The sequence below is a fragment of the Corapipo altera genome, unplaced genomic scaffold (genome assembly GCF_003945725.1).
Source record: "Corapipo altera isolate COAL_440 unplaced genomic scaffold, ASM394572v1 79, whole genome shotgun sequence".
Lineage (NCBI taxonomy): Eukaryota > Metazoa > Chordata > Aves > Passeriformes > Pipridae > Corapipo > Corapipo altera.
In genome coordinates, this window is record NW_020884927.1 from 2,713,790 (window position 1) to 2,783,952 (window position 70,163).

General features: G+C 48.0%; 2 protein-coding genes across 6 annotated transcripts in view; both read left to right on the forward strand.

The window, feature by feature from the left end:
* Positions 1 to 10,844: 10,844 nt before the first annotated feature.
* GORAB (golgin, RAB6 interacting) lies at positions 10,845 to 32,942 on the forward strand. 4 transcript variants are annotated; one of them, XM_027658514.1, is made up of 8 exons: positions 10,845 to 10,969; positions 13,336 to 13,527; positions 16,845 to 17,045; positions 17,550 to 17,646; positions 24,590 to 24,950; positions 26,711 to 26,812; positions 28,539 to 28,679; positions 31,236 to 32,942. In XM_027658514.1, the coding sequence occupies exons 4-8, from the start codon at positions 17,580 to 17,582 to the stop codon at positions 31,696 to 31,698; spliced, it is 1,134 nt and encodes a 377-aa protein (XP_027514315.1). In that variant the 5' UTR covers positions 10,845 to 10,969; positions 13,336 to 13,527; positions 16,845 to 17,045; positions 17,550 to 17,579; the 3' UTR covers positions 31,699 to 32,942. The 4 variants fall into 4 exon arrangements, with proteins under 4 accessions (XP_027514315.1, XP_027514317.1, XP_027514316.1 ...); XM_027658516.1 differs by having other exon boundaries at positions 16,845 to 16,949; XM_027658515.1 differs by lacking the exons at positions 10,845 to 10,969; positions 13,336 to 13,527 and adding an exon at positions 15,699 to 15,718.
* Positions 32,943 to 55,867: 22,925 nt separating this feature from the next.
* PRRX1 (paired related homeobox 1) overlaps positions 55,868 to 70,163 on the forward strand; it is a 37,596-nt gene continuing 23,300 nt past the window's right edge. The window contains exon 1 of one of the 2 annotated variants that reach the window (XM_027658518.1): positions 55,868 to 56,335. In XM_027658518.1, coding sequence (XP_027514319.1) covers positions 56,095 to 56,335 — 241 coding nt within the window. In that variant the 5' untranslated portion in view covers positions 55,868 to 56,094. The remainder of the gene's footprint in view (positions 56,336 to 70,163) is intronic. The other variant, XM_027658519.1, reaches the window with a different exon arrangement.

Consider the following 70,163-nt stretch of genomic DNA (forward strand, 5'->3'; position numbering starts at 1 on the left):
GGCTCACAAATGGAAGTTATCATCTCTCCAGCTCTCCAGAGGGGCTGGGAAGCCTTTGCTGTCTTAGCAGTATGAAACCTTGGATTGCAGGATGGGAAATGAGGAAGAGGCTCAGGTCTTGTATGCTGGGGCTTCAAAGCCTTGAATCTCTGTTTTGAAAAACTTTCTCCCTTTGTGGCTCTCTTGGGGGAAGATGGATCTTGATGAAGATTCTGAACTCTGTGCTGAAGTTTCTCTTCAGGGACCTGTGGTGGGACAGCCATTGTGGGTCCCTCAGTCAGAGCTGCAGTAGCTGTGTGGGGCTGATCTGCTTGGGGAGATCAGGGAAAGCTGCTTCTCCCCATGGTTTTTCTGGCTGTGGGATAGAGCAGATGACTGAGGCAAGCACCATCCACCCAAGCAGCCCACCATCCATTAGGACACCTTGCCCAAAAGTGATGTGGAGGTTAAGGCTTTGCTGGTCTTGTGTACACATCTTCCCTGTGGGGATGTCTTCTTCAGGTGGCCATGACAACTGGCTGTGGGTGTCCTTGGCCAACCAGAGAGAAAAGGGCTGCATGGAGCAGCAGCTCAGAGTGGGGAGGGAGTAATGGAGCAGCCCTTGCCACCACAGGAAGGCATTGTTGCTTCACTGGCTTGGGAAGTCCCCTCAGACCAAATGAACCACAAAGGGGAAAGGTCCAGCACAGCAGTGTCCTTACAGTGTCCTTATCCCAGCCCAGGAAAGGAGCATCCAGTTCCTGCTACCCCTAAGGTACCCCCAAGATGCATTTAAACCACAGCTCATTGTGTGCATGCCAGTGCTGTAAACTCATAACTCACTGTGCTTATTGTGCTTCTAGTCTGCTTTCCCAGGAAAATGAGTCCTGCCAACAGCTCTCTGCCTGTTCTTCCCTTTTCCACCCCATGATTTGTTTCCAGATTTGGCTCAGCTGACAGTAAGGTGACAAAGGTGACAAAAAATCATATCTGTGAGAAACAGGAGGCAGTGAGCAGGGTGGTGCTGGGGATGTCCCCACCAAGGACAGGTTGGTGTGGGAGCTTGGTGCCCATCAAACACCAAAGCCCAGGAACCTGTGCCCTGTGATTTCAATCCCTGGGTGTTCTTGGGGCTGGGAAGGGATGCTGGGCTGCTCTGCTTCTGCAAAACACAGCCTGGGGCATCCACATAAGTGCAGGCAGGTGCTGTTTGCTCTCAAGGTGGAAATAATGTTAGTAAATCAAGGGGACTTTACTGCCTTTAAGTAAAGCTGCTTCCCTCCCTGCACCTTCCCCTCTGGAAAAGCATTAAGGGGTAGGGAGCAGAGCTGCAGGAGAAGATGACCTGCTGGCTGGGCTGCAGGGTTAGGCACTGCCTGCCAGCCCTGGGGGCTTGCTGATTTAATATTTCTTGCATTTAATAGGAGCAAAGAAAGGCAAATAGTCCGTGAGGAGAGTCCCGCAGCATAACCTATTGGAATAACAGATGGAAATATTATATTTTTTGAAACATTCTTGCTGCAGAGCCTCCTCTTTGAAGTGTGTTTGAGCAGAACACACCGTGCCAAGAACAGGGGGAAAAACTATTCGTGTCAGCAGAGCTGGGAGCTCAGGTGTCCCAGATGCTGCAGAGCCCCAGCTCTCTGGACCACTCACCCATGCCAGACAGGAGATGAGGGTCTGGCAGGACCTGTCCACTGCAGGCAAATCAGCCAGCTGTGCCCAGGTGAGATGGTGAATATGGGGTTTTCCAGAGCTGTTATTCCCCAAGAGTGGTGCTAATGCCCTGTGCTCACTTGCAGCATTGCCCAACTACATTCGCACTTACACTTTTTTCTCACGAATGATGAATGATTTTGGGGAAGGGAAGAGAATCAAAGGTTTATGGAATCTTTCTCCAAAAACATACAAGCACAGTTTTCCCTTCCACCTGATACTCTTGTTCTTGGAATGAAAAATTTCATATTCATTCAATTTAGGGGAAGTTAAAGAGGGAGTGTGGCACGCCCAGGGCTCTACCTGAGGATGTGGCATTAAGGTAGAGGCTGTGAGGAAGAGGTGAAAGAATGATGGTGGAGGCAGGTTGCAAGAATCCAGCAGCACTAAGGGAATGGGCAGAGAGCTCTTTAACTGGGAAACTGCCCCATTGCCTGGCTCCCACTGGGGTGGATCTGCAGGGCTGGGGACACCCAGCACAAAGCACCCAGGCTCAGAGCAGAGGAGCCCCATCTCACTGGGCACCGAGGGCACAGCTCGGTCTCCCCATTTAGCAGGGAGAGGTTTGGGTTGGAAGAATCTTCCCCCAAAACATGCAAGAAGGATAAAACAAGGTCAAGGAGCGTGACAAAGTCCTCAGGTCTGTTTAAGAGGTGCCCTTGGGTCAATAAGTACCATTGTGACCTGCAGAAGCTTTTTCTGAGCCCTGGCTGTGGAAGAAGGTGGTTCTTGGTGCTGGGCTGGGTGGGTTTGCTCCTGAGATACTGGTAGGGGGCTGCAGCACACCTGGGTGGCCCTGGCCTGGAAGCAGGTGTCCTGAGAGGACTGTGCTATGAACATACATCCTCGTGCTCACAGCTGTGTGCTTGCTGCCTGCTGTCCTGGGCATGGCTGGCAGAAGAGTGGCTGTGTCCCCTGCACCAAGTGAGTAGGAAAATGGGGTCCTTGGGTGGGAGAGGAACAGGGCAGTACCTTTTCTTGGGCATCATGGGCAGGGAGGGTGACTGTGCTGGGTGCAGAAAAGCTGCATTGCTCTGGCTTGTCCACGGCTCAGCCTGGTCAAGTAGGGCATTGGCACTCCCCAGAAATGTTTTTCTGCCTCTGAGCAGACAGATGTGACTGTTCTTAGAGCTGTTGTGTACTATGGGTAAGTGGAAATGTGTAGATCCCAAAGGATGCTGTGCCTCCAAGGGATTAGCAGGAGAGGCTGGCTTTGCACTGGTGGATTTCCTGAGTTGGTCTGGCTGTACAACATCAGGATGAGCATATGTGGGTCCTCTCCGTCACGCAGCTTCAACATGTTTTCTCCTCACAGCACGGAGCAGCACTAGCTGCTGGGGGCCTTCCTGTGACAGCAGGCTGCAATGCCAGCCCATACCTGTTTGATCTCGTGGTGCAAAGACGTGTGTGTTATGAGCTTGTGATAAAGTTCCTGTGATAAAGCAGTGAAGATGTGACAGCTCCAGACAGGGCCCCGCCCCATCCGCACTCTGGGATACAGATGTTGGCCGTGCCACTCCACATGCTGCTGGTGGATGTTCTTGGCAGAGCTGCTCCAAGAATAGCATTTAGGACTTGCAGGGGTATTTGGAAACTTGTTTCCATTCTGCTGGGAAGTGAAGTTTGAGGTGCTGTAGGGCTCTCACCGAAGGGAATCAGGGTGTGAGAGCTGCTTGCTGAGTTGTCCCAGCATGGCAGCCACACATCCTGGGTCCCCTTTGTCCTTCCAGGGGGTAGACAGAGGAGCCTGAGGAGTGTGGACAGATTTCCATTCCTGGCCTGGGCTATGGTGCTTGTGAGCAAAGGCTCTGCTACTTCAGCAAGGGAATTTGATTTGGATGAGGCTGCAGTGTGTGTGTTTACTCAGGGCTTTCCCTTCCACCTCTGTCTCACATTCTCTCTAAGGGATGGGGAAACTGAGGCACAGAGACTCACCAGTGTCCCTGCACTGCCATTGGGCATGGAGCACAGAGCTCATGGGGCAGTGTCCTGCCCTTGGTTCAGTGAAAAGAAGTGGCTGGACACAGCTCCATGAACTCTATGAGCTTCCCATGTGCTCCATGAGCTCTCAGGCAGCCAGAACCATCTTTGCTTCTACCGACCTGATGGCAGTTCCGCTCCTAATAAGTTAATCTGATGGGTTTTGTCATGAGCAAAACAAGAAATCACGTTTTTAATAATAAAAAAGGGTCCTGCATCTTGTTAACATCTGGAGTTCAATCATTTCTGTGCTCAAAACTGTGGAATGCTTCAGCACAATATAAATCTTGCCACTTGCCGTACATGGGCTCCAGATGGGGAGGGAGAGTTCATGTTCACTTGTAATGCAGATGGGTGCTGGTGGCTCTGACTGGAGCTGCCACGGTGTGTGGATCTCCTGATCCTGTGCTGGGTGATGTTGGTGAACCCCCCAAATGGGATCTGACAGTGTTCAGTGCTGGGTGTTTGCATCTGGCATGGCAGAGTTATGTCGTGGTGCTCTCGTGCCCATGGTGCCCATCTGGAGAGGGGTGAGGTCTCCCCATGGCCCAAAAGCTTGTGATGCTGGAGGCTTCTCAGCACCATGGAGTGATGGAGCCACAGCCAGATACTCCCATGGGACCAAAGCAAAGACCAGGCTGGACATCTCCAGTGGGTGATGCACAAACTGCTCCTGGGACCCAGTGGCAAGGCAGGAGCTGTGTGTCCCCTGATGGCCCATGGCTGTGGTGATGGGACCCTGAGCCCCAGTGGGCTTGTCCTGTGCAAGCATTCCCACCCAGATCACTGATAAATATATTAAATCCTGGAGCAGAGCTGTGGGATGCCTGGCTGTTAACCTAACATCAGGTTGAGAATGAAGCATTTATCCTTGCTCCACTCCTTTGCCAGGCTCTAATCCAGATCAGTTCCTTCCCTTTTGCACAGCAACTACTTTCCTTAATAATCTCTTGATGTGGGGTTTTCTGAAAATCTGAGCATACCCATGACACCATGAACATTTTTAATGAAAGCAGAAAAATTTACTCTCTCTGGAAGCTTAATTTTCATTAAAAAGAAACTTATATTGCAGTTTTGTTCAAAACCAAGATTTTTGCAGCTTGAGACCAAAATTCAATGGGTTTTTTTCTGGTTTTTTGATATTTCAGACAAGTCAGGCAAATTTCCACAAAAATGTTCAGGGTTTTTCGGTTTTGGTTTTTTCTTTTAAAAAGCTGCCTTTGAAAAATGACCTGCTACAAACTGTTCAGATGGAAATTTTTCAAGCAGCCACAGTCAGGGTATTGATGTGAGAAAGGCAGTGGTAGAGCTGCAGGCAGGAATAGGAAATGTGTGCTTGGAGAGTTGGGGAAGTTCTGCTCTGCTTGTGGTTTTGTTGGTGTTATAGGTGAAGCGCGGCGGTTTGGCTTCTCCATGTTTTTAGGGGTTTTGGGGATGTCTAGAGTGGAGACATCCTGTTGTATCACAGAGGTTGGTTTTCTGTGATAAGATGAAGGTTTACAAACCCTGATATGCAACGTGTGTGTCCGAATCTCTTCAGGAAAGCCACTGGCAATGTTTTTTTTAAGGCACGCGTGTACTTTGAGACCCTGCCCACAAAAGTACATAAGCTCTTCATTTCCATTAAAAAATGTTTGCCTAAATACCTTCTGAGGGTCTGGGTTTTGCCAGCTGGTATCTAGGTCTTATCTGTTCCTTCAGGCATTTAGATATCTTTAAGCTGCCTGGCTCTCAGTTCCCAGTGGCTTCAGAGGAGAGTAGGGATGTGCCTGCTGGCTTTCCTAAATAGAGATGCTTTCCTGGACGAGGGCTAGACCAGTGTTCTTGGTGTGGCTTTGACGGATTACCTACAGCTCTGACAACCCCCTTCCCCCAGTTTCCATCACTGGCTTATTTATGGGGAAATTGAGTCCAAGCATATGAAAATCATTTTTCATTTTTATCAGTTTGGCTGGAAAACTCAATCTGCTCCTATGCGAGGGCTGGTGCAAATTCAGTGCTGCTCGTAGGCAGCTCTTGGTCAAGAGGTGAAATGAGGGGCTTGAGGCTGGATTACTGCATAGAATCTTAGAATATCTCATGTTGGAAGGGACCCACAAGGATCAACAAGCCCCACTCCCTGCTCCTCTCAGGACTAGCTAAAACTGGTGTGCTCCATCCTGCTGGATGGGACCTGCTGTGTTTTTCAGGTGGTCTGGAGAGTATTTTGGGATCTACGTGAGCTGAGATCACCCATGGGTTTTTAAGCAATGTGTTTCCCTGTGTCAGGCTAAGTCTGCAGAGGAAGTTTTGGAGATCTGCTTTAACTAGTGTTGATTAATGCCAGGGTGATGGTAAGGAGGGTATGTATGTCCCTGCCACGTGGAGGGAGGGTGCCAGCACCTTGGTGTGGGCCTGGCAGAGGTGACTCTGGAGATGCATGAGGAGGCAGATGTTGGTTGCCAACACAGCCAGACTGGTACACTGGTCAAACCTCACCCTTCAAAACTCCTTTTTCCACCCCAGGCTTGACTTGTGGCAAAATGAATGCTTCCACATAAAATGTCACGCCTCTTTTTGAAAAAAGCTCCAGTTTTAACTGCAAAACCCAAAAGAACCAAAATGGAAATGAAAATATTTGGGCTGGAAAACATTAGTTTCCCAGAAATTAAAAAAAAAAAAAAAGGAAAAAAAAAAAATCAGGCTGAATTGTTTTGCTTCCCAGATTTTTTCTTCCCCCCTGGGAAACCATCTACTCTTCATTTGACAGAGGAAGAAAGAGACAGGCAAAATAAATCCATGGCGATCTCAGCCAAGCTGATCTGGGGAGATATTCCTTTCTGACCTTAAAATCAGACATCTGGTAGCCCCAAGTACTTACAGGATGCTCATCCAGCTACTGGGGTGGTTTTGCAGCACCCCAGGACTCCACCAAAGTGCTTTAACCACCTTAGCTGTGAGGGAAAAGGGAGAAGATGGATTGGAAGTCATCTCCTCAGGATCAAAGTCACTTCAGGCTTAAGAAGCAGGGATTAAAGTTTTACTCATGGCTGTCCCAATGTGGGTTTGTTGCTGACCACGCTGTGGCTCTTTCATGTTCTGATAACCCAGTGAGGAGGAAGGGTCCTGGTTTCTTCCTCAGCTCTTCTAGTGGAGATATAAAAGGCAACTCCCTTGGTTTGCTTTTCCCCTTGTCTATGGTTGAATAACTGTTGATGTTGTTTGCTAAACAAGAGCGCCGGTGGCAGAGGAATTAGAAGAAATCCCTTCTTAATTGGAAACAGTGAGTCTGTGTATTTTTTCAGTTGTCTATTTTGGGCCTTGTAAAATTAAAGTTATTAACTGTAATGCAGCGGTTTCCAGATTCCCACAGCCCTTTACAATAGCAGGGAAATTCATCCCAGGTCACTGGGAGCCTTTAATGAATACATTAAGGCTTATTATTAAAATAAAGTACTTGCAGCTTTATGGGAGACATCTGGCAAGGATGCTTGTCTCTCTGAAGGCTCCCTGAGTGTCCTCTCCCAGCGTGCACCACGTTTGTCCCGGCAGAGGCTTTCAGGAGCTGTTCCGCACACAAGGATTCTCACAGGAGGCTCTGGGAGACACAGAGGGCCTTTGCTGGATGTGATGGAGAGTGGTTGGGCCAGACCTGCCCCTGTGATCGCTCCACTGATGTTTCTGGAGCCGACCAGCCCCTTGCTGGTGCTGCAGGTACCGGTGTGAGCCCCTCTGGGATGCTCCTGCTCAGCAGAGCAGATGCACCGGGGTAAAGCTGCTTCATTCACCAGGGTGATGTGCAGGCTGAGCCGAGTCTGGGCTAATCCCAGGCAGGAGATGAAGAGACTGGGCAGAGCCAGCTGACCTGGCACAGGCAGGGTCAGCTTGGAGCCAGCTGCTGGCCAGCTGTGCTGGCCCAAAGCACTGAGCCAGCAGGGTGCTGCAGCTGATAAGGGACTTCATATCGCCTCGGGTGAGCTCACTGGTGCGGCTGCCCCCATGCAGCGCTGTGTAGTTACATCATAAACCAACTCCTTGGTGCTGCACAGAAAGCTGGGAGCCAAATCCTTGGGGTTTAGGGCCAGAAAGTTCCCCAGGCTCCCTGGGCTGGCATCGATGGGAGCAGGTAACTTGCAGCCAGGGCGTTCGCGTGCCGATGAGAGCGAACCGCGGCCAGCGGGGCTGCGAAGGGGTCTGGAATGGCTGTGATCTTATCGCTGCTTTATCTCTATCCAGCCTTGATCCCGGCAGAAAGCGGGGCCACGTGGCAGTAATTGTGTTAGGAAAACAAACTAATCTCCAAAGGGACAGAGAGCAGCTGTTGGGCTCTTGGTGCTATCAGGGAAATGGATGTGGCCTGCCAGCTTGCAGTGCTGTTCTGCTGGAGCAGGGGCCAGGCAGGGGATGGAGGGGGCAAAAAAGGGATTAGAAGGAAGTTTGGGCTGCCAGGTGAGACTGAAGGAGTGTTTGTTGTGGCATAAGATGCCCAGTGTTACCTACCCTGCTTTGTCAAGAAGCCCTTTGCTTGCCAGAATGTTTGAGAGGCATGTTCTGGTGGATCAGGTAAGTGAGTAGGGAGAGCCAGGTTTAACCTTGGCAGATTCCTTATCACCGTCTGCCTGATGTCTCTTTTGTGCTCCGTGTCTAGTTGGGCAGCAGGTTTGCAGAGCTTTCTCTTAGTGTTCTCCATACAAGACTTGCCCTGTGCCCCAGGCACAGGGCAGGTGCCCCTGCACCCTGCTGCTGACTGTGGCTGAGCTGCTTGTCTTCCCTCCCTACCCCACTCCCACTTCTTCAGTCTGATCTGAGAGTGCACAAGGTCTAGCTGGCAGGGCATCACTGCAGGCTTGAGGACCTGGAGAGATGGAAAAAACTCTTGGAGATGCCTCTGGAGGTTGGGTTGCAGCAGGAGGAGCCCTCCTGTGCAGCCTTTGCCCAAATTTGCAGGGGAGAGGAAACACGCAGTGGTCAGTCTGGTTTGGAGCTGGTTATCTCCTGCAAAGCCATAGGCAAGAAATTAATTACAATGATCCTACAACTGCTGTGCTTGGCCCTCCCCACACCTCTCCTCTGTGACTGTGTCTCCAGCCCAGGAGCTCAGGCAGAAAAACACAATCTACCCCCTAAATCTGGAGTGTGAGTATCTTTGGGGTGGTGGAAGACAGGGAGAAAAGCAAATGGCAAAGGCAGATCAGCCCCACAGGTTACACATGAGCCCCCTCCCCTCCCCAAAAAGCTGAATCAAGCCTCTGGCATTGAATAACCCCAAATTTGGGGAAGGTTAAAATCTACCTCTGAAGTGTCTGGCTCCAACCCAACACAAACATTATTGTTGTCTCTGCATTATGTAGTTTAACAGAAAAGAAAGTCCTATCATTAAGTAACACCAACAAGATACACACTTGTGTCTTGTATTTAGTCTGTCCTGCATAGTCTACTAAGGCTCCAATTGACTTGAAAAAATCAAAAAAAAGCCAGAATTACACAGCTCCCAAAAGCTTTCCTGAAAATAAATTTTTGCCATGTTCTGCCCCAGCAGTTAATTAAGACTTCTATTAAATGCTGACAGGAGCTTGATAATGTAATATGTTGCAGCAGGCTCTGTTCGTGGTGTTATAATTATGGCAGTAAAACAGTTTCCATTATAGCCTTTCTTTTCATAAGCTCATAACTTTTGAAAACATTCACTTTTCAGGTTGAAATTTTTGCATGCCTGGCCATTACCCAGTGGGGAATTTTTTTGGAAACTCTGAGGAAAAAAAAAAAAAGCCATGTAGTCTTTTTTGAATTATGGGGGAGAAAATATGAGCTTTTTTCAGCTGGAATATAGGTGAAGAGGAAAAAGGTAATGACATATTTTTTATAAATAGATGGATAGTAGAAGCATGTGATACCTGATGCTTACTTTGGAAATGGATAGGCTAGGCTTTGCAGAGTGCCTGGGGCATGTCCTATGCAAAAAAAAAATTCTATCTCTGACTTAAAAGCCTTGATGAAGCCAATGACAGAGCCTCAAGAGAATCCAGTTGTCACCCATGAGAAGTGACTCTTGGTTGCAGGTTAAAAATAGAGGTTGATAATTAATAACTCTTTCCTCCTGGCAGCATTTTTGAGGCACTGACAGTATTTCTCATCTCTCCTGGGGAAGAGGAGTCAGTTCTGAAAAATTTTGTGAACTAGAAAACCAAAGAGTAAGATCTTTAAGGTCAATGAAAATATTTTTCTTTGATAATTTCAAGCTTCCTGTTTTGATAGGGGTTTTTTTTCCCTAGAAGCAGCTTAATTCTGAAGAGAGAAGACCTTTTCAACTAAAACCCTGGGATGTCACTGAAGGAAATGTAAAAGCCAAACATTTGGACAATTTGGAAACAGATTTGAAGGTTTTTTTCCAAGTTGAAATAACTGTCTGAACTACCCTTGCCTGCAAAACGTTAAATGGGCATTTTCCCACCAGCCCCTTCCCAAGCCCATTGCACAGGGAGTTTCCCAGCTGGCCTGTGTTAGACAGTGGATAGATGCAGAGATGGGGCAAATGAGGTGGAGCCTCATTGGCAGGAGCAGCCTGAACCACTGTGAGACTTCACTGGACTCGTGATTTGTTTGGCTCCAGGATTTCATCCTCCTTCTCAGCCACCACCACCGTGGTCCCTCAGGAGGCGCTTCAAAGGCATGTGGGTCCCATGGGACATTGAAGATACAGCTGACCTTCTATTACAGCCTTCAAAAGCATCTAGGATGATTAAGAGTCTACCTCCTGATGGGGCCTTTAACCACATGGAAGGCGGGATTTCAGCTCTTAAATTGTTTCTGTGCTTTTGAAATGGGCTTGTTGTCTTTGTTGAGGCTGGTTCTTCTTAGTTGCTGGCAGTGGTCAGGGAAGGACATGGGAGTGGGGTCAGGCAGGAGCACGGCTGGAGAGCCATGCCTTTCCAGCATCATGTCCCTTGGTGACACTGGGCTGTTTTCAGGCAGAGCTAAGAGAAACAGTGTCCTGGAGAAGGATGTAGAGGATGAATGGAGGCACAGACCTGCCCCTGAGAGATGGCAAATGCACTTTGGCAACATGAATGACTGATAAATCAGAAGTAGACTGGCTACTCTCAACCCCCTTGTCTTCAGCAGTGGATCAAGGGATGTCTAACACTAAACACTGTAGTTACGCTTTTTTCCTCCTCTCCAAAGCAGGGCACTGGCTGCTCAACTTGGTCACGTGTTTGTGTGCCTGCTCATTCCCCACCCAGGGCTGCAGAGTTCCCAAAGGCCAGCTGGGTTTTCTGCAGCTCCTTTCCCAACCCACCACAGAAGAGACGACCAGGTAGGACTGTCTGCGTGGCACAGGGGTGGGTCTGCAGGCTGTGCTGCCCCACGTGAGAGGGACCAGTGTCCTCCCCACAGTGCTGTGCACAGCCCCTGGCCGGCCTGGCTGCTTTCTTTGGCGTGGCAGGAGCTCTGCTTGGCTCTGGCAAAAGCTGTCTTGACACTGATGTAATCGAAATCCACATATCACTGGGGGAGGCTTATCTCCAAACATGCCCAGCCCTGGAGCCAGCAGCCCCAGCACGAGCCCACTGCCCGAGGCAGCGCCAGGAGGGTTGTGTGGCTGGTGTTGACTAAGTCAGCTCAAAATGATGGTGTGTAGGCATGCTGCCAAGACTTGGAAAGGAGATTAGGGCTGGAAAAATTTGCCTTGACTGTCAGACCCAAGGGTCTTTGCTGACCTGGAGCATTTGTCTTTAGATTTTGCTCCCTGGAGCGCTCCCAGAGGGCTTCCCTGTCAAGGTGGGGGTAGCAAGAGGGATGTGCGACCCAAGTCCTGCCCAAATACCCTCTCTGGGTTGGCTCCAGTGATTCCAAGGAGCCCCAAAGACAAAGGCAATGGAAAGCTTGTTCTAGGAAGCAGACCCAATTTGTATCCTTAATTGGAGCCAAGGGGGAATGTAGGCTTTCGAGTAGGATTGAGGCCAAATGTACATACCAGAAACAAAAGAGAAAAATTCTCCATTGACTTAAAAAAAACCAAACACCTTAAATGCTCAAAACTTGCTCATATTGAGTTGGACAAAAATGGGATGAGCAAAGAGGGATCAGAAGATAGGAAATTACACCAGTACTGCACATGTTGAGAAACAGGTTTAGTCCATAGAGTGAGATGTTCAAAAGGTTTGTGAACACTATGAACACCTTTGGTAAAAAATACTGCAGTCATGGTGTGGTGGAAAGGAGCTGCAAAAGGAAGAATATCAGAGAGGTTACATGAGGTTCAATCAAAAGTCTCTGGTGTCCATCCACAGGCAGCAGTGACTCCCTGGGGGTGGAGCATGTGGGATGGAGCGTGTGTGCTGTGATCTTTAGAGCCAAGGGTTGCACCTGGCCTGTAGTTTCCAGATAGCTCCCAACAGACCAGCCTTCTTTAAGTGTGAATCCGTTCCTCCTTCATCCCTCCGTGCCATCCTCTGGTGTCAGATCCAGCAGGACCCTGTAGGAGGCAGTCTCTGGATTTGTGTCACTGGCAGTGGCATGGTGTTGATTTTCAGCTCCTTACCCCAAATTTCCAGCAGGAGTGGAAGAAACTTCAACCAGTGCTGTTCTCAGTGGGTCCATGTCAGCAGTCTCTGCACTCCTGGGGGGTTTGTCACTGGGTGTTTCCCCTCATGGTGTCAGGCTGCTTGCAAGGAACTTGCTGGTTAAGTCTTGAGTATGTGCTGGTGCTGCACCTCGTGGTTGGGCTCAGACTTCCCTGCTCTCCCACTAACCTGCTCCTTCCACCCCAATTGTTTTTGCAGACTGCATCAATAATCGAATGTGCAGAGGTAGCAGGGCACGGATCTATGTCTGAGCCCTGCTCACATTCAGTACCCCGAGAGGGAAGAGAAGAAGTGGGGGGGGGAAGGCTTTTATCCCCTTTTTAAAAGCAGGAACATGGGATGTGCATTAGGCTTTCTTCTTCAGAGAGTATTCCTGCCTTTCTCCTCTCGCAGCTGTCCCTGGACGCGCGCACCCCGCGCCCCTCCCCGCGCATTCCTGCACAAACCCCTTTTGTTCGCTGCCCTCAGCCAATATCCAGGCAGCAACAGCAGCCCAGATGTTCCCTATCAAACTCCGAGCCATGCCAACAAACTTTGGCACACATGAAAGTGCGCTGAGGAATGGGCCTCCGCAAATACCATTTCTTTTCTTCCCCCCCACCCCTCCATTCCTGTAAGTATTTTTAAATGTTAATGGCTTCCACGCCGGGACAGCCGGCGGGGGGCTGCCAAGCCGGGCTCGGGGGCGTCTGGCAAATTAGTGGTTCAGGTATCCCCGGCGCCTCGACGGGGCTGTGCTGACCTTGAGCCCCTGCTCTGTTTTCCCCAGTGGCTTTCCAAGGCCGGGGCTGAGCCGGTGCTGCGTTCCCGTGGGCGATGCTGTTTGGAGGCAGTGACCCGCAGCCCAGCCCGCGGTGGGGAATGCAGGCAATGCCTTGTGGGGGATTTGCTCTGAGTCTGTTTTCTCCTCGCACTGTCAGGGCTGGTTTGTGACGACCTAGAAAAGCACAGTTCAAGATGCTGCGGGGGCTGAGTGGCCCCTTTAGGCTTGGCTTTGCCGCGGTCCCAGTGCTTGGTGGGTGTGGAAGTGAGTTGGGTTTTTGGCTGGTGTGGGATGTAGTTTTTCCTCATCTCTTTCTCAGCATCTTCCCTGCAGGCAATTCCTGCCGCTGTCATTCAGCTGTGAGCCCTGAGTCATGGTGCAGATGGGGCCACTGTGCTGACCAGGAGCACTGTGGGCACCACAAGCTGACAGAGATGACCAGGAGGAGCAGGAGCTGAAGAACAGTCTGGCCAGGACTCACCTCTACAAACCAGAATCAAGCTGGCTTTGGCCATGGGCGGATGGGTGAGTGCACAAATGAAAACCTTCCTCTGCCCACATGAGTAGAAAATCTACTTCTACTGAGTAAAACACAATCCTGAGGCTGTGCGTGGATATGTTTCAATGGAAGCATCCTAATGTTGCACCCTGATGTGTAGATGTGGTTACAAGCTGCTGCAGGTGGGAGCTGCAACCCCTTTATGCTCCTGTGCAGGCTCAGCTCTGCCCTTTGCTGCAGATGTTTCTCCTCCCATCTCAAACAGCAGAGCCATGTCCCACCTCTCCATCTCCACCACTGAATCCCAAGGGGTCAGTGCCAGATTTGGTGCCAACCACCCTAACTGTGGAGAGACAGCCTTGGAGAGGAGACAGCTGAACAAAGCAAAGCCCTTTTCTGGCAGAAGATCCATTCTCATCTAATTTAAACATTTGTTTCAGCACCAAGGCTCTTCAAAGACTGCCTAAACTCCTTTTTATCCACTATAATGGCAGCGATTTATTTTTTCACTCCTCTCTCACACTGAAAAGATTGAAGCATTTTTGCTCAAATTTAAAAAAAAAAAAAAATTCCTATCTGGATGAAGACCAGGGCTTGCAAAGTTTCCAGGGAGAGTGGTGAACCTCTCTTCCTGGCAGTGGGCTTATCTGAGATCATCTCCTTGAGGAGTATGCCAAGATTTCCACAAGAAGGGATGGCATGAGCCACTGTCTGCCTCCTCCTCTCAGCCAAATTCACTGCAAGGTCCCAGGGGAGGGAGAACAGCTCAATTCCAGCCTGGAGTTGAATGGAGAGGAAGCAATGATTTTGGAGAGGTTCAGAGGAACAATCAGATATGAACTCAATAGCCAGGAGTGCGGAAGGGAGAGGAAAGGGGTTTGTACAATCCAAGCACAGGAGACAGCTCTGGCTACAAGGACATGCTCTGATGGGCAGCAGTGAGCTCCTGTGGAGGGGCCTGACTGGGTGAACTGGGTGAACTGGACTGGATGAGGGCAGGAGCCATTTCCAGAGACATCCTCCCCATCCCCAGGCTTGTGCTTCTTGCACTGGTGACAGAGATCCTCAAAAGACAGTGTCAGCTGCACCCTCTGTATCCTTGTCCTGGCCATGGACCTCAGAAAATAAATGCAACCTTTGAGAAAAGGTTAAGATAAAGAGGTGGTGGAAGAAAAATGGTCTGAGCTGATGAAAAACCCCTCTCTGGAGGGAGAGAGAGAGAGAAAGGGGAAAAAGACTGTGGTTAGTTTTTTTACAATGGATTTGCAGAGACTATTTCTAGAAAGTGGGAGAAATTGAGCTCCAGTTTCTGGTTCCCTTCATTAAGGAGGGAAGGCAGCACCACTGAATTTGCCATTAAAATAGTAGTAATAATCGTAATAAAAAACATAGCCCCTAGATTATCCTATTTTAAAATAAAATAAAATATAAAATCAAGAGGTAGCTGCCATTTCACATGTGGTCTGGTTTAAATCCTGGGAGCAACGTGGCCCCTGAGATCTAACCTGTTGGAGTAGATTCCCGCTGTGTTCAAAGGCAGTGGCAAACCCTTGAATTTGCTTTCAAACTTGGGCTAGGGCTGCTAAGCTTTTTTTGAAGCCCTGAGCAAGTTGAGGAAGATCTCTTTTCATGATCAAGCAGTTTGTGGGGAAAAATATATTGGTATGCTTGCATGGAGGGAACAGTTTGGGATATGAGGCAAGTCTCTCTCCAGATGCTCTCTGGATTGTTTTGTGGCTTATGCAGAAAGTCTGCAATCTTTGGGGCTTCACATAAAACCTGGAGGACAAAGGTCTTTCCTGTAAGCACAGACAGAGTCAGATTCCCCAAATGAGGCCAATTTCAGCAGTTGATCTTCATTTAACACTCCCAAGCCAGATGAAAAATTGCAGACTGAATCTGACCATGTGTACTTCGGAGGGTTTTCTAGTTGCTGGTGCACAGGTGTTGCTCCAGGGAGGATGCAGATGTACCCTGACAGACACCGGCTCAATAATCCTGCTTTTCTGAGCTGGACAGTCCATATTGGATTCAAAGGCAATGCTGGCTTAGTCTCAAAACTCAGGATATCTGTTTGTCCTCCCCAGTTCATCTTCAGTTTCTCCGTTTGTGAGCGCATTGCTACACTGAGCACGTGGACAGGGATTGCAGAGCCTTTTCTCCTGCTAGGAGAGGGATCTGGAAACACTTACAAGCTGCTCATGCTTAATCACTCGGGTAAATCTTAAATGCCTGTCTTAATATTTTGCAGGACTGAAGATGGCATCTGAATTTTTGTGGTGTGCAGGTTACGCAGCAGAGCACACAGACTTTGACAGTTTTGCTCTGTGCATGTTTCAGGGGTCCTGAGGACCCCACAGCTTCTATGAAATTCAGGTACAATTTCAAAGGAAAACTAAAATACAAAGAGGGAAAAAAAGACCCCAAAGTATTTGCCTGATATTTGTACAAATTGTCAGCTCAGTCATGTTCTTATGAACCTTTGCTGAACCTGACCATTTGTATCTCAAACTGAACAAGAAGAGAGTACTAAAAGAGTTTAAAATATAAAAATAAAAAATGAAATGCCCTGTGAAAATGAAGGCAACCAAAATAACTCACAAATCCAGGCTGAACTCAGTCAACGACAAGACAAAACAATAGAAGTCCTTCTTTCCTTCCTTAAATATTGAAATGTTTCACTTCAGCATTTTCAGGCTGAAGCAGATTACTTTATTGAACATCATTTAGTTTGAAGCTTTCTTTTTTGTTTTCATTTTCAATGGACTTCAATTCAAAAGGAAGTCAGTTGTGTGTTTTTGCTTGACTTTTAAAAAAGATTAAATAGTCTCCAAGCAAACCAGAACATTTTGTTACTGGTCAAGCAAAATGTTTTTGGTTGACCCAAAATGAATTGAGATGTTCTCATTATATTAAGTCTTTCCTATTCAGCTCAGCTCCAAAACCAGAATTTTCCACCACCAGAAGAAACCAGTCATCCTTTTTTTCACCTTCCTGCTGCAGCAGTAAAGGTCTAATTTGGGTTGCTCCTGTTTTAATCAGAGCTTGCTTTATTAACCTCTCCATTTACTGCAGGCTGATGTCTGTGATATCAGTGTTTGTAGCCAGGGTGTGGTACAGATCACTCCCCAACTATCTCAGATACCTCACCAAGGAGCTGCTAAGCCTCCCTGGCCATCAGCCTGCTTATTTACGGGCTTTATAGCTATGGTTCAAACCCTGCCAGTGACACCAACACTTGGAAATCATCATTAGTGTGTGGCCCTAGTAAGCCTGTGGGTGTCAGCTGGGTGTGCAGTCATGGCAGTATTCAAAAACTAAAGAAAACACTCTCCTCTCACAGAAACCGCTGAAAAACAACTTCTACACAAACACTGTGAAAGGCAGCAACTGACTGGTGGGGAGGACTTTCCAAAGCCATGGAAGGAAGTTACCGAGTAAAGCCTCTGTAAAAGCCAAGCACTCTAACTCAGCAATCCTTTGAAAGCATCCTCCCAGATCCAGCCTCAGCGAGGAACCCTTCACTGACATCATCCATAAACAGGTGAGGATTTATATCTCTTTTATGTGTGCTTCTTACAGGGAGAAAGCATCAACATTTCATGAACTTTATTGCATGAAAGACAACGTTTCATCTTAAAGACTTCCAAATTGTAGCAGGCATTGTCTGTGGGGCAGCCAGTGGCCAGGGCTGCAGGTGGGAGCATCCCTCGGAGCTCTCTGGGTGCTCTCTGAAGCACAGGCCCTCCAGACATGGGGCACCACAGGTGGTGCTTGTTCAGGGTGACGCTGGAGTGCTGCACCCAAAATTGGCCGTGCTGTCTCAGAGCTCCTGTTTATAGTGCTGAGGATAACCTGGCTGAACTTGGGCTCCCTTCACCTCTCAGGCAACTGAGGGGATGCTGAGGTCCTAACCCTGCACATCTGTCTGTTGTAGCTTAAGTGTTTGCAGGATGGGGAGGAGAATTAAGATTATGTGTGTCCTACAGCTTGCTGGTCTCCAAATGGTTGCTCTTTTTTATATTTCTTCTTTATATTTGTGTTACAGACACCTCCAGAGACCCTGAATGAGGAGGACATGGCTGTGCTCTGGACAAGGCTTCATGGAGAAATATCTAGCATCTTACTGCAAGGATACAGGAAAGGTGAGAGGATGGCTTGGTTTGCAAATAGGTAGGTGTTGTCACACATCCTTCTTTGGCACTGAACACGTGGCCTCACCTGGTGTCCCTTCAACCACCTGGGCTGAAAACGAGCCAAACCAGTGTGCACTGATTCCATGCTGTGCCTTCACACAAACAACAGCATTTCTGGGGTGCCCTGTGGGGATGCAGCAGGATGGGAGCAGTGTCCCACACCACTCCCTGAGGATCACCTGCATTTCACTTGCAGAAGGGAGTTGTCTCAGCCCAGTGTGCTGTGTTGCAGTGGTACAGAGGCGGGAAAGAGGAGAGGACAACATCCTCCAGCACGTGGCTTGTGTAGCTGGAAGGAGAGACATGAACTGGCTGGGCTCAGCTGTCACATTGGTGCTGACTGGCACTTTATGGTAGGAAAGTGATTTTCACATCATGTAATGCTCTACTGCAAATACATATTACAAGCAGTGCTGGCTCTTGGGTTTGGCAACCATCTGTCCCTCTGTCTTGCCATGAAAAGACAAAGATTTCCCACAGAGACTCTTGCAGGGGTGGCAGGAGCTGCACAGCTGATGGCACTGAAAGTGGTGCAGCTGGTGGTGCAGATGTGTGTGCCCAAGGGGAGGGTGATGGGGCTGTGACAGCAGCAGGAAGAAGTGGGAATGGTTTGGGAAGTACCACTGTCATGGGAACAAGGCTGGGAGAGGTGTCAGGAGCTGGCCCGTTCTCAGCTGGCAGCAGCACACCCCGAGGGATGTGGGTTGTCTCTGATGGGACAACATAACCGATGCAGCAGAGCAAGGTCAAAAATGTTGCTCAGCAGCCTGAACCCATGACAGGTCTGGGAGCCTCCCCATCTCTGCTGGAGCCTGTGTGGGGATCCACACACCCAGAATCTCCAAAACGTGCCTCTTGCTGTCCTGGGGCTGCACTGACCTTTCCTCTGCCTTGCCCAGCAGATGTTTGTTGTTAAAAATACCTGAATGGAGACTCTGTGGTGGTCTTGAGTCAATTCTCTCCACCTTTTCCCCTGGCTCATCTCTAGCCTGAGTCTCGCTTTCTTCTTCACCTATCCGCCACGGGCACTGAATACACATTTCCCCTGTCTCTTTACAGCTGTGTTTTATATATTTAAAGGCTATTATCATGTCTTCTCCCCCACACTTCTCTCCCATCCAGACTAAACAACCTCAGCTCATTCTCTTGAGCGTGTAACAACAATAAGTTTGTTTGATGAAAACTCAATTTGTTTAGTGCAGTGGTTCTAATCACCCAAGTTATGCCAAAGATAACAAACATTTAGCAAATTTCTCTTCAAATCTTTAATTTTATCAACTGTTTTGACAGTTAGATCACAATTTTTACACAAAGAGTTAGAATGAAAGCAATTGCTTTCTAGTTTTTCTGTATAAACATTTGAATTATGACTTTCACATTAGGCAATGCAATTAAAAGCATTACAGAACTGTCATGAAGTATTTAACTTGGGGTTATAAAAAGTATTATTTTAATGATGTTTAAAAACCATTTAGAAAGTATCTTTTTAAAGTAATTAGCTACAACAATATTTATTTAGCTATACAAAAACATGTATCAATAATTACTCATTTCCACTTCTTTCACTGCTCAGCTCTGGTTTTCCTAGCCAAAATGGTAAATTTATAATCTTCAGGATATTTCTGGTAGTAATGAAGTTTTGGGGTTTTTTTAATTTTAACAGCTTTTTTTTAAGGTGCTTTTAATTAGCAAGCTTTTAATCCTGTTTAACATTTTTTTTCATGCAAATAATTTAAGATGAGGAGTTACTACAGAATATTTTTGTCTGTGTGGAAAAATGAGGTGAGAAAGACTCCAAAAATGTCAGTAGGAATGTTAATTGTTTGGGGTTTTTTTTAAAGAAAACATTTATATTGCACGCTGAGCTTTCTGCCAGTTCAGATGTGATTTTCTGAAAGCCTAACTCATCTTAAAGGAAAAGCTCAAAAGCTTAAACAAGAAAACATGAGGTGGGAGCCTTAAAAGCCGAGATGTTTGTAGGCTCAGTTTCAAAGCAAACATATCACTGTAAGGAGACGTGTCCTGGACAAACATGCTGCTCTCCCCACCCAGCTCTGCTGGTCACCAGCCCTGTGTGGTGTGGGGTCCCTGTGGGAACACCTCACCCCAGTTTGGCCGCTGACAGCCCCAGGTACCCTTGGGAAGGGAAAAGCGGTATCTGCAGGTCTGGATGGGGAATTTGCAGCCTGCTGGAGTCCATGGCAAAAATCAGACAATTTCTGCAGCCCTGTTCTGTCTTCCTGTTCCATCCCTCTGGCTGCAGTGGGACTTTGTTCCAGCCCCACAGGTGCCATGGACAGCCCTGAGAGAGATCTGCTGGGAGCACTGCTAGGATGTATCCCCACTTTCCCTGAGGAGCAAAATTTGGACCTTTTAAAGGAAAACAGCTGTGAGTTCAAACCACAGCCTTAGACCAGGGGTCAGGGCTTTACCCCTAAGGTCTCTGTGAAAGGTAACTCAGAGGAAGCAAAGCCACAGACTTAAACTTGCTGTGTAAGTCTGCCTCTTCACACAGAGCCACAAATCAAAAGATGTTGAAAACCTTTGGTTTATATGGTTTAAAAAGCAGGTTTCTGATGTAGGTTTTTTCACTCAGTACCTCTTTATGTAAGTGAATTTTTGTTTCCTTCTATGAAATTCTTACAAACCAAAAGACTGCCTTGGTCCCAGAAATGACAGTGCTGACTTAATCCCACTTACCAGGCAGTTAAAGGGAACAGAAACTGAGGAGAAGGAATAGTGCTGGGGTTTTTTTAATTCAGTTTTTTCACCTTACTCCAGAATGAGAATAATTCATTTTACAGCAGAAACACTGCTTCCATTAGATGTACCTGCATTTTTGCATGACTCCTCAAACCAGCCCATTGCAGTAGGGACAGTAACTGCAGGATAACACTGGGGTTACATTCTTGAAGTGTTTCTGGGGTTTGAATCACTGGTACAGTGCTCACACAGTGCTATGGCTCATCTGGACGTGGTGGTTCTTCCCAAGCCAGCCTGTGTTATGATCTGGTAAAAGATGGGATAACATTGGCACAAGATAAAGTGGATGGATACAGTTTGGATGGATACAATAGATACAAGTTTAATAGTACAAATTAGAAAGAGGACTAAATTGATTTAGGAATTTTTGGCTGTGTTATTTTCACAATGTTTTATCCTCATGTCTCTTTAATTAGATGTCAGAGTCCTTGGAAGCTCATGATAGGGTCTGAAACACAAGCAGAAAGGAAACTTCCCTATACAAGTCTCACATTAGGGCTCAATCCTCTCCTGGGAAAATGTTGCTTTGTGTGTTAGTGTGACAGCGTGCAGAGCAGTGCAAGAATCGAGTTAAAAATATATTATCTAAGTTGAGGAGCCCCTTGATGGAAGAGCTTATTTGGCTCTTAAAACTCCCCAAAATTTTGAGTATGAAACCGATGCAAATTGAAGTTATGTCCTGGCACAAATTGCATCTGTCCCGGGTTGAAATGTCATCTGAGGTCTGACCCTGAGGTCTGACCTGGGGAGCCCAATTTGCCAGCCTGTGATGACATTTCCACGCTGATTTGGGAACTGCAAGAGAAGAGATGTTTCTGTGATCTGTTGGTGCTCCCTGCTTCTGGAATCAGCAGACTCCAGGCTAATTAGACCACAAGAAAACGGATGCAGCAGTCATGGAGGTCTCCAGGTCTGTTAGTGAGGGAGCAGCTCTTGAAGCACAAAAAGATACAGGACTCAAATCCAGCCCCAGATGTAACAGGAAAGTTTGTGTTGTTCCTGGGGATATTGGTCCAGGAGATGGGAAAGTTTTCTGTTTTCTCTTCTTGCCTTTTCAGCCTGCATTTTAGCAAAATTTGCTTGGAAAACACTTTTATTCCTAGGTGGCAAATGTTCAGTGCCATGTTCTGCTCACAGGACTTTAAACAGTCAGAGAACACGGTCAGCCCGCGTTTTCTAAACCTGCTGTTGGTAAATGCTCCATGAAATGACTTCACTGGGCTGTAATTGTTCCTGGAGCAAGCTGGCCCAAAGGCCAGCAATTAAACCTTTGGCCGATGGAAGCTGTTAGCATGGATTGCTGCTTTGCCTATAGCATTCTAGTTAACAACTCTAAACTCTTTATACTTTTTCTATAAAACACGTGGGAGCTCTGTGCCTGGAATATCTGTGGCAGTAAAGTGAACATGGTGCTTCACTTCTGTTCATAGCACTAAAACTTGGAAGAGAAGAAAGAGTCAAAGTTCAAGAAATATGTGTTTGTGCTTCATGAAGCACATTCAGTTGATATCTGTGGGTTTGGTGCAGCCCCTTACTGTGATTTAGATATCAGAACAGGTTTAGATTCATGACTCTTATATGGGCATCTAGAACGGAATTAGGTGCCCACGCCTTGTTATAAGCCAACCCTTGCTGGGCTGGCCAACACTGTTCCATTGTAAAATTCAGGCTGACACCTAGTTCTGCCATCTGGACTCCCTGGAGTCTGAGAGAGTTTGAGTCAAAGTTGGATCATGGCTCTCATTCAGATCTCTCCTGTGCTCAGTCAGGTTTCCCAGAGGAAACCATAATCCTGTCTGAAGGGCCACTCAGCATCCCTCTGCCCCAGGCTCATCCAGGAAGGACTTCCTGGTTGAGATAACCATGCTCTCCGCCTCCGCTGGATGCCTGCAACGCTTCTGCTCGGCATCAAGGCCTCCAGCTGAGCTGCAGGTGAACAAAGGTGGCACTTGTGTTCTCCAAAGGCACTCACTGGGCCAAATCCCATCAGAAACACTTAATGCCTGCCAGTTCAGGGCTGTCCCCCCCTGTCCGGGGCTGGTATTTATGGGATGTGTTAGTCATGCAGGAGCTGCTGGAAGTGCTGCCGCGGTAAATTGCAGTGTCATCCATGGCCATCAAGTTATGGGCTTGCTTGGGGAGCTCCAGAGCTTGACTAATCCCTTACAGATTGGAGTCGGGGAGGGATGTGGTCAGGCACTGGAAATGTCCCTGTTTTACTGCTGCTGATGTATTATTGAAGCCCGCAGGCCCCTGGGCTGCTGCAGCTGAGCTGGGGGCTCGTGCCTTTGTGTTCGCAGTGGGAGGGGAGCTCATCCACAGGGCCTCTGACAGGATTAAAGCAGCCACAGGAGTTTGGGAGGGAAGGGGAAAGGCTTCTTTTCGAGGATACTGAGGGATACTGCTGTTCATTGTGGGATCTTTTCAGTTTATACCTAAGGATGGGAGCCTGTATGTGCAACCTTGTGCATAATGGTCAGAGCACACTTTCAGAAACATCAGTGTGGGCAAAATAATACTTTTCCTTGCTGGCCTTCCAGTACTTAAAGGCAGCTTATAAGAAAAGAGAGAGCGACTTTTTACATGGGCAGGTTGTGACGGGGCAAGGGGGAATGGTTTTAAATGAAAAGAGATTTAGATTAGATATTAGGAGAAAATTCTTCCCTATGAGGGTGGTGAGGCCCTGGCACAGGTTGCCCAGAGAAGGTGTGGATGCCCCATCCCTGGAAGTGTCCAAGGCCAGGTTGGACAGGGCTTGGAGCAACCTGGCCTAGTGGAAGGTGTCCCTGCCCATGGCAGGGGGTGGAATGAGATGAGCTTTAATTTCCCTTCCAGCCCCCAGAGCACTCTGGGATTCCATCATTTCCTCACAGTGGTGTCACCGGAACTTTAACTACACTCACTGGAGCACGATCTCTCCTGCTCTTATTTACATTAATTACAGATTATAAATGACCGGGGCGGTGTGTCTGGAGAGTGTAATGCTCCTTGAAGTTTGCTTTATTCGGGTGCGGCTTCCCCTCTCCCTTTAAACCTCATTAGCCCTGTTCGGTCACCGGTCGGATTCGATCATCTCAGAGGTCTTTTCCAACCTAGTTGATTCCGTGCTTCTTTACGGCACTGTGTTCTCAGGAGCCCCGGGGCTGTGCCCAGGGCAGCTTTCCCCGGAGCACGGACGACCCGCATCCCCTCGCCGCCCTCCCCTTCTCTTTCCCCCCGGCTCACGCCGCCATCTTGCCCGCCCCGCCCCCGTGGCGGCGGCGCGAGGCCCCCGGCCGGGCTGTCCGCGGCGTTCGCCGGCGGCGGCGGCGGGGCAGCCCCGGCCCTGCGCGGCGGGAGGAGGGAGCGCCATGGCCGAGGCCTGGGCCGGCTTCTCGCAGGAGGAGCTGCGGCGGCTGCGGGGGCAGCGCCCAGGTACGCACCGGGCACCGGGGGGACGGCAGCGCGGGGGAGCCCCCCGGGCCTCGGCACCCCCGCAGCTGTACCTGCCTCCCTTCGCCCCTCAGCCCCTCCATCTGCATCTCCTTCCGACCCCTCAGTTCAGGTGGTCTATCCCCCCATCAAACGCCTAGGCAGCCCCTCCCGTCCAGCCCCATCTCTCACCCCTCCCCTCATCCTGCCCCTCTCTCTGACCCCCCACAACCCTTCGGTCGCGTTTCCAGGCTCTCCAGGCTCTCGCCCTGCTTCCACATCCCTGCCCACTGCCCCATTCGTGTTCCCAGCCTCCTCTTTGCCTACGTGTCACCTCGTTCTTCCCCGTTCTCCGGTTTATGTCCTTGATTTGCCCACTAGGCTGCATGGGACCCTTCCTCAGCCCCAGATCTGCCTCTCCATGATTATCCCAAGAGTTGCCTCTCTCCTATCGTTCCTCCTTTAGTTCTGCAGTCCAGGCCCCTTATTCCTCCCTCTCCTTATTTAAGAATGCTCATATCCTTTAAAACTCCAGATCCTTACGCTAGCAAAACATTTCCAGCTTGCTGGGTTTTCCCCCACATTAGCTTTCCATGGCACTCTAGTCGTCTCATCCTTATGTTGGTTGTGCAGCAGTTGCTTGTCCAGAAAAACTCATTCACAGATTCTTTGACAATGAGATTTGGTTTTAATCCCGTTTCTCCCTCTCCTCTGATAGAGCTGTTCGAGCCCTCGGAGCAACAGCAGCAGCAGCAGCCTCGCCCCCACACTGGGAACAAGCCTCGGAAGCAATTGCAGCAATTGCAGCGGGAAAAAGCCCTCCAGCAGCAATGCCAGAGGCTGGGACTGCAGGGTGGGGCAGCCCCTGTCACTCCGGAGCAGTTGCTCTCTGCACCAAAGCACAAGCCCTGTCACCCTCAGCAGCCGGTGCCAACACCTCATCCTCCTCCTGCTGGAGATCAAAGGCAAAGTGACAGCCAGGATCAGCGGGAGGAGGTGACACCTTGCAATGGCAGGGACAGTGCCCAGCCCAGCCCTGCACAGCCCAGCACCCAAGTGGAGAGAAAGAAAGTGGAATTGTTAGTAAGTCAGTAAAATCCTGGGGTGGGGGCTGTTGCTCTGCGTTGATTCATTTTTTCATTATGAAGTAAAGTGAACTTTTCTGTGTCTAATTGGAAGGTTTGAGAGATCAAATCATTCCCTCTCCTGTGAGGAAGGACTGAGAGAACTGGGATTGTTCAGCCTGGAAAAGAGAAGGCTTTGGGGTGATCTAATTGTGACCTGAAGGGAGCCCACAAGAAAGATGGAGACTATTTACAAGAGCAGGTAGTGACAGGACAACGGGGAAGGGCGTCCCATTGACAGAGAGTAGGTATAGATTAGATATTAGGAAAAAAATCTTCCCTACGAGGACAGTGAAGCACTGGCACGGGTTGCCCAGAGAAGCTGTGGATGCCCCATCCCTGGAAGTGTTCAAGGCCAGGTTGGTCAGGGCTTGGAGCAACCTGGTCTAGTGGAAGGTGGTGGAATGTGATGATCTTTAAGGTCCCTTCCAACCCAAACCATTCTGTGATTCTATGACCATATTAGATTGCTCTGCATTGGAGCTTTGGTTTTAATCTCTAGTTGGGTTAAACCTGATTGAGGACCAAATTCTGCAGTGTACTCTATGCAGAGATGCACTGTGCTGTTTCCACATAATTTCTCGTGGCAGTGGCTCTGCTCATCATAAAGTGCCTGAGATGTCTTTATGGTTTATGAAGGCTGGCCTCCAAACTTCCATGCATCATTTGTATTCCCCCAAGCAGGGATCAGCAGCTTTCTGGGTGTGGTGAGCCAGACACTGTTCAGCTCCTTTTTGGTGGGGAAAACACCTGGAGCTTTGCAGAGACGTTTTTCACGCTGTGGGAGCAAATGACATTTTGCTGCAACAGCCACCTCCTGGATCTGCTGGATTCATCTCAGCCTGGGCACTTGAATCTACATCTTACTGCAAATATTTCTCTACATGAGTTTTTAGGGATAGGGTGATGAGAAATCTGAAGAGATGTTCTTGTGCAGAAGTGGTTGTTAGTAGCTGAGTTACTTGGGTATTTTTAAGCTGAGGGTTCTTCAGAGAGGGCATGAAGAACACAATGGAGTGGGAAAGCAGCAAAGCAGTTTTTTGTTTTTCCTGAGTCCTGCCCAGCTGTGTTGCCCCCCCTCACCTGATCCCATCCTCTGGGGCTGCTTGTATCTCTTAGTAGGCGTACCTAGGAAAGGGAATCAATATTCTTTCCCTGGTGGTAAAAGTGAATTCTTGTTCTTCCTTGTTGCTGATTTTCACTACGACTTTTATCAGCCTTTCATTTTTATCAGTTTAATTATTTGGGGGCTGTATTGTAAAGCAGGCCTGTAAAAGAATCTGTTTTATGCAAAAAAAAATTTCCAAAAAAGAGGCTGTGTTGGCAGACTGAACAGATGGCAACTTGTAGCAGCCAGTAAGAAACTTGAAACTGCTTCCACCTAGTAGGGAAGCACATCCTTTAAATGAAAAATTCCATCCATTTCTGAAAAAGCGCTCCATGCTCTTTCTTCCAGCAAAGCTGAATTAACCAGCAGCTTATCTGGTTGTGCAGATTTTTGTTATGATCAGCAGATTTCATCTGAAAATGTTTTTATTGCTCTGAGTGACTTCTTGCAGGTGATGCTTCTTTCCTTAGAACCGAAGCCTGTTTATTGTTCCTTTGACATTTCTAGAGTTTACTCCAGGAAATATGATGGTGAATATTTGTGTTATGTGGAGAACGGGAAGAGAAATGAACTTTCTGTTAATTTTGATCTTCTTTTCCATGAGCAGGCAGGAGAAATCCCGATGGGAAATCCTCCAGCAAGAGCAGCGGCTGATAGAGGAGAAGAATAAGCGCAAGAAGGCTCTGCTGGCCAGAGCTATTGCTGAGAGGTAACAGGCTGTGCTGCATGGGCTGAGCACGGGCAAGGGGTTACTTTTCATCTGCAGATCTTGATTTAAATGTCACTTTTTCCTCCTCTCTGTGCTCAGTGTGTGCTGCTCCAGAAGTGAGCAGCTGTGAGCGACATCTCCCTTTGATGACAAGTGCTGGCTAAGAAGTTGTGACTAAGCTTTTCACACTTCCAAAGCTGCAGCTCTGTGTGCAGATGGAAAAGTTATTACACAACTCGAGAATTAGCTGAAGTCCTTGAATTTGTTAGTGAGATCATGTTTGGAAGTTGGGATGCTCAGATGCTTATCCGTGTTCTGTTCCTGAATTGGTTTTGCTGGATTTAAGGAAAGTTCATTTGATTCCTAAATTATGATGAGAAACTGTTTGAGCTTTTGACTCTTATGAGTATGTGAAGAGTATTGTAAAGAGAAGATTATCAACTTTAATTTGAAGAAGATACCATTGTACCCCTGGCTGATTAGAAATTATAGCACATGGTCTCATTTGTTGGCTCTTGCTCTTCAGGGGACCAGACTTTAAGGCATTGTATAGTGATATAGTTTAAGACTGCACAGAAGGCAAGGTTTGTAGGGAAGGATGTTGGAACAGCTCATAGTACTGGATCAGGGAAAGTGATGTGAAGCTTTCAGGCTTGCAGTGCTCTCCCAGACATGTTGTGTTCTGCCCAACAGAGCCCTTGGGTAGCACAAGTGAACACAGCCCATACTGTGTAGAAGATTCTCTTTAAAGTTCTGAAAATGGTGTTTTCCTTTGCCAGGCAGAGAGAAAACACGAGTGCATTTGTTCTGAGTCACTGTAGGACAGCAAACATGGGTGTGACCACCAGGCTGGGTTCTTCCTCCTGGAAACAAAGCCTGAGGAGAGAGAGGAGGACATGGAAAGTGATACCTAGGGAGTTACATCTGACATTCAGAGTCCTTCCTCGGGCTTTCAGCAATACCACAGGTGTCTTTCCCTTCCATGTGCATCAGCTGGTCTAATGAGAGATGCTGTCACTGCCTGCACAACTAGTGTTGGTTTCAGATACCTACTTTGGGTGTGAAGCAGTGGCTGGGAAGTGTGGATTTGCTGGTGATGATGAGAGTCACTCAGCTTGCTTGGGAGTGAAATCCATCAAAGTTTGCTGCCCTTAGCAACATTTAGTTTTCAGGACGAGGGAATGAATAGGCTGAGTTGAAAAAGGTTACATAAGGCTTGATTGAAATCCTTTGTGTCTGATGTAAAACTTTCCATTCACTTCATTGGGATTTGGCTGGGCCTTTTGGGAATAATTTTGCAAAATTGAAATCAAGCTTAGGTTAGGTGACTTTTTGGCCCCTACTAACTGGGCTTCTTTGAAAGGGGATATTTGCAGGGCTAAATGCCCTTCCCCCTCTCACTTCCCCCCCAAGCCATTTCCTGTTTCCTTACACTGGGAACTACTTAGATACAGCAGCTTCTTGTGTGTTTCCACAGTGAAGAAACACAATCCATTTTAGGCACTTTGATTATAGTCATTACATAATTTTGCCGTAGTCCTTTAATAGCAGGCATTTTAGATCCCTGTGGATACTGAAAAAGATCAAAAGCCCTAAACCATAAAGGGGAAACCTTCTGAATAGATCCTAAAGAAGTTGGTTGCTCTGCAAATGAAATGGGGCCTGGTATGTCAAGAAGAGAGGCTTGAAAAGAGGGAGAAAAAAAAAGCACATCTTCCTTTTGCAGATCCAAAAGAACTCAAGCTGAAGCAGTGAAACTAAAAAGGATTCAGAAGGAGCTGCAAGCTCTGGATGACATGGTGTCTGCTGACATTGGCATCCTGAGGAACCGCATTGATCAGGCCAGCCTGGAATACTCCTATGCCCGGTGAGTGACACACAGGGAGGAGGGAACAGGGAATAGGGAATAGCTCTGCCTGAGAGCAGGGAGAAAATGCTGTTTCCTGTCACCAAAGCAGTAATGAAGCTATGTCATTGTAATAACGTGTAGTTAAAGCAGTCACAGTCTGGGGGGCTTTCAAATCTTGAGGTAAAAGCATGCTTTTTATTTCCTAATTTTTCCCTTGGAGTCTGGAAACCGAAGCAGGTTTTCTGACTGCAGAGTGTGCTGTCACGAGACATAAGTAGTGCCTTAACTGTGCAGTTGTCCATAAGCCCTGCTTTATTGTTTCAATGTTGTTTATTTCTTCTCAGGGGGAAAGAGGTTTTTTCTTGAAAAGTCCTAAAATGAAAGTCCTTTTCAGGCAAACTTGCTTGTTGATGACAGCTCTGGTCCTTTTGGAATCAATGGGACCAATTAAGCTTAAAACATATAATACTGCTGAAGTGCTTTTGGAACTAGGACCAAAAACTGAAGGAAAAAGCAAGCTTTCACCCTTCACAATGTGCCTTTAATCACTCTGGTTCTGATGAGTTCCTTAAATGCAAGAAACTAATTGGAACACCCCATTAGTTGTGGGTAAGCCACAACATCAGTAGATAAACATCGGGATGTTTGTGCAGCCGTTTCATAAAGCAGAAATGTTTGGTTGCGGTTTTGAGTTCACAATTCAATGTGTTAAATGTGCATTTCTCCTTTTGACTTTTGCTATACATTGACCACAGGCCAATAAACATGATAATTAGTCTCTAAAAAAATAGCAGTGGTAGCTAAAAAAAAAAAAAAAAAAAAAGAAGATTTCTTTAGTGTTAAAATAAGTTAAAATATCTAAGATTAACTGTAGTCAGAGTGGCTGATTGCATATGAATACAGAATTTAATGTCCTGAAGTGGAAAAACATTTCAGTGTTTCTGAAACCATTACATGCTCCTGCAAATCTCATACCCGAGTTTGTAATAATGTGTCTATTTGAAATGCTTACTGGCAAAAGAGCACAGAACACGAGGGGCTCTGACATTTGGAAAGCAGTTTTTGATGACAAGAACAAAAGGAGATGCTGGTAGGACAAGTGGATAAAATTTATCAAATTCTTAATGACTTTCATGAACTTAGTCTTTTTGTGAGGGAGGGACTTGGAAATGCAAGTTAGATACTTCCAGTGCTGCAGTTTTCATGTATTATAAGCCAAAGCCGATTTACTTCTAAGTGGTGTCTTTTAAAGCAAATTTTTAGTTCTTGCCTTATGTTTTAGGGCTGAAACAAAAATCGCTTCAGTGGGTCAAAAAGTGCAATTTTAAATAGTCCTGAGCACATACATAGTTAGGGGCATTGGCCAATCACTGTGGAATTGAACTTTCATAAACATGACGTGAATAATATGTGTGAATTCAGCCCAAAGGTTTAACTGTGCAGATGTTTCCAACATAGTATTATTAGTTTTTCCATTTCAGGTGTCTGACCTAAAGAAATCTTGACTTTCTTGAGAGGCAAATGTAAATGGGCATCTTCTGCCCACTGCAGACACAGCCTTTACATCTGAGTCAAAGTTTTGTGATGATTATATAAAAGAACATATTTGGGAAAGCTTTTCTATGTCTCGTTTCCTTCTGTTTCACTAAGCAAAGGATCCTGTCTTTCTGTTGCTTTATAAAACAGCTGGCTGCTTTGTTCAACCACCTTACTTACATTAGTTTTGTAAGTGCTCTGTAAGGTGCACCATGTAGCCATGCTGCAAAAACCTTTTCCTGATGAGCAAGATTGCACCTATCTGTCTCTTAATTAGAATGAATACACAGATTTACTGATGCAGTGGAAGAAGCATCACTAATGCAGACACCAACCATTAAAGTGCTGGATATTCTCTGTGTGTTAACCTCGATAAATATTTAGAATATTTCCTTTTTGCTATATTTGTCGTGACAGGAAGTGCAAATTGGCAGGAGGTGAGTGTCAGGGGGATGCTTGCAATAAAATTCTACATCTGTCGCCACGCAGAAATTGTGATCACTTTTGATGTCACATCCTGTGTCAGTCTGTGCTGCTCCTGATTTTCTGAACGTGTCTATGGGTGGCCAGAAGAGTACACTATCCAAATGTCCATATGTATCCATGCTGTGCTCCTTTGAGCATCTGTATCTGTCGGGGCGTGGTTGGGTTAGAAGAACCCCAAACTGCTGTGCAGTGTTTCGGTTCACTGGGCGGGTGTTCATTACAAGTGTGAAAACTGCAATTTCTGATGGTTTCTTTCTGCTGCTAGTGATGCATCCCTTCAAACAGGCAGCAAAAATGTGTGTTTGTGATTCAGTCTATAGATTTCAGATGAGCAAGTTAACTCTTGGAGTACACAGCAGCAGAGCCTGGAGTGTCCAGAGAAGTTTTGATCAATTCACACTTATTTTCTTCCCCTTTGCTAACGTAGCAGCACGTCGTGAACAGCTGGCATAATGCACGTTGCATTTCAGGGATGTTTGAAGTGTCTGTCTGTGTGTCAGGCTGTGGAGTGCTTTGAGAATTAACCCACTAGAAATGGTGCTGATTTTGCAGGAAGCGGTATGAAAAGGCGGAGTCGGAGTACGTGGCAGCCAAGCTGGACCTCCAGCACAAGACGGAGCTTAAGGAGCACCTCACGGAGCACCTGTGCACCATCATCCAGCAGAACGAGCTCCGCAAGGCCAGGAAGCTGGAGGAGTTAATGCAGCAGCTGGATGTGGAGGCAGATGAGGAAAATCTGGAACTCGAGATCGAGGTGGAGCGGATGCTGCAGCAGCAGGAGGCAGAAGCAGGGAGACAAGGCAGCCAGTCACACAGTCACGCTGGGACAGCAAAGGAGAACCCCACTCCCGGTGGTACAGGGCGGGAGGGCGAGCGTGCCAACCATACTGCTGCTTCTCCTGCTGCTTCTGAACAGTCTCAAAACTCCGGGACCAAATCCCTCTCCAGTATGGACAGACAAACTCAAGCAGCAGATGTGACTTCAGAAAGCTCCCCAGCTTGTTCTGCTACATGACTGCTGGATGCAGATGAGCCCGTGGTTATGGATGATGTACTCTCTGCAGGCCTGGAGGTTATATCTGGGCTTTGGCAGTACCAGTCACATGCACTTCATTTCCCTTTTCCTTTAATACTGTTTTCAAATTTTAAAGGTGCTTTTTTTTTCACAAGACTCATTTGGGGTTCACCATCTGTCATTGTCTCTCCTGGTTTGTGTTCATGTTCTAATGCCCATCTCTTCACAGGCTTTTATACCTTCCTGAAACAGCACATTTGCATGTGAACAGTAGGGTTTTTCCAAAGATTTTCAGCCTATTGGTGTCACAGATACCTGTTCTGAGCAGGGTGCAAGAGATAGATACCTACAGAAGAAAATACCCCTTGATCTGCTTCAAAATGCATTCTGTCCCCTAACATCTGCAATAGAATGTTTTTCTTCCTTTGTATCCATAAAGGATTAGTTTTCAACGGTTTCTACTGCTGTGAAACCCAAGTGCTTACTTTAATTGCCTTTGTAGATGATACTCTTTCCTCATGGAAAGGAAATTTGCATACTGAGGCAAATTGCAAAGTCAGTTGTAATACCTCATATTTATCACTTTGCCTATTCCTTTCAGATAATGCTGAATCATTACCAAGCTGTACATGGATAGATCTGTCAGCTATGCTTTAACAAAAATGATGGGTACAGTTTAAGACCCTACAGAATGTAGAAGTAGAAACACACAAAAGAGAGTGTGTTACATCTAAAGCTTCCATTGCAAACATTTTCTCTGTTGTAGTTGCCTCGAAGTGCCAATAATTAGCCAGGGATCTTATAGTAAATAATCTCCACTATATATTGGAAATGAGCCTATTTTTGTATGACATTCAATGCATTTTCATGCCGGAAAAGCAGGTTTGTACCCCACAAGAAGTTCAGCTGGTTCACTCTGTTGCTGTTGAAAGGCTTTAAAGAGCTATTCCAGGTGGAGAAAGTCTCAGGAATTAGAAGAGGACGTAGGAAAATCTCCCATAGACTGATTGCAGCTGCAAACCGTGGGGAGTTGAGCTCACAGTTATCCGCTTTGTAACATGGAAGTGTGGGAATGGTTCCTGGAATACCTGACCTGAACGTGTCGGTCAGAGTTTATGAATGAGTTGCTGAATGACGCCACCGAGTATATAAATGGGACACTGATTGTCCCTATGGCTTTAACAGTGGAAAAACATGTCACTACATTTCATTTTTATTCTATTAATAAATCAGTGCATCTTGTACGCAGTGTGTTTACTGTCGGTTGTGATATCTGAGACTAATACGTGTATCCAAGACTGTTTTTCCACAGGAGGTGATAAATGGCAGAATCAGATACGTCCTTTGGCAACTCTCTGCTGTGTGAAAGTAAAACCTCAAAAAAGGCTGTTCCAAAACATGGAAATGTATGAAGCAAAGACATGGCAGGATACGGCTTGGCAGGAATCTCTTCAGCTAACTGGCCCAGGGCAGCAGTGGAAAATCTCTCCTGGTGCCTCCCATACACAGGAGAAAGTGGAATAAATATGTTTTCTAGAGAAGCCGCTCATAATTGAGGTTGATTAAAGTTAGAAAACTCCAAAATATCATTTGAAATACGTACGAAGCATTGCTCTGTGGTTGCTGGTATACTGCATTCACTGTTATTTTGCTGGAAGACCTGAAGCAGAGGATTTGATTTTATTATGAGAAAATTGTGAGTGACTTCCTTTGCTCTGTCTGCAGTTGCAGGACAGCTTGTAGCAACCTGATGATGGTTTTCAGAACTGGATACCAGTAAGTGTAGTAATAATTTAATTGTACCATTTTCGTTTCCATCCTCTGCAGCTGTCCCCAGTTGTTGCTCAAGAGGTTCAAAATCCTGTTCCTCATTACAGTTGTGTTAATCTGGTTGGGGACACACAGCAGAGCTTCTGACAGAAGAGTTGAGTTGCAATGGTATTTACTGGAATCACACACACTCCATTTTGCATATAATTTGTGGTTCTCTAATAGGCTAAAATGTGGTTAAATTAGTCCTGCTCGTTGCACCTCGTTGTCACAGGTAAGATTATTGTTTGAACTCCGAAAATGGCAAAAAATTACAAGTCCAAAGATCTTTTTGACGACTGCTTAAGAATATGAGTTTCCTAGAATGGAGTAAGTTTATATCCAACAAAATTGCTTAAAAGCTGAAAAATTCTTGTGTACCATCCTGATAGTGCTGGTGCTGTTTCTGCCTGAGAGGGAAGATGCTGTTAGAATCAGCAGGTTCTGTTCTCTGGCGAGTCCCTCGTTGAAGTTCTGGCCTTTGACTATCTGCCTTTAACTTCTGAGCTTGCAAAATGGAGTGAACTGGCTGGGAGCCACATGAAACAGCCATGTGGGATAACAACAGCAGCCTAGCATTTGGTTGCTCTTGCTGGACAGGGAGCTCAGGAGTTAAATTGTTTGATCTAAGTTATGAAGCCTTTCTGTGACGTGTGATACAAACCACTACCGTGGTGTCAGTTCCACTTTGGAAGTTCTCAAATGTTTTGATGGGTGCCAGTGTGCTGGTTTAACATTCCCCCTGTGCCGGAGCCAGGGAGTCCAGTCGTAATTGTAACAACATGTGTGCTGGTCAGAAATGCCAGGAGATGATTTTGGTGCAGCAGAAGGGTTGGGTTTTTTAACTTGTTTTTCCTTGAAGGAAGGAGAACCGTTGGAATTGAGGCTCTCCAAGCAAAAGCCATTTCTTCCTTTGTAGTGGCTGCTGTGTCTTACAGTGTTTGGATTTGCTGTCCCTGGAGTGCACTAAGGGCAGGTGTGCATTGAAGGCAAGTGTGCTCTCCACTCCACTGGTGTGTTATATCTCTTCAGAAGAATAGAAAAATAAGAAGTTCAGCACAGATCAAGAATGAGTGGGCAGATCTTTAGTGAGGACCTCTTGCACAGGTAGGGGGAGAAGTCTGAGTGTGAAGCGCGCTGGGATTGAACACCCCCAGCAGGGAAAATAGAGCAGCATGTGATGTCTGACAGTAACTGCAGGGCTTGTCACAGGGGACTTGCATTCTGCTGTGGCAACGTGGCCATTTCTGTGTTGGACCAACACATTACCATTATGGGATGAACTGGAAAACACCAACGTACACCCCTGTGAGAATGTTACAAAGCACAGTATAATTGTCCGTGTTGCATTTTGGCCAGGATGTCAGGATTAGCACTCCCTCCTCTGTCAAGGAATGTTTAAATGAGCACAGATGGTCATGACTCAGCCTGGGGTTCCCATGGATGTCTACTGCATGGTGTAAAACACTTGGACAACCCCCAATCTGATTGTGTATCCAGCCAGATGAAGCTGGGCTCTCAAGAGGTTTGAGCTTGGGGTAGCTTTGTGGGGAGGGACTCAAGTTCTCCATCAGTCATTTGTCTTCCTAATACCTTTTGTGAAGTGTGGAGTCTTTCCTTTGAGCCTGGATCCCACCTGAACTGAATGAGGAAAAACCAGTAAGAAGGAAATGTAGTGACTGGTCTAGTGGTTGGGGGTACTGTGTTTCCTGACCAGCTGCATGAAGAACATGCTAGAGAGGATTGCTCATGGAACAGTTAACCTTGGGCAAAGTTCAGGAGCCAAAGAAAGGGGCAGAGCTCCATTGAATTCCCTCCCTTGCTGGGATTCCCTGTGTCCTATATTTTCTATATAGGACAGTAGGATCTGTAGGCTTTCTGTTCCTAACACCCTTTTGTCAGGGTTCAAATTTGGATTAGGCCCTTGGGATATGGCTTGTCCCAGCCTGAGGACTGGAGCTTTACCCTACCTTATGTGGGATCTTTGAGCATCTGTGGATCCTGGTCCGAGTTTGGTACTTTTGTGTGACTCTTTGTAGACACAGTGTCTTGGGTCTCTGTGCTCTGCTCTTGTACATGCCATAACTGTGTACAAGGGTTCATGCAGTTACTGGGAGATAGCTAAAATTTTTCTGCAGGCCTGATCCAACCCAGAAATCTATGCTAAACACTTTGGCGTTATATCATGATCCCTTTTCTAATTCCATGGATACAAGCAGGTGTGGTGCATAAAGGGGCAAAGGGTTTTGCCAGTGGCAGTGCAAACAGTGTGTAGATGTGGGCTGGTGTTACAGAAACCACATGCTTGTTAAGTGCCCTATTTAGGCTTGCCTGCATGGTCCCATTAAAGCGAGTGTTGGCTCCTTTGATGGGGCACGAGACTGGTTTCCTTCATCATTTCCCCTGATTTATGTCCCAGCAGCAAACTTGGTACAGCAGTGGGGAAAGACCAAGTAACGAGAGACCTTAGCCAAACCTCACCCCCTCGGCATGATAGGACATCAGATCCTTCAAATCCTTGCCTTTGGCAGCCTGTTAGTTACAGGGCTTAAATCATGCCTTTTAAGATGCAGGTAGAGACACTAAAAAGCTTTGGCCTTTCTGAATTAGGGCCTGGATTGTGTAGTTAGAGTCATTTTCTCAATTAGCTAAACATAAATCAGTATAACGAGGCACTTGGGAGCACTGGGCAGGTTTAGTACCTTGTCTCTCCTGCCTCTGTCTGTACCACTCCCACCTGCTTGTTTGGCTGATCAGCCAGTGATTTTATTTTTCCGTGCTGCTAGAGCTGAGCAGTGGGTTTTAATGTCTGAACTGGTTTTCACACCTGGCACATGTGTGCGAGAGGGGGGAACTGGGAGGAATTGCTCTTAGGCAGTAAGCAAAGCAGCCCTCACGTGTGGCAGAGGTTGAACAGCCTCAGCACTCCGTGGCACACCTCCAGGGGATGGGGACAGTGTCCTATTGAATAGGCAGCGTTGGGTGGTGGCATGAGTGCAGAAAGTCCAGCAGCAGCAGGGATGCTGTTGGATGTGATATCTGGGAGTGGAAAGCACGTGTGGGGGCCAGGCACTGTGTTTGTCCTCTAGAGCTGGGTAGTGAACACGTGATTCCCTTTTCCAGGGCTCCACCGTGTAAGGGCTGTGCTGTTTTTTGGAGACTGCTGGATAATGAGTATGGGATAGCTTGCCCTGTACCCAGGTCAGCCCAGTGCTCTAGTGGAGCACTGGGATCCATTTCAGCAGACAGCAAGAAAAATGCTTGGAGGTTCCTCACAGCAAAGAATAAAACCTTGAGAAATGGAAGAACTCGTTTTATGCCTTGTGATGCCATTGAAGTGCATATAAATCATCCAAGGGGAAAGCTGCAGTGTTAGGGACATCCCTTCACTCTGCTGCATGTTTTAGAATGGGGGAGGATGTGGCAAGATGGCAGAATGAAGGAACAGAGTCACTGTTCCCCCAGACCATGCTCGGGCTGAAGCTGTGGCCCTCCCTAAGTCAGCTTTCAAGGCTTGGAGCTAAGTAAGACACCAAAAAAACACCCAAAGAGTCCTTAAATGCTCTGGGAGTGATAAAAGTGAAACATGAGCCATAAATACATCCCTGAATAATGGACCTCTTTAACTTCCCCATGCAAGGTTTCTTGGTTTTCTTTAGCTGTTGGTAGTGCTGTCAGTGTATCTGAACACATGAGCTCGGTAGAGTGAAACAGCTCTGTCTTTGCAGGCTCCAATCACTGTCCCCATTCCAGTGTAGACAGATCCTGTGTCCCAAGGAGGGGATAATGCAATCCAGACATCATCGTCTTCGAAGTTTCTCCATTTGCATCTGGAGTAGGTTTCTGAGTATCACCCCAAACCCTCCATCATATCTTGAATAGTTCTGTAGCTGTTTAGGTGATGACTGGTTGCTGATGGTGCATATTCCATTGTCTGTGGTGCTGATGGTCTCCCAGAGGTTGGCTGTCGTGTGAGCTGCAGCTGGTCCCACGTTTTGGTGGTTTGCTTCATGGCAGAGAAGTTGATAGTACTTGGCGTGAGGATGTGCTCATAAAGAACCAGGTCCATTCCAGCATTTTCCTAACGTGCTTCCCTGATCCTCCAAGAATCCTCTTGCAGCTGTTGTAAAAAATCATGCCTCGTTCTCTGCAGGATTTTCTTCTTGCTTCCAGATCTTTTTTTTCCCTATCTGCTGAAATGCCAATTGTTTTCTTTCCTTTGCTCTTCAAATGAAAATATTTAGCAATGGACTTTTCTCCATGACATCCCACTGCATCCCCTAAGTACTGTGGAGTGTTCATCAGTCTCATTGACACTAAACAGTTCTGCAAACAGCACTGCCAAGCAGGCAGGCTCCTGCTCCTGGACTTGCTCAGCATATCTGCTACTGCCAGTGACAGTCCCTCTGTGAATCTTTTGGGGATGATGCTCTTGCTGGCAGAACTTACGAAGCTATTGGAAAATACTTTCCTTGGCCTGGCAAGTTGGACTTGGGCACTCATGATGCTCTTTCTGGCCTTGACATTCACAAAGCTCTATCCGCTTTTCATAGAGGGGAGACACGATGTGCTTTTCAGGGACTACTGAGTCTCCTCTGCCCCAGCTGCCTGCCACACTGGAGCCTTTTATTACTCAAACCCTTCCAAGCCACCAGTAAGTTTTCTCCTGTCCTTCAGACAGTTTCCCTTCTTCCTTCCAACAGCTGCTGAGAAACTTCATGGACCCATCTGTCCTCCAGGCCAGGCAAATAACCAGGGCTCCCCAGAGCCACCAGGCTGAGCAGAAGGTAGGTGAGCACAGGGTGATACTGGAAGGACTTTGATTCATAGAATTAAAACTCAGTAAGACTAAATTCACAGCCAGTTTCAGAAGCCCATTTCTTGCCATTCTACCCACCTCTCACAGGCTCCCGGGTTATCCATGTTCACCATTACACTTGCACTCAGAAATCTTTGCTTTCACCTACTGTGTCTGTAACCCCAGAGCGGCTGTTCTGAGTTGGTCACCTCTGGGAGGTGACAGATGACAACCCATCTGGGCATGCCTGGAGAGAGCCAGAGGGAGACTTCCTGATGGGGGCGAGGCCTGGGGAAGGCATTTGGGATGGCTGCCATCCACAAACACATCAAAGGTGCGAATGGCTTTTATCAAGAGGCAGTAAAACTTTAATCCAAAACCCACTTTAATGTATTTGCCACATATTTAAAAGGGAACTGGTTTCAGAAATGCTTTCGAGAGTTTTAAAAATTCTTCTGGACCTGTCTCTTACAGCTCTTTCCACTCTGGAAACCCGATGCTTTTGTTTTTGGGATCACAGATGTTTGGGACTCATGACTGGGAAGAATAAGAACTAAAACTATTTCTAAACCTCTTCTGAAACATGGGCACAAATAGGGACTTTTTTCCTAGCTCTAAACTTCTGTTAAACTCTTGAGGGTTTTTTTTTAATCCCAGGCCATGCTTACAGTAAATACCACCTCCTCAGTCAGCAAGTGAGACATCTTCCCATTCTGTTGTCAAAAATCCCTAATTTCCACCTCACTAAGCCTGCAAGACACTGGCCTTTTGACCTCCTGGGGTGCTTGCCCCTAGTCTGGAGCTTTAGGCTGGTCCTGTTTTGCTGGAAAAAGTCAGCCTTTGGTGTGGAAAACAGGAGCAATTCCTTGGCAAGATCAGAGGAACTGTAGCCTTTCTCATTTCTTTCTTTTTTTTTCTTGTGCGGGAGAGTTTAAACATCGCCGCTTTCATTTGGAGAGGGCGAGTGACTTTCCCATGCCGTAATACCCAGCAAGTGTTGAGAGAATGTGGTTACATAAAACCATATTTTTAATACAACCGACAGACTGTCTTGAGAGCTAAGTGTTTTTTGACAGTTTTTATGCACCTGTTAATTCAAAGCTCTTAACATGTGCCAGTTAAAAAGAGCCAGGCACTAAAACATCCACCCTGTGGACGGCAGGGGCTCAGCTGCACGCCAGAGCATGGGGAATCCATGCAAGGTAGAAACTTGGCTTCTCTTACAGGGCCCACTGGTACACAACTAATTCAACTCAGAGCTTTTTTTTTTTCCCAGTCCTACTTGGTCTTGAAGATTCCTGCTTCTGCTTTGGACCCAAGCAACAGCTGATGTTTCTTTGTGTTTCTTCTGTTTGCTTTTCCCAGCCATAAGTAAAGAGCCTAAACTTCCTGTCAGGGCCATGTCCTTAGAAGAGACGCACTGACAATACCTCCCCAGGCTCCTCTGCTAATTTTGTGTCCTCTTGTTTTCCTGATAGTGGGATTGCTTCTTCTAATCAGTGTTGAGGCAGGCATTGGTGTAGCCCAGATGGAAACCTGACACACAATCCTCCAGCGTGTCTGCTCAGGTATCACCTCCACCATGCTCAGGTGCTCTGTTCACACACAGCCTTGCTATCAGTTACATAAAGTAAGACTGGGAAGTTCTCCTACTCTTCCCTAAAATTTTCCTTTCTCTCCACCCCTTCAGTATTACCAAACTCTCAATTTAGAGATTCTATCAGGGTCATTTGAAACCTCTCAGAAGACAGATCTTCCCTCCTCCTTCTAAGGCTTCCTCCCCACACCCTGCTCACATCACATCTCCACAGAGCTTTGTCTGGCTGTGCACGCTGTGGCCCCCCTGGTGGCCTCATCCCTGTGGAGAAAAGCTTGAAAACTCAGCACCATCTAACAGAGAGGCTTGAAAAAGAAAACCCAGAAGGCAGATACAACAATATAAGAAACCCTGAGAATTTTAAATACTTGCAGATGCCGACACAGTAGTTTCTGTGGTAGAAATGACCAGCTAACACTAAAGTGAGCAGCCACTCCCTTTTTGTGCTAGTGCCTGTGCATTTGGGATGTGTTTCTGTGTAAGGAAGGGTCAGCATGGCACTGCCACCCTCCTGCTGTAGAAATTTAGTCAAGCCTAATCAAGCCCTCAGCTGACAATTGCACAGCCTTCAGGAGATGGGGCCATGGCAGCTCGAGACCCTTCCTCAATCTCAGGGCCAGGAGACATGAGGACAGTCTCTAGTGTTAAGTCCAAAGTTTTGGACTCTGAAGAATCGGGACTGTCAGAAAACACAAGAGAATATTTTTGGAGGACAGGGATGCCTTGGTACATCCTGCATGTTGAGCCCTAGCTGAGAAGATCACTGCTAGGTGAGCAGTGGAACTGATGGGATATGGAGGGCTTGTGCGATGTCTGTAGCCGAAGGTGGGAGAAACCCTGGGCACAGGTGTGCTGGATTTGTGTGCCACATGATGTAGAGCCCCAGGTTAGTGGGGATCTGCCTCAAATTACAGCTCCACTAGCCTGGACAGTTGACTATGAGCAGGCTCTGTTGCCAAGAGCAGATCAAGGGCTGCTTGTCTCATCCACTGCTCAGAGCTGATGGCTGTGACTCCTCTGCTGGGTGGTTTTTTGCAGTGGGGCTGAACATCAATGTTCCTTCTTGCATCTCTGCTAAGAGGCATAAATATCTTTCCTTACAGGCTGTGTTTGTAGCCTTGATTGCTTGAGAGTGGGAAAACTCACCGTGAATATCCTGCCAGGATGGTGTTAGTGTCTCTGCATGCTGCACATGAGCTTGAACTGACATGAGGGTTCTTTAAGTAGGAAACACGAGGTGAGGGCTTGTCAGGGCAATAGATGGGGCTAGGATTCCACCTCATTAACACTCAGGCTGTGTATTGCAAAATCACCTGGCAGGACAAATCTGATCCAGGTCAGGTGTGTGCACACTGTTGCTTTGTATTGAATTAGCTAGAACATGGTATAGAGTGTTTATATTGGCTTCACATTTTACATTGGCTGCAGGAAGACATATGATACCCCATCTGGCATGAATTCTGTTGGACTATAACAATTGAGAGGATAAATTTGACTAGGCGGAGTGGTATACATTGCCTCAGTGTTTTGCTGCATGGGGTCACAGCAATTTTAATTGTGTCCTGGGTACAAAACTTTCTGTCTCAGTACTGCTTAACTGTGGAGGTCTGTGTGACGTTCACGGGGATGTTTCCCTGAAGAAACGTGACTCTGCTCCTGCTGAAAGGTTGTATTAGTGTTATTCTTTACATTGCTACATTGCTGTTCATGGACTGTAGACTATGTCCTTTTGGGGTGCACCTTCCAAGCAAGATTAAGGTACAACTGGGACGACCTCCCATTCGGGAATGACAGAACTGGAAAGGATCTCAACATGTCCTCTGCCTCGTAGCCACAACCAAGTCCACCCTGCGTGTCCTGACATTAAATTGTCTCATAGTTTCTGCACCCTGCAGTGATGGAGAATCTGTCTCTCAGCAGCAGAAGTTTAGCCCAGGGTCTAACTGGAAACTCCACTGCTACAGTCAAACTGGGTCCTCTCACCCCATCAACTGTGTTCCAGGAGAATGTTTTTTCCTCTTCCCAAGGCACAGCCCTTTCTCTGTGTTCCCCTTGGAAGCATTTGCACAGCAGGCTCTGCAGTGAGGCAGGGAGTGAAGAATGCGTGGTGGGAAGCATCCAAAACTTGTTCAGATCTGCGTTGAGTTTCCAGTCGAGCCATCTGCGACTCATCTTCATGCTTGTACATCAACTCATGGAGAGATCCTCAGAGCAGGCAAAGCACTGGATCCCTGCATGCTTGCACAGACACCAGCTCCAGGTTTTGTGGTGCTTGTCCTCGTGAGGGGACAGGGCTATGATGCAAGATAATGGTGTTTGTTTACTGCTGCATTTGAGCTCTGAAACACGCTCAATTTGCAACTACAAGGAAATTATGAGAGTCATAATCCTTGCTGAGAGCTGAACTACTTTTCCAAACAAGTTGACTCCATTTCCATATGATTTAAATTTGAGAGAACTGCTCATGTCCCAAAGCTGAATGATTTTATCACCTCTTCACCAGCCCCAGTACGCGATGACAGATTTTTTTGATCAAACCAGAGAATAACTTTGCTGAGAGATCTCCCAGTTTTCATCCATCTAAGATGTTTCCTTGATGTTTCCTTAGAATCCCTTCACCCTTTCTCTGCAAAGATGTCCTGCTCTGAGAGCAAAAAGGCTCTCTAGGGATGAAGAGCAAAGGGAGGCTGCAACACAGCCTCCAGATCGAGCTTGCAAGTTTCTTTCTTTAAGCTCAAAGAATATATGCAATTTTTATTCTTTTATTAAAGTCCATGTTAACTGCATTCAGTTAGAAGGATTGTTCATGGGGTAAAACATGCAAGCCTCATTTAGGATGCTAAAAGTTATTTTAATTACATTGCTTAGAAATGTGCAGAGTAAAATCTAAGGGGCCTTTTTTCTGGCATGCTCTTTCTTCTTTGGAGATCTTCCTGAAAAACCCTTCCTTGGACTGGTAATGGTGCAGCCAAAAAGCACTTGGCAGAAAGGTAATGTGAATGCAACCTGAAACATCAGCGAAGCACTTGAATGCTGCTGCAGTTTTCCCAGCTGCTGCTGACAAATTAATTTCCAGGACAGATGCAATAGCTGATCTGTCTCGGACAAAGGTTTTCCTTTCCACAGCCACGTGCAGTAATGGAAACAGCAATTTCCACTGATACTTTCTGCCCAAGAATAGATCTGTAGCAGGCTTCACATCCCCTCGCTTAACGTATCTCTGAGTCCAAACTGGACAGCTCGGTTCCCTCTAAAATCAAGTGGCATGTTCTGAGTGTGGCTGGTCCTAAGGATCCTGGGCTGGAATTTCTCACTGTCAGCTATAGAGGGAGCCGTGATGAGTGAACCGGATCTGGAAGGAACTTCAGCACAATAGGAACTGCCCCGTTAAGAAGGGAATTGTGTAGCCAGAGCTGAAGGGAGAGCTGTGCTGATGTACTCCTCAGGGTTTGTGGCCAGCCCTGTCCTGGGGGGGGGAATGACTGCGACCTGGGTGGATAAAGGATGCTTTGTACTGTGGCCACATTCAGATACCTGGGGGAGGGGACCAGGGAATGAAGCAATTCTGTTTGTTTTGAACCAAAGCAGTCTTAAAAAAAAAAAAAAAATAAAATAAAATAAACGAGAAATATTGAGTCAACTTAGGACATAGTGTTTGATCCGAAACACAATGTTCCATTTTACAGTTTAATTTCATTTTTTTTCTAAGGTCGGGTTTTTCAATAAAACCTCCAAAAGGCTCATTTCAGAAACACCTACGTGAAGTCAACCCCTTTGCTTTGAAAACACTTTGGAATGAAATGTTTTGAAGTTTAAAAAAGAGCCTCCTGTATTAGGCTTGTTGGTTTTGTTTGGGTTTTTGGCAAAAGGTACTTGTCAAATTCAGCCCAACTTTGTGAACGGTTTATGTCCCTCTGAAATTAAACTCTGGTCAAAATTGCTGTTCGCTGCACAAATTCACGCCCTGTATCTGTGGATCTGCCGAGGGCAAAACGGAGCCTGTGATTCAGCCCGGAGCTGTCCCACCTCCTTGGAACCATGTTTGCATGAAGGAAGCAATTCAACTCTCAGTAATCAAAACCCCAGGTCTTGCTTCCTTTCCAAGGGCATTTGGAGTCCCCTTGCTTCCAGTGGCCAAAATTCCCATTGTCTCCATGAGGAGTTAAAACATACACTGCCACCAAATGAAGAAAATAGAAGAGCACGGGAAGAAATGGCCCCAACCTATTTTATTTATCTGCTTCCAAGAGAAAAATACGAGCACAAGACATGAAGTTTCTTTTCAAGCACTTTCTAATGACTCGGATGATCCAAGGAAACAAAGGAGAGCAGCCAGGAGAGCGTTGCTCTTCAGAAGGGCAGGGAAATATTTGCCAATGCAGCAGCTCTGCAAATGTGTGAGGCTGTTAAGCTCCTAATCCCATGTCTTATTTTTATGAATTTTCACACTAGTGGGATATAATGAACGTTGAGCCCAAAGACATTAATTACTCGGGTCCTTTTTTTGAGAGGAATTTCGATGGAGTGTAACATTTTAAATTACAAGGTGTGAAATAAACTCTACAAAACTTACAGCTTTAGTGGAGGAACTCCAAAATCAAATAAAAATGCAAAACCGCTGATGAAGTCCAATTTACTGTAAAATGCCCTGGATCATGGTGTTCCAGTAATTTTTTTTTCCCTACATACTTTGGTTAAAATAATTTATATCCGCTGCAGTGTTTATGTACCTTAAGCTTTATTTATTAAAGGATATGTATATTGCAAGCCCAGTTTTAATGAGACATGCTGAAATCTGTAAGGTACAGTGCAACTTTTGTTCTAATCAGCACTAAATCTCTTCTCTTTACTTTTTCTGTGTTGAAAACATTCATGTTGGACGGAAAGGACTGTGTGTTTATATGAATTTCAGGTACATATAAATATGTATGTAAAGTAATAAGCAAAATGTATTTCTTTTTTTTCTTCTATCATCAGGGCAAATACTCCATCATTGTTCAGTCTGAGCACTTAAAATCACGGATGGATTTTATCCTTATTCTTAGAATGAGACAATTGCTTCTTTTTTTAGGCAACCTGTGTATTTGCCAAAGATTGTGCTTTAGGTTGGCTGAAAATGTTTGTGAATTCACATCAGTTTGACGAACTGTTCTGGCAAAGGAAGAAAAAGAAATCCAAGTGTTTTGGCTTTGTTTTCTAATGAAATGTTTTGAGATTTCATTTTGAACCAACACCCTTAAAGTAAAGTTAACATCAACTAAAAAATACTTTGGAAACTTAGAAACTTCTTAAAATTATGAATTAAATGGGGCCTTAGGGATGTTTGTTGGGGGAGTTGCTTTGAAACTTTCTTCCTGTGTTCTCATTCTTGCAAGGAAATAGAAAATAGATAATAGAAAATATATGGCCATTTCTGTGTAGCATTAGGAGTAAGTTCTAAAAATTCTTTTAGGTTTTAGGAACTTAATCAAACTTAAGCTGTATTTTCAAGACATTGTAGAAAGCCTGGCTTTCACTGACACCTCAGGGCAAGATAAACGGTCTTTAGTTGCTTAACCTTTACTGATAGCACTCAAAAATGGATATGATCATGCAAATGTCCCTTGTAGTCCCTAAACCACTGTTGAAAGCGGTACAACGGTTCCTAAATTCCTTTAGATGTAGTACAGAGCATGGATAGCATGGGCAGGAAAGTGACTCTCTGTCCATACAAAGCAGTTTTTGATGAAAATGAAAAAGTCCACTTCTGCCAATTTTTGTTTCAAGTTAATGAAAGAAAGAAATAGAAAAATCTTTAGTTTAAAGATTCCTATCACAAAGAGGGCAAAATCCCTTCTGTTTCTAGAGACGTGGCAAATGGAAAATTTATGATAAAACTCAGCTTTGCTCTGTGTTTCAGAGGCAATCTGTAAAGTAGAGAAGGTCTGGTGAACTTTATTTCCTCCTTGTGCTTTCCTCTGCACCTATTTTTCTGATGAACCTGAAGACACAAGTTCCCAGCAAGGCAAAGTGAAGTGTGGGAGCAGAGGGGGGAGACTCTGCCTGTTCCACGGAAAATGTTGGCTTTAGAAATGAATGCATTTCTCAGAAGAGAACCCCAAAGCCCAGAAATGGCTGACCAAGGAATTTAAAGGGAGAAACACTCGGAATCAGGGAGCGGAGTAATAAAGTACAGGTTTGTTCTGTAACAAATTCCAGCACTTGCAAGAGTTTTTTAGACATATGGAAGTCCATTTAGGAGGAAAATTGGTTGCAGCCGCTGACTCAGAACCTATTGGAATCAGTGGAAACATTTCCATTGTCTTCTGTGCTGAAGAAATGCTGTTCCTGTCCTTCCTTCCATCCCTAGCCTGCGCTCACTCTCTGGGCCATATGGATTTCATCTCCCTCAAAGACATGTAAGAGAAGGAGGTTTGGCTGTTCAAGGGTGTGATGTAGTTTTGTGGAGAGGAATGGCTGATTTCTACCTGATTTGTTACAAATCAGGTAACCAACACCTCGGTTTCAAGCCACTGGCTTTGGAGGAGTTACCTGGATGGATCTGGCTCTCCTGACATGGCTTTAATCACATCATCTAATTGTGCCCCCTCAAGAAGAGCTTGGAGGAACGAGGGTCTGTGTTTCGACAGCCGTCAGATTTCTTTATTGCTGACCATAATTGCTGGGCTGTCCCTGGGAAAGAGCGCTGGGTAATTGCTTGTCTGGATGGTTCCCCCCTTCAGCTATTTCAGCTTGGAGACTTTTCTGGTATTAAACCCAAAGCCAGGGTGCCCCAAATGCAGGGCATGGGTGAACCAAACTCACCAAGAATCAATTGTAAGGGATCAACTCCTGTTTCTCTTTCTGCACGGCAGGCTCCCAAAAATGGGGGCACAGAAGGGGATGGATGCTCACAAGCACTCCCTGTCCTCACAAGGTATCTCCTCCAGATGTTCTTGTGATCATTGCCATCATCTGCCTCCTGCCACTGAGGCCAGGACAAGTTCCCCATGGAAGAGGTGACGACCTGCAGAGCAGGAAATGTTGAAGTATTTCAGCCTCTAGAAGAAAACATTGATATTTTCAGACTGGAGCTTGGGTTGAGGGAAAGCATGAGAACAGATGGATCAGCTCAGTCGCCACTGCCACCCCGGACCTGCTGTGTGGCCCAGACAAGTCCCTTCCCTTCCCTGTCCCTCATTCCCTTTCATCCAGTCTTCCTTTCCCCTCCAAGGCTCCAGTAAGACCTGCCTTACACAGAGGCACCCATCTCCTCCTCCTGTTTGTGATGACAATCCCAGTGCTACCATCAGCTCCAGCCTGAGTGGAGGTGCCATTACAGAAATCTTCCCTGAAACCTTTCTGGGTATCAGCTGGCTCTGCTCTCCTCACCACTGAACTGGAAGTGTCGTGGCAATCTTCTCTGGGTACTCTGGACAATGAATGTGTTTCTTGCCATGTAATTAAATTATCCACTTGAGAAAGAAAAAGATGTGGTTTTGTTCCCATTACAAAAACAAACAAACAAGGACTGATGTTTATTATGGGCCGAGGCTACTCAACAAGTGTTTTCTGGAACTCTAATAAATTGCTGAAGAAAGTTTACAGCTGAGCCCTAAAGATGGTTTAGTTTTCCAAGGGGCTGGGATGTATTTATTTCCCATTTTCTTAACCCGCAGTATGGTGAACAGTTTAACGTGCTCCTTCCAGGGTTCAGACGGTGTCAGCCCAAACCCACGCTCCTCACCCCGAAACAGTTAACCCCTTTTTAATTAAAAACACACCAATTATTCATTTTCAAGTTTTGCATTTATTTTTCCCCATTTGCTCAGCCTGCTATTTGGTTTTGCTTCTGCTTCATTAAAACAGCTTCCAAAAAAAAAAAAAATAAAAAATCTAAAAGCAAACCTAAAATCCCCAACCCCACACACCAAACCCAAACAACAGAAGTAGCCCAGCAGGGAGCCTTTCAACCAAGCAATGTTTTGGGTGTCAAGGGTGTATCTGTGAGGCACGGGGCTGTGCAGGCTCGTGATGGTCTTGTTCTGTGGCATCTGGAGAAAGTCTTGTCCACTGAGGACATCAGTCTCAGGATTGCAGAAGGACAGGGAGGACCAGTGACCATCAGTGAGTGGGTCAGGGCACCCACGTGCAGCTGCTGTGGGATCTGTGTCACGATGTGTTACCAATGCAGTGAGCATTTCAACAGCTCAGCAGCCAGACCCAGGGACTCCCATCCTGCCACAGTTTAAACACACTCCTCATTTGAAGCACATCATTTGTGCACGAAGATGAGTGTGGACAGATGTGGGACCAAGGCACTTAAATACAAGTTGGTTGTTAAGCACATCCTTAAATATTTGGCTGGATTAGGAGACTGGTATTGAAGACTTTGCTTTTAGAGAGAGACCCCAAAACATCAGAAAGTTGATTTTTTTTTTTTTCGTGTTCATTACTGGGCCTGCCAATGACATCATTCGTTTGCAAGATGAGAAAAAGTGTTTAAACGAGATTAAAAAAAAAAAATTAAACAAGACGCAATTTTAATGGCCACTTACAAAGGAGATTTATGGACGTGCATAAAGCTGCTTTCCATGGGAGAGGGACTAAGCTTTTAACAGTTACCTTCCTTTGGATTTTTTTTCCCTCCTGCAATATAATACCCACAAATATTTGTGAGTTGTGACTGTGCTCCGAAGGGTTAGTCCTCTTCCAGAAAGGGGGGGTGGAGGGAGCAAAGACGAAAACAGTGGTGCCAATTTGTCTGCCCAGACTCTGATTATGGGAGGTGGTGTTTTTTTTTTCCTTTCCTGCAGGGGAGAGAAGCTGGTGGGACGCTTTTTCTCTCCGGGGTTAGGGATATCTGATACCCAGCCCAAGAGCAGTCCAGCAGACTGAACTTTCATCTCCAGCAGTGAGGGATTTAAAATAAAAAAACCAACCAAACCTTGTGGATAAACTTCTTAGTTAAATTTGCAGGAGATCCTGGAGTTTCTGCTGGGGAAATTAGGGCCACTTGAATGTCTGATTGTAAGGAGCAGAGTGTGTGCCTGGAGAAGGGGAGAGAGAGAGAGGAGATCACTTGGAGGAACAGAGGTGGTTTCAATACATCTATTTATTTATTTGCATGCCCTGGGCCCTGCCCTCCTCCCTCCTATCCTGCTATCCAGTGACCCTCGGTGCTGATTAAAGTTCCCGGGTGACCTCTGAGTGCTTTTGTTACCCTGCCTGGTAATAAAACCCCGGTTAAACGGCTGGCTTATCCAAACCCACGGCTCCTTACGCAGCCGGCTCTGGAGCCAGCTCAAGTCTGAGCCCTTGGGAACATGCGGCTTAGCCCTAATTTAGCTTGGCCTGCCCGGGGCAGGGGGAGAGTGGGTGGAGTTCCTGGTGGCCGTCTCAGTGCCACCAGGTAGCCATTGCAGGCACCCTGACAGGGGCACAGGCTGGTTTTTTACCAGACAGGCAGCTCCCCTGAAATCCTCCAAGGTGATGTAGCAGCTCAGTGCAATGAAGACAAGCATCATCCACCTGCAGGACTGTGCCCTGTCACCCCGTGCTCACGGGCTCGTGGCCACTGGCACAAAGCCATGGCGAGGAGGTGGTTTTGCTCCTTGCACCTCAGACATGGTGCTGATCTGGGGGGCCAGAGGCAGAGCTAATGGCCACAAGGCATCCCTGGCAAGAGCAAAACCAGGGAAGGGGATAGCTGGACTCTAGTTCAGATACACAGACCATCTAGGCTGAAGATTAGGATAGCCCCTTCTTCATAGCCCCTCTTCCACTTGGCGGAAAGCTCATGGAAAAAGAAAATAGGAAACTTGTTCCTGCCATTGGCAGCTGGTGAATGTGCTTGTCATCTCTGTTGAAAGCTAGGTGGCAACTGTTGAAATCTAAAAATTGGGACTTGTACAAACAAACTGATGAACAAATTTCTACTCCCCCAGCCCTCTCCCCCAGTTGTGTTTTATAAATGCCAAGGCAAAGGAAGGGCTCCAGCCCTGACTGGGTGGGGGTAGGTCTGGGCAAGGCAGATTGGAAAAGGTAGGAGTCCTGCTAGTAAAAACTCCAACCCAGGTACTGCACAGTAGCTGCCCCTACCCTGGAAATCAAACCTCCGAGATTTTGGGGTACTCCCAGGGGTCATGCAGATGGGACTTTGCAGAACCACTCAGGAGGAGTTGTCCCTGGCTGCATTTGGCCCAGAACTCCCTCCCCAGCCGTTGGCTGAGCATGTCACCAAGCCTCAACTGGTGTCAGTTCCCAGTGGATGGTTCTGTTGCTGTGGGGCAGCTTTATCCTCACCTCGAGTAGCTCATACCTTTCCATCCTTCCTCACCCACACATGACCAGAAGAGGTGGCAAACAGAACCCCTCAGCTGGTATCCTGGGGCACCTCCCTTATTAAACCTGGTGCACATCAAAAAAAACAATGCAAGTGTGTGGCTTTGCCCCACCATTCACGTGGGCTGGGGCAAAGCTGGGCATGTGTGCAACCAGCCTCAGGTTCTAAATCTTGTGCAGTGAATTCTGCAATATTCCTAAATAAGCTCCCCAAGTCTAGTATTTATCACCTCCATGAACCAGTAACAAGCCACCTTGCTCTGGCTGAAGATGTGATAGCACTTCCAGGAATGACTGTGTGTGATGTGAACTCAGCCCCTGGTTCAAAATATTATGCAGTGGAATAATAAATCTCAGTACTAAATTGCTGCCCCATTTAAGCTTTGATTAGACTCTGATGGTCTGTTCACCCTGGAGCTGCTGGTATTAATCTGCATGCTAAACCCTAATTATAAACTGCTCATGGCATTTCCAGATGATATCAAGATGTTTGGAACTAAAAGAAACCCTGATGTTGAGTTTACAGCTTGGAATGACTGTCGACTACCTGATCCCCCACAGATGTAATAATGCACCTCTAGCGGGGAAGAAAGAAGAGAGAGGGATTTGGGCCAAGTGTGTAGCAGGAGTTTGTGGGGGGAGGTTTGGCTCCAGACCCGAATTTGGGCACACACCCCCAAAGGCTCACCCACACGTGTAAGGTCATACACCCCCATGCACACACATGTTCCTGCAGGTGCTCTCTTAATCCAGCTCTGTGGAGTTCTTATCCAGCCCCAGCTGGAGCAAGTGTAGAAGGGCTTGAGACCAGACATTAAAGGGAACCAGCATGATGAAATGACTGGAGGAGAACTTTTCTGGGTAAAAGGATTCTGATTTGGATCCCGAGCACCTGGGCATCAGCAACAGAGTCCAGCAGTGGGGATATCACTGGACAGGACAATGTGGATGCATCCTAAGATGAGCCAGAGACAGAGAGATGCTCTGAATCGATGCCTCTCATCAGCTTTGCCCTAAGGAGCTGTGGCAGAGGTTTCAGGGTGCAAAGCAGTGCAGGTCTGTATTGGAGCACTCGCTCTCTAACGTAGGTGCTGCTCTGGGCCTGGGAGAGCAGTAAGCATCATTTGTGCCCTCCTGCCTTCTGAGTCACCCATCTAAACTGCTCACACCTACCCAGGTCCTCAAGAGAGCAGAGCTGGAGGGTGCCCAGCATGTCACAGAATAGCTGAGCACCTGGCATGGAGCAGGAATAAATGATATGTGCATTTTGGTCAGGTTTCCTAAAGGCACAAGCTTGTGCAGTGGTTCTGGCTGTCAGCTCCTGTTCCTCACTGCCCTCCTGCATTTTTTTTTTTTAATTGCTAGGATGAAACAAATTTGGCAGATCAAAAAGAGGGCTCTAAGACTTTACATGCTGACAAGTTTCATGAAAATAAGGTAGGGAAGAGAGAGGCCCAAAGTACTTTTCTTCACTGAGCAAATGCTTCACCTGAATGCCATGATATGATTAGACAGCTGAGGACCCACACCTGGGTGTCACAGGTTCTTCTGCCTGGTTTCTCTTCCCGTGGAAGAGAAGATATTTAGGGCAGCTGAAAGAATGTAATGTATGCTGGGAAAGGAATGTGACGTGGTGGTCAGTGCAGGAGAGCTGAATGTAGGAGCAGAGCAGGTGAAGGCTTGGCTTACTCAGTGCTTGGTGCCTTCCTGCATCCCAGTAATGCCAACCACATCCAGTGTGAGCTGCCCTGAGGATGTTACTGCTGCTCATCTGCCCCAAGTGTTTCTTGTTGGCTACAAGACCCCTGGGAAGGTTGTCAGGTCCTGTCTGTTGTACCTGAAAACTGCCACCAAGACTGTGGTACTATAAAGTTCCTGTTCAGACAGATGTGAAGGTGAGTGGAATGTTTCTGAGGGCTTATGATGTACTTGGGCAGCCCATATATTGGAGGTGGGAACCACAGGAGCTGCCAGTGCTGGGTTTCTTGGGAAATTTCAAGAATCAAAAAAAAAATACCCAAGTTAGGGACTTTCTCACTGACACTGCAGGCTGAGCTTGTAATTTTCCAAGAGAAAAGAAAGCAAAAGCAATATGTACTGGTCATCTGCAGAGATACAGATCTTTGGTTTTCCCCTTCTCTGAGGGTCAGACATGGTCAGAGCACAGGGGATGGGTTGTGAGGCAGGGCTCCAGCTGGTGAGTCTCACTGATATCCTTCAAAACATTAACCACTTCTGGGAGCCCAAGGGTCACACTGGGGTCTGACTGCTGTCTGTGGTGTGAGGCTTGACCTTTCAGCTGTGGGTGCTTTACCTGGCAGATTTCTGGCTGTCTCAGGACCTTTGGGCTTTCTCCTATTCTCCCCTGGCAGAAGAGGTTCAGAGGTTCCTGCCTTGCTGGGAGTGTGAGCAGGAGGCAACCATTTGCTGGACAGCTGGGAAGGGGAGGAATGAGGCTGTAAGCAGCTACCAGGCAGGTGCACGTTGGAGAGGAAAGGTGGGATGGGAGGATGGTGGGGAAGGGGAGCTGCCTGTTCAGCTTGACACCAGACCACTGGTGAGGTGGGAAATGTCCAACCAACTACTTGAGGGCCTGTGGGATGTTGAAATGGTGTGTGCCTTTGCTGTCATGGGCCATCTGTTGCATGGGAGCCCTTCCCAGCCTCAGGGTCATGAGAACTGGGGTATCCCATGACTTCTGCTTTGGGTTTGATCCTGGGGACAAGTTGCCTTTGCACGAGTTTCCCCACCTGAAAAACAGAAGTGTGTTGAGATCCTTGGGTTGCAGCAGACCATGGTGTGGCTCATTCATGCTTTGTGACTGTTCATTCTGCAGGAACTCCTGGAGGCCCCGGAGTGAGCACATGGGCTGGCTGCTGTACAGGGAGGAACTGCTGCATCTCAGATGGGTGACAAGTGTCCCATCCTTATCTGCCATTGCCGATGGAGGGGGAGACACTGAACATTAGAAGGCAATACCCTTGAGCATTCAAGTAAGGTGATAATATCTGCCTGTACTCTAACCTGAAGTTTTCTACAACTTTGAAATAAGCTCAGGGAAATTGCTAACAAAGGGATCTTCCATGCTTGTCCTGTTAAGATGGTCCTACTTCTGTTTTAGTGGCAGACTGAGATGTGTAGCTCTGTAGGGCCCTGGGACCCCTTGACCTCATCCCCTCTGTCTCCTCATCTTTCTGTTTATATTTTGCTTATGAACTTTGTGAACCACTTAAGTCACATGAGAAAAAAGTGATGGACCAATTATGCACCTCCCTATACCTGTCAGAGCCCAGGAGGTTCCTGCCACACTCATTTCCACATTGCAGGTGTGCCTTGGCATTGGGCCTGTCTGGTCACAACAAGTTGAAAGATGAGCAGCCCTGCAGTGTTCTGTGTGGTCTTGGAGGCCTCCCACTGTTCCCAGTCTTCATTCTTCTGAGACAGACAGAGCTGGAAGAGTTTCCCTTGGGTTCAACTTGTCCCTCCCACCCAGTCACAGAAATCCAATAGTGTTGCAGGAGGCACCTGGGGAAGGAGGTGTTTAGGTTACTCTCAGGATGTGATTCTGGCATCCCATGTTGGTGTTCAGCCTGTGGGTGCTGTACGTGTGGGCAGCACCCAGGACTCACTTCAGGGTAAAGCCACAGCAGCTGGTCTTGGAGCTGAGCCCCTTTATTGCCCTGCAGGTGAGACTCTCCCTCTGTAGCAGATGCACACACATTGATGTGGTCACCCTCAGCACCAACATGCCTCCACCCACCATCTTTCCAGGCTGTCTGCTGGTACTGGGCTGCATTCCCAAAGCCAAGGCTGGAAGGGAGGGTTGTCTGAAGGATGCCCTTAGACATGAGGAGTTCTTATCAGGGATGTCAGTGAGGATAGTGGTGAAGGTGGCACAGAGACCTCTTGCTCTGGTTTCTGTGGCTCCTGCTGTCACCTCCACGGCAGAGGTTGTCTGGGGTAAGAGCAGACCCTGCTGCCTGTGGAAAGGGATGTCTGTGGCTGGGGCTCTGCAGCGCCCACTCAAAACAGCCAGGTCAGTTGTAACATCCATTTGAAGCAGATCAGGGGAAAAGAGGGTAAAAGCCAGCTGACAGAGAAGGTGGCAGCCAAGTATCTGGGAGACAGAAAAGGGCATCGCATGCTCTGGGCAGCCCACAGGGGTGTGTAGAGGTAACCACCCACCCTGCCTTGCCTAAAGCTGGAGTCCCTGAGAGCCAGGGTAGAAGATGCCAGCACACCAAAGCTCGCCAGATACAGCTTCACACACCCATGTGAAGGCACAGCTCCTTCCCCATCCAACATGTGGACACATATTACAGGACTTCATGCACAAATGCTCCCTCAGATGCAGAAAAAGGGAGCACACCAGTATGCAATAAGGCACACATACAGCAAGGCACTCACTGCTGTTTACATAGATGCACACACAGCATTTTGGGTCTATTTAGAACCACACAGTTCTGTGCACTCACACAACCTTGCCCCAATGCTTTTTCTGGCCTTTCCACACGGTGCCCACCAGCTTTGTTCACCCCCCAAACTGGGGACAGCAGAGCCCTGCAGCCCTGCCACGCTCATTTGGGTCTTTGAGACTGCAAAGGGTAAACTGGGACCGGGGGGGGGGGGGCTGAAAGCAAACTAATGATGAAAATGTCTCCTCCATGCCTGTGCCTTAATTAAATGCATGGAGAGGCTCAGGGAAGCACATCTGTTTTCAATCTGGAGCCCTTTGATGGCATCAAATGTTCTTTCCCCAGATCAGGGGGGATGGAAATTCTGGGCTGGCTGTGGCAGCTCGGAGCCCAGGCTCCAGCCACCGGGAAGCAGCGGCCTTTCCTGGCCGGCGGGACCCTGCCCCTCTGTGCCGCCAGCCCTGCTGCCCTGGGGCCCTTCTGCGGCGAGGTCCGGGGGTACCTCCCAGCACCTCTACCTGTGCGTGGCCACGGGGGCCAGCCGGGCGAGGGCAGGCTGCTGGGACCTCTTTGCTTGCTGGCCTCCGAGTGAATCCTCTTTTTCTTTTTGCTGTTTCTCTTTCTGCCTTTTTTTTTCTTTTTACCCTTCTGTTCTCTTCATTTTGTTCTCCTTTTGGTCTGTTTCTCTTAGCTCTCTGTTGCACTTTTTCTTCCTCTTTTACTATTTTTCGTCTTCCTTTCCTCTCCTCTCTCCTGTTCACACTTTCTCTTCCAGTTACCCTTGGTCACCTTTTCATCTGCATTTCTCATTTTCGCTATTTCCCTCCTCCCGGCTCCTCTCCCCAGTCCCGGGAGTCTCCCCAGGGGCGCGTCCACCCTCCCCTCCAGGTGCAGCTCCGGCTGCCGAGGGGGAGAACCCTCACACCCCCCTGCGCGCCCCCCTCGCCCCTACCCGGGGGGCTCCCCCAGCCGCCCCCCACGAGGAGCTGCCGAGCGCGGCGGGGCCCGCGCTGCCACCCCCGTCCCGGTGCCACGTCCCGGCGGGGCCCCGCGGGTGCCCGGAGCGGAGCCGCCCCCGCCGTTTGAAGTGCGGGGCGGAGGGGAGGGGAGGGCAGCGCAGGGGCGGAGGGAGCGGAGCCGCCGGCAGCGGGGGCGGAGGGACGGGGCGCACCCGCCCCAGCGGCCCCACAGCCACCCTGCGCCTCCCGGCCGGCGGCAGCTCCCCGCGCCGCCGCCCCGGCGCCCCGAGCCGGCCGCCGCCTCTCCCCTCCGGCATGTTTTAAGCCCGGCCCTGCCCGCTCCCCTTCGGGCTTCCCTACCCGCCGCCGTCGGGTCCCGTCCCGTTCCCCCCGCTCCGGTCCGTGCGCATCCCCCTCGAAGGGCCGGCGGCTGGGGGGGCGCGGGGGCGGTGGGCGCCCGCGGGGGGCGAGGGCAGAGAAGCCCCGCTCGGCACGATGGCGTCCAGCTATGCCCACGCCATGGAGAGGCAGGCCCTGCTGCCCGCCCGCCTCGACGGCCCCGCCGGCCTGGACAATTTACAAGCCAAGAAGAACTTCTCCGTGAGTCACCTGCTGGACCTGGAGGAGGCGGGCGACATGGTGGCCGCCCAGGCGGAGGAGGGCGGCGGAGAGCCCGGCCGGAGCTTGTTGGAGTCCCCCGGGCTGACCAGCGGCAGCGACACCCCGCAGCAGGACAGTAAGTGCGGGGTCATCCCCCCCTTCCATCTCTCGCCGGGGCGAGGGGCCGGGGAAGCCGCGGTGGCCGGTCCCGGCCCCGAGGGGGCTCCCGCGGGGAAGTGACCGGAGGAGCCGCCGGCCGGTGCCTGGACCGGTTCCTCCCGCTCCCCGAGTCGCTTTCCCAGGCGTGCAGGGAGCCCTTGGCGGGGCCGGCACTGGTCGGCTGCAAAACCGCTTGTTTTCCCCCAGCCGCGTCCCGGGAAAGGGGCGATCTGCCCTTTGCCGCCGCGCCGCGCTCGTCGGGTCCTATGCCGTGGCTCCCGCACCCTCGGGAGCCGGAGGAGAACATCACAGGGAGCCGAGGCCGGCAGGATCGGGCCCGCGGGCGCAGCCCCCTCGCCCGTTCCTTGCCGGGGTGGTCTGAGAACGGGGCTTGGCTGGACGGGACGAGGCACGGTGGGCAGCTGAGCCACGCTCCATCCATCCAGCCGTATATCCCATCCATCGGCCCGGCCCGTCGGAGCGGTGACCGGCGTCGTGGTTTGCGGGACACCGAGAGGCTGCGTGGAGATTTGGATGGAGTCCGGACGATTGTCCGACGCCCTGCCCGGAGCATCGCGGCTCGCAAACAGCCCGAGGGTGCGTGCGGGGCTCCGGAGTGGAGCCGCCAATTCCTTCCCCGCCAAGCCCCGGTTCTCCCTAATCCAGGCCCGGCGGGCAGGGCAGGACAGAGTGGCCGACCTGCCTCTGAACTGCCCGGCCCGGGTCCGAGCTGCGGGGCAGCGGGATGGGCGCCGGCTTGCGCGGCATTTTCCAAGCGCAGCGCTGTCAGAAAGGGTGAGGGGGTTGTGCAGGGCCAGTAACTCCCCCTTACCCTCCCTCTTCTTTCTCTTAAAAAAACCTTGCATCCCCGGGCGCGGGGACTGGCCGCGTTTTCGTTGCGGGTGCGGGCCGGCTGCGGCCGCTCCGCCGGGACTCCCGTGGGCTGCGCAGGGGCCGCGGCTGCGGACACGGTCTCGCTTCCGAGGAATCCCCCGTCCCGCGCCCGGGGCTGCCCCGCGGCTCCCGGAGAAAAGTGGGGAAAAGATTCCTACAAAACGAAACGAAAATCGAACGAAAATGCCAATTGCAATTTTCGTTCGCTTTTCGTTTTCATAATTTTATTTTATTTTTTCGCTGTGAGCCGCCTCCGACTCTATTTTCCCCGCGGATCCGCCGTGGTTTTCCCGGTATCCTGAAGGAAACCAAGCAGGGGAGGCGGAGAGCTTTCCAAAAAGGAGCCGCTCCTTGCAGCAGCGCCCGTGGGATCCCCGAGCTCGTCCCGGACGGAGCCGTTCCCGGCGGGAGCATCCTCCCGGAGAGGGAGAGCCGTCGGGAAGGGAGCGAGCGGTGCGCGGCCGCCGGAGCGGCTCCTGTCTCCCTGAGAGCCGGACCGACCGCCGCTGGGGCATGGCTTTAAAAAATTTCCCTTCCAAAAACCCGAAAAAATGTAATTCCTGGCTCTAAAGGTCTATATATCAGTGGGGAAGGCAGTGATTGCGGCTCATCCCGGTTCAGCTCCCTGAACCGCAGGACAGTCCCCAAGATGTTAACCAACAAATTACATAGACAACTTGTTCTTTTTCTTCCATTTCCCCATCCAGTTTTGTTTATCATATTTTATTTGGATTTATTCCTGATTTACTCCGAATTAGTCCTGGTATTACCCCTTGCCTACTGCTGAGCTTTATGGAGCCAGCTCGGTCAGTATGGAAAAGAGGGGCTGTGTTTCTCCAATACCGACCTTACTCTTAAAGCATGTAAAGAACCAAAAAAAAAAAAAAACCAGCCCAAGGGCTTGTTTTCTAGCTAGCATTGCCAAGTCGGGACCAAACTGCAGCTTCAAATAATTTAGAAGTTCTCTGAGTGCTGTAAAAGTTTTAAACGCCGTTGCGGTGAACTAGAAACTTTTGAAAGTATTCTAAAGTAAGCAACTAAATAAAAAAAAAAAAACGGAGAGTGATAAATTCTACCAGGTTTGTTGGGCAGAGCTGTCATCTCGGCTTTCTGGCTCTCTCACTGATGTGTTTAGCACATCCCGAAGGTCTCCGTGCCTCAGTTTCCCCACCGATTGCATCTGCTCTGTGAAGTATTTTGCAATCCATGTAGGAAAAGGACTGTGCCAGAGCTAGGAAGTGCAACAGGGATATGAACTTTTCTCGGTGAAAAATGAGAGCTGGTTCAGTGGAAAAGCTAACACAGGGCTCGGTTATTCTCCATGTTTCTAAGGGAGAGAAGGTAAAAGCCGTTTGGAGAAATTGTGGAATGTCTCAAGAATATTAAAAATGTTCTTTCAGCCTGGGGGAAAATCAGCTGGTCTTGCCACTGATTTCTGTCCCAAACTGAAGTGAAAAGCCAAATTATTGACGCTGTTTTTGTAATCAAAAATTAAGGGAAGAAGTTTGAGGCAGAAATGACAGAAGGTTTTGTTTGGGCATTTGAGATCGAAGGAAATATTTTGCTGCTATTTTGTTTGAAAGACGCTCAGGAGAAAACATTTCTCTTATTAAAAAGAGAAAAACAGCGTTCGTGTGAGAACCTCTGCTTGTGATATTTGCAGGGAGAACTGTCAACGGAGCTGAGTTTTCAGTGGTGCTGTGAAGCTGTCACTCTTACTGACTTCAGTTCGACTTGCAGCTCTGTAAACCTTACCCTAAAAGCTGATACAATTCACGGCAAAAATCCCCGCCTCTGCTGCTTAGCTGGGAGGACTTTGCAATCCGAGTTCCAGTTTGTCACAAAACCACCTGTTAAGATACAACCAGCTCTTCGTTTGGTAGCAGGGCTTTCGCTAACTCCGGCTAAAACTGGGATGAAAATGCAGGTCCCAGCTCAGCTGAGGGGATTCCCAGAGCTTCCCAGCAAAGGTGATCAACTCTTGTTGCTCCTATGCCACCTTTGAGGGTGGCAGAAACCTGTCAGTGGCCTGTGGGTTCCCAGAGCTTGTGTCTCTGAGCAGGGTTAATTCACCAGTTGCTCTTTTTTTAAAAAGATGGCATTTTTGATCTCTGCTTTTTTTTTTTTTCGGTTGGTTGGTTTGGGTCTTGCTGGTGATGGCTCGTAAAATGATGTGGAGAAAGAGTGACCATCAAAAGAGAAATTGTTATTTTCTGGAGTGAATAAGCCCTACTTCGGTCCAGCACGTGCTTGAGTTCTGCATGTTGGAGTTATTACTGTCCTTTAATTTCTCTTCAGTATAAAAGTGATGGCAGTCTGGGGGCTGGCAGATCACATCAGGCTGGGTCACAACTAAAGCTGGGGCACAGGCTACCTGAGTCCCCCCATGACTCCTTCTGTCTCAGCAGGCATCGTGACCCCTCAGCACTGCTGCTCCTTCCCAAGGAAGCAGAATCCCTGCCGGACAGCCGGGAGGAGGTGAGTTTCTCTGCTCAGGCTGGGTCAAGCAGAGCATCTCTGTGGCTTCAGCCCCCCTCTTCTCTGGCGGCAGGTTGAGAGCACGAGGAAGGGCCTTTTCAGCCGGCGCGTTGTTTGGTGATGGGGCAGATGTTGCAGAGATCAGAACTAGACATTATTTCAAGCAAGGACGTGACTAAGTCAGGGAAGGCTGAGGATGGCTCCTCATGGCAGCGGTGCCTGGAGGCAGCGACCAGCTCGGGGAGCCACAAGGCACAGAGACTGGAAGAAGGGATGAGCTGGGGCAGAGAACTCTCCATTGATGCCTGGGTTTATACCCTCTGACTCCGCTGGTACTGGCCATCTGAAACAGGATCTGGAGCTGAAGGACCTTTGCTCCCACATGGCTATTCTTTACGTGGCTATTCTTTTTGCTTTAATTGCCTCTTTTTAATCAGAACCAAGTGAGGTTGCTGCAGGAGTAAAAGAGTGTGTGTAAATATAGAATTGTTTCTCTCTTTTTTTTTTTTTTTTTTTTTTTGCTGATCCTGAGGTCGTCTGTGCTCCTGTGCCTCCCCATCCTTCACCAAAAAATACACCTTCGTAAAAAGAGGTAGAAAAGCTCTGCCGTCGCTTTGAAATGTGAAAGCAAAGTTGTTCCTTAGATTGCTGAGTTCCGAGGATGAACGTGAGAGGAAGCGCCCGGGACAACTGCAGGGTTTTCTTCGCTTTATCTCGAAGTACTAAGTGGCTCTTTTGTTAGTAAATCACAGCCCTTATTCCCAGAAGATGCTGAGGAGGGAAAAATGTGGGGTACATGAATTCGGACTATAGGAGCTATTTTCCTTCTCCCTTGTCTTGCAAGGTTGATGGGCAGAGTCCGCAGGCAGCAAGTTGCTGCTGGTGCCCACAGGTTGCACCCGGGTGAGCCGGGGAAACCGGCGGGTGCCTCGATCCCCACGGACAGTGGGGAGCATCCTCGCGGGATGCTGCCATGAAAGGGAAAAGTGAGGATCAGATCAATGCTAAGGTGCTTGTTTATGTTATCTGCGTGAAAAACACAACAGCTTTTTCTTGCCAGAGTAGTCTTTGCGCGTGCCAGTTGTACTGCCCATATCCTGGGGGCTTTGTGGAGTGTTCGCTTGAGTAAAGGTTGAGTAACAGGAATTAACGCCAAGCAGTCGTTAGAAGTTTGATTAACTTCTTTCCTTTCATGTTCTTTGGGCGTCTCTCTCTAATTTCGGTCTCAGGATGGCTGGTGCACGGTTATTTCATTGAGTATCAGAGCGTCAGGTATTTTTCTTACATCCCTGAATCCCATAGTTTGAGGTGGGGAAACGTTTTGTGTTTTTCACGTAAGTTTCTGCGGCTTCTGGATGAAGACAGGAGATGGAAATGTGACTGCCACGTACCTGGATTCTTAAAAAGAAGAAAAAGAAGACACTAAAAAGTGAACAAAAATGGTCAGTGTACTGTTATTAACAAAGAAAAAGAGCCCTGTGAATTTGGAGGGAGCTGACTTGGTTTATGAGTGCTGGCCATGCTACTTTCCTTTGGTCGGGTGAAGAGAGACTTTTATTTGTTTGGGAATTTCGCTTTTTTTGATCATAATCAGTTTTGCTTCCTGGTTCTCATGGTCTCATAATTTGCTGATGGTATTTGTGTTTTCAATCCATCCACACAGAGCTTCCAACTTTTTAATTTGAAAAAGATCTTGCTGAGGGTTCTTACTTTCCCTCTTTCCCCCCTTAACGTAATGAAAACATTTCCATGAAAATTAGATTTTGAAATCTCTCATAAAACTTATAAAGGTTTGGTCTAAACTGCTAGAACGCTTTTAATGAACATCAGCTTTCTGTCATCTGCACCGAGTTTCCAGTGCTAGCCGGTCTATTTTCCATCTTTTTGATGATGTATAAAGCAGTGATTGCATGGGAAAATATTATCTCAAGGTTAATTTGTGCAGGCCTTACTCACACGAGTCATTGCGTGCAACTCAATGGGCCGTTTATGTGTGTGCCAATTGATGAGTATTAGCGTTTAAAGACTTGACCAGCAACCTTTGAGTCATGCAAAGAACTTAGTTTTTTTCGGCTGGTGGAATATTTTTGCGCAGGCATGAAACGGTTTTGCTGTCAGCAGTCAGGGGCATGATCCTTTTGCCCCTCAGCAGAGGTGCAACAAGCACCAAAATATGTGGTGTGAGGCAGCCTGGGAGGAAAGAGCAAGAGCACGAACAGAGTATAAAGCAGGAGGGACTGGGAGAGTTCAGTGTTTGACAAGACAGGCACAGAATTACAGGATCGTAATTCCTTCAAGGATAGATTTTATTTTTTTCCCCCTGGTAACTGGGTTCACTCCCATGGTTTTTGACATCACCAGAATGACTTGATGGGATTATAGGTGTTTATTCCTGGTTGCAAGTTGTTTATGATATATTTAATCGTTTTTGAAACCCATATTAAGTAGCCCTGAGGGAGCTGTGTTCCTGCTGGGCCTCTGTTGCATAATGAAGTACATCACGAATATTTACCAAGTGTCACAGTATTCCAGACTTGGGCCTCTGTTTCTGGGGAAGATGAATCACTGCACTGCTGGTTCCCCACCCTACTCGCCTTTCCTAAAGGAGGCTTGGATTTTGGGGTGGATTATGGAGATTTGAAGTGAGACTCATTGCAGTCCATCTGGATGAGCTGTTGTCCAAGGCTCTGATGTGACTTTCTGTTTGAACTGTCCTTGCAGCTTTATGCACAGGGCACAGAAAGGTTTCAACTTGTGCTTGGATGGCAGAGCAGGTTTTTGGTCTGGTTACCCCAAGAAAACCCTGTTGTATGGTCACCACACATGGGAAATATCTTCAGAACCCACTGACTGCTCTGGTGGGAGAGCAGACAGCTCGGTGGCAGTGAAATCCCAGCGAGTTTTGTGGCAGTTTGGTGGGATGTGGAGAAGGATGGTAGCAGTGCCTCCTCCTGAGGGGGAGATGCAGGATAAATTCAACTTCTTACTGGCCACTGGAGAGTCTCCACAGAGGCTGTGTTGTACACTCTGTCAGTGGCAGCTCACACACGTGTAGACACAGGTGCCACCAGCCCTGTGGCGCTGGCACAGAGGGATTTGTCCTTTGTCATCCGATGTTGTGACTGCAGCAGTCCTACAGCCAGGGGGGCAAGGGTCCCCCAGGGCAATCCTGCAGTTCTTGCTCCTACATTGCTGGCCCTGCTCACCTCTGTCATTCCTGCACTGACCTGTGAATGTGTGGTATGTACCTGACTTGTTCTTTCCTTTCCTACACTCTTTCTGCTGGACCCAGCTGGTCTCCACTGTGTAGCCCTGGAAGATGCTGTGAGGTGGGAATGGGAGCTCAGCAGAGCTGTGCTGTGTGTCTGCTGGGACTGTGGAGGCATAACTGAACTTAAAGAGAAGTTTCTTTCAAATGAGAACATCTGGAGGACGCTGGTTGGGAGGGGAAGGGAGCAGTGGTGCCAAAGCTGAGGGCCACCTCCTGCAGTGGAAAGCCTGGCATCTGCAAAGATGAGTCTGCGAAGGCCAAGAGGGAAGAGAGGCCTGATGAGCAAGCCAGAGAGCAGCTATTTCAGCTTACATTGCTTTCTGGGCTCCTCTCTCACCTCCAGAGGCAGAGAAAAGGCTATACCAGTGTTTAAAGCACTATACCAGACAGTCTGGATTTCATACGTGCCCATATGAAATGAACATTTGCCTTGGGGTGGCAGCCCAGGACATCCTGGTGCCTTGTGTTCCTGGAAGGGAAGGTTAGAAGAGAGGTAAAGGGAGCCAGCTGTGCTCCTAACAAACAATTCACTACATCCTATTGCTGCAACCAGTTCATATTCCACCCGAATTTTCCCCCATTCTGGCTAGAGAAATTTTCCTACAGGAGAAACTCAGCCAGTCAGCAAGACCGCTGGGCAGGGCAAACATCCAAAGAGACGCTCAGGATCTGGCTGGGACCCTCTCCACTTCTTGATGATCTGCTCAGGCAGCAAAACTGCCTTTGCACTGAGAGCTGGGAACTCGTCAGGAGCCTGGGGACACTGCTTCCTGCTTGGAAGCCACCGGTGGATGAACTTCTCCTGTGGCCTCCTTGACCAAAGTCAAGTCAGAGTTATCTGTGGTCCTGCACGACTGGGGCAAGATGCAATTGCCAGCAGCAGCTGCTGAGTGGGCAGACGTGGAAAAGGACGATGGCATCCAGCTCTGAAGGGGTTGGCAGTTGCAGAGACACTGGGATCAAAGCAGGGTGCCTGGTGGTGATGGAGCAGAGTGGGTGGCTGCAGAAGGCAGCATCCAAGTAGCTTCCAACCCTCTCTCGTAGCCAGTGTAGGTGCTGCACCAGTCAAAGTTGGGTAAATTTTGAACCCGTGGGGATCTTTAGTAGACTGAAGTTTAGTTTGCTCTTGGTTTTATTGTGTTTGTGGCTGCTGAATGAGCGGTGGGTGAGCTGGGCTGAGCTGCAGCCATGTGTCAGTGAGGTTGTGAAGATCTGCTCAGTGCTTCTGGAAATCATCCTCTTTTTTTGGAAGTGTCACTAATACGACCCACATTTGAAAGGAAAAAAAAAAGCAGCTTTCAAAGAGCCATCACTTCTCTGTGTCAGCTCAGCGGAGTCGGGGCTCTGCAGGGATGGATTGGACTTTAAAAGGGAAAAGTGCCTGAGCCGTAACAGTGAAAACAGACTGTTAATGCTCTGGCCTGGTGCTGCAAAGGGCTGCCCTTGCTGGTGGCTCTGCAGGCGGCTCCTGTCCCCATGAAGTCTGGGCTGGTTTCCCATAAAGATTTACAGTGCTCTCCCTACCTTGTGGCCTGAAATGCTGGTAGCACTTCATGCCAGTTGTCCTTCCTTGTCCTGTGCAGCATCACATTTACCCCTGGATGGAAGGTACAGAGCAGAGGTTTGGGAATCCAGCACAGAGTTCCTGCTTGGGGTGGATGACTCTCATGCTGATGGTACTTGAGAAAGCTGGTGACCAGTCTGTGTCTCTTTCCTGAGCGTGTTTGTCTCTGGATACGAGCTGCTAGCGCTGCCTGTCCCGTGTTGAGTGCTTGAGGTTGTCAGAGCAAATGTACCGGTGATCTTGCAGTGAGGGAGAGAAAAAAGCTTTCAAGACCAGTCCAGGCCCAAGCCCTGCATCCTGCTGCCATCATTCTGAATGTTGATGGCAATCTGTCTGTTCCTCTCCAGGGATCAGGGATGGGGAGCTGAGGTGGCAGTGGAAACGCAGGTCTGGATGTTATGTACACACTCAAGGCAGCTGAGGAGGGTGTTTGTTTTGTGTGCTCCCCAGGCAGGGAGGGCCACTCTGCTTCTGGGGAACTGCAGGGCAGGGTCTGTAGGGCACACTGTGTGGATGCTGGGAGCACCCTACTCAGAAAAGGCTTGCACCCAAAATCTCAATTGAGATGGTCAGGCTTTTTTTCCTCGAAATGTCAATCGAGATGGCCCAGTCTGATGACCCAGCCTGTCTTTTACTGCTCCAAAATGCTTTTGTGCCTTGGCAGCAGAGTGTTGAAGTCTTTTTTTCTGTATGCTCACTGCTATGACTTGAGCAGGTTCACCTCACCATGCCTCAGTTTTCCTACCAGTGTGACTGGGTACGATCCTGGCCCCTAATTAAGAGCTTTGGAGTTTCCTGGGTATATGTGTTATATTAGAGCTTGGCTTAAACAGTAATTTGGAAAGATTGTCCTCCCTCTGCATCACCCCAGTAAATTACTATTTCATCTGCTTCTGCCTCTGGAATTGACCACTTTCCATGTTAGTTAACTGGAAGAGATGCCCTTCCATGAACTGGAGGAACTTCCAGCAAATTTGTTCCTGCAGGGAGCCCACCTGATACTCAGATGCACCTAAGTGCATGCCATGCCCTTGGGGAGGGTTGTGTTTGCTGTGTGAACCCATCCATGGGGCGAGACAGTTTTCAGTGGCAGATTTTTGCATGTGGACTTGAACCTCCTGAACATCTTGAGGTGCCTGGGCTCTCCACAAGCCCAAAGGATACAAAGAGCAGCACGTGCTGGTCAGCTGGAAGGTCCCTGGAGCGTTTGGCAGCAGGCAGTGAAATTCCCAATGACTGGCTGGGACAGTCACACTCTTTTTCTTGGCTATAGCCTGGTCTTGAAGGTTTGGCCAAAAAGATTGTTACTTGCAGTTTGTTTCATTTGGAAAACTTCTGATACGTGTCATGGAAACTCAGAGAACTGCTCAGGAATAAGTGCTTGCAGCACATTGCTTGTTTGTGATTTGTTTTTCATTGTTTTTCCTTAAAAAAATTTGAAAACTCAGCTAATCAGTAAAAAGAAACAATCACCTGTGATTTAGGAGAGAGATCTCTCATTGTAAATAATAAATTAGTGTCAGGAGACCGGGCAGACAGAATGGTTGATGAATATCCTGCAGGCTGAAAGTTGTTTATCAAGCCTGTTTGAAGACTTATGACTAACAAGCTCATTTACAGAGTTTGGAGTCTGTTCATGAACCGTTCTCCAGCTGGGAGGATGTGGGAATCATCAGAAAATGCATTCACAAGTTACTCGATCATTTAAAAAAACGATCAAACAAACAAAGGCTGGTTTTTGGAAGGGAACTGTAAATTCCTCTTCCCCCCCACTGGGTTTTCTGAGGCATTCCCGTTTGGAAAATGCAGGGCCCGGAGAAGAATGAAGAACCCCACGTCGCTTGCTAATGACCTATTTTGGTGCTAACCCTTCTGCTCAATGCCCTGCCACCAGCCAAGCCCTCCAGCTGTGGCAGAGCTGGTCCCTCAGGGGACAGCACTGTGAGGATTGTGGGGGCCTGATGGGATGGATCCATCTCATCTCCACCAGTGATTCCCAGTGGAGAAATTTGGCGTACTGGGGGAAGGGCTGCTCTCACTCCTCTGATGAGGTGACAGAGATTTCCCCCACGTCACGTTGCAGTGTTTTTCCACACAGTGCCCTGCAAAGGAGGGCGGCACGGGATCTGCTGGTGTCAAGTGCCAAGGGGGATGAATTCGGAGAAAGGAGCCTACACTGGAGTGCTATGGCTCCATGCCTTTTGCAAATCTGCTTGCCTGGCCTGGGATCAAGTCTCCTGCCCAATGCAAAACTGGGTCAAAAAAGGTCCAGAGAAGAAAAGCAGTAAGGAGAGCTCCAGTTCAGGAGGACAGAAGAGGTGCTAATAGGTGCTCAGGCTCAAATGTGAACTGATCTCCAAGCCCACCTACTTGCTGTTGCTGCAAGGGAGATGTAAGTGAGGCAGTAGGGAAATCCTCCCAGGTCTAAAAAGTATAGGGAAACCTTGGAAGGGATTGGTGTGAGAATTTGTTGAGACCCCAAGCACAGATCTGATGGAGACAAACATGTGAAGGAATAAACAGCAGAGTTCATCCTGCCTTGGAAATGGAGTTCTTCCCCCAAGTTTCAGTGGTAGTGTGACTTTAGTGGGAATGTGCCTGTTTGTTTAACCCTGGCTTTCATCTGTCCTGGCCAGCACAGTGGTGCTGCCTCCAATTTTCCCCCATGTTCCAGGCGAGTTGCTGTGTTGTGTTCAGCTGGGGTGCCTGTGGAGTAAGAGAGACCTGTTCAGCTGAGGGAAAGCACATGGATGGGTAAGGGATGTGATTAGCAGGAAAACTGCCCCAAAAAGCTGCCCTTCATCAACCTAGGCAGGCTCATGTCAGCCTTTGAGAGTGCTGTGTGTATCCCCTGGCCAGAGACAACCTGTGTCTGGAGGTTACAGCAAGAAAGTGAAGGGGATGCCTTGTTCTCGGAGGGTTGAATTCGGCTGGGTGGCAAATCCTGGTTTTCTTGCTGGCAGCGGTTGCCAGGCTCCCCGTTCCCTCAGCTTCTCTTGCTACACCCATGGCACTGCTCTCCAGGAATCCTCAGAAGGACTTTGCTCTCTGTTGTGCTTCCCTGGTCTCTGCTCCAAGTGAGAGCACTTTTGATTTGTTGATGTATCGCTGTCCCTCTCAGGCCATGCAATCATGAGAGTTGTTCCAGGCACTCGTGATGATGGATTTGAATCCCTGTTTCTGTGACTCTCTAGAAAGAAGTCGTTTTCTTTCCCTCCCCCCCTCCCCCTTTAATCCATCAGAGAAAAGTAAGAATGGGAGCCAGTGGCTGGGAGCAAAAGCCAGACATGCATTCAAAGGAGGTAGAAAACATGCATTTTTTTAACTATGAGATGCTGTGTAATCACTAGAAATAACTCTGAAGGAGAGTGTTGGCTTCTCCATCCATGAATGTCTGGAAGCCCTTTTGGAAAAGCTGCTTTTGTCAGAATTAAACTGAATTATTGGTCTCCCTAATGGGGTAACTGGGTGAAATGCTATGACTGGGTCTCACACAGAAACCAGCAAACTGAAGGGCTCAGCTCTGGGCCTGGGACGGATGGATATGCTGCAGCATTCCTGAGCAATCCAATGTCAGGGATATTCCTGCCAGGAAGTTGGATCACAGGACCAGATGGAGGACACAGATCCACTTGGTGTGAGTCTGTTTACAGGTTTAAACCAAAACATAGCAAGAAACACAAAAGGAAAGCAATGTCCTCATCTCTGATCGTAACTCAGGCCCGTATGTGTACCAGCTGCCACACATTTATAGGACAATCCCCTTTTCCAAATCCTGCTCTTAGGAATAGCAGAGATGGGGAAGCCTCTGCAGAGCTGTGAAGGGCAGACATCAGACATGGAAATAGCCCAGCCTTCTCTTGTGTTTCAGGACCTCTTCTGAGTTTACTGTGGCTCTGAAGGAAACAGGCTGTTGTGTGAGACTTCTGGTATTGCTGGCCAGGTTGAGAGTCTGTGTGAACGGTATCTCCTGTAGTCACAACCCTGTTGGCTTTGGGTAAAATGAGGAAAACAGGGAAAGCTGCAAATCTAATCAGTGGTGGGGAGGGGGATGTAAACATGCTCAGCACCCTCGTGGGACAGAGCGTCTCTGAATTGGACGGGTGAGCTCCCTGGGAAGGTCAGAGGTGGCTGTGCAGGGCTGGCACCAAGGGAAGGGAGCAAAAGGGTTTGCAGGATTGGGATGATCAGAGCTGTCATTCATCTGCTTGTGTCTGCACTCCACTGCACATTCAGTTGTTGCCAGCCAGGGAAGAGCCTGCAAAACCAGCGATGTCCCAAGAGCCAGAGAAGGGCAGCTCCCCCAGGAATGTTCGTAGCACAAAACCCCAGTGGCTGATCCTCTTCTCCACCACTGAGCCTGGGGGGATGAGACCCTTCCTCCACCCCACCAGGATGGTCATTTTCCAGCACCAATGCTCAACATTCGTGGCAGTGTGATCATCATGGATGTTGGCCACAGAGTATGGAGTTGCAGAGGCTTCCAAATGTGCTCCTAGAAGGGACATTGAGTAAAAAAATGTGCCGAGAAATGGTTTGGGAAACAGTTTGGTTTGGAGGAATTATGCTTTCCTTCAGTATGTTTAATAATGGGGATGTGGGGAAAAGATCAAAATAATCAAACTCCTTCTAAGACTTTGCTGGGCTGATCCACATTCAAAACTCAGTCCAGGTGTGAAAAGTCAGAAGGTCTCTGAATTTGTCCCAGACTAACTCCAGGCATGATTCAAGCTTCTGAAAAAATCCTGGTGCCTCCATGAGTATGTTAAACCTCCTCCAGGCAGAGCTGTGGCCGTGGCTCTGAGGTGTTTGGTGTCACTGTGCAGTGCTCAGGTACATCTTTTTCACACCTGAGATGGGAACTGGGGGAGTCCTCTCTGTGCTGCAGAGAACATCCCTCAAGACCACCATCATCTTTGCCAAGGTCCTTCTGAAAACATGGCTATCCACTGTGGCTGTCAGGAGGTACCACAGGGTGGGAATAGGGTCATTCTAAACTGGCCATGACATGGCTGGATTTTGCTGCAGGGTGTGCACTGGCTGTTATTCCTGTTTTAGGGCAGCCTCTTCATAAAGAGAAAAATCCTTGCACACCCTGTGTGCAAGAAAGAGGCAGGTACCTCCTGGGTGAAATGGCCACCCTGACTTGAGCTGGTCCTGTTGCTTGTTCGGAGAGAGTTGAGAGGATGCTCAGCCTGCTGGGGTCACGGGTGTTTTCTTTAATGTAGAGCAGAAGCTGCTGGGGAGGAGTACTGCTCTTTCCTTCAACAATGCCGACAGTCACAATGGCCAAAGACAGGGACCTTCCTATCTAAAAAAGGTAGCCAGGCACTTCTTGAGTGAATTGCTTCTACATCAAGAAATGCAGGTTCTGTTCAAATGCAGCAGACAGGGAACTTCTGTTGGTTCCAGGTGGACAGGGGAAACCTCCTCCGAATTAAAGCAATTATGGAGAAAGCAGATGCTTTGATAAATACTTTCTGTTTTTTATTTAAAAGTAGCATCTATGTTGGGGGGGGGGAAGAAGTGATTTTATAAGCCTCAAAAAGGAAAGAAATCGCTTAATTTGACATTCTTTTTTTTTTTCTTCCATGAATT

Bases quoted from the DNA above. Each gene is read 5' to 3' on its own strand.
- GORAB (XM_027658514.1), top strand. From the start codon at position 17,580: ATGGCTGTGCTCTGGACAAGGCTTCATGGAGAAATATCTAGCATCTTA. The intron at 24,951-26,710 runs GTTAGTAAGTCA...TTCCATGAGCAG, and splicing joins GAGAGAAAGAAAGTGGAATT to GCAGGAGAAATCCCGATGGG. The intron at 28,680-31,235 runs GTGAGTGACACA...CTGATTTTGCAG, and splicing joins CTGGAATACTCCTATGCCCG to GAAGCGGTATGAAAAGGCGG.